Source organism: Podarcis liolepis, assembly GCF_965112155.1.
Source record: "Podarcis liolepis genome assembly, chromosome: 16".
Classification (NCBI taxonomy): domain Eukaryota; kingdom Metazoa; phylum Chordata; class Lepidosauria; order Squamata; family Lacertidae; genus Podarcis; species Podarcis liolepis.
The window spans coordinates 16855759-16927847 of record NC_139567.1 but is presented as its reverse complement, the minus strand read 5'-3'; positions in this window follow the sequence as shown (position 1 = coordinate 16927847).

Sequence of the window (72089 nt, the reverse complement as noted above, 5' to 3'; positions counted from 1 at the left end):
AACTTCCTGACAGTAAGAGCTGTTCGACAGTGGAATTTGCTGCCGAGGAGTGTGGTGGAGTCTCCTTCTTTGGAGGTCTTTAAGCAGAGGCTTGACAACCATATGTCAGGAGGGCTCTGATGGTGTTTCCTGCTTGGCAGGGGGTTGGACTCAATGGCCCTTGTGGTCTCTTCCAACTCTATGATTCTATGATTCTATTCTAAGTGCTCAGTTGCAATGTGTGTGGTACCACGTCAGTCTCTCTGGCTTGCAAATGTGTCCTGTGAGCTACTTGATGGTGAGGAAGGAAGAAGTGAGCGACAGTCCTCTTTAAGCGGATGCATAAAGCCCATTGTGCATTCTAAGAAGAGTCTTGGTGGGGGTGAACGTGTGTGTTTTGCACTGAAGAGCCACTCCTAAGAACTTTCTGTTGGGTGCCCCTCGGTGGTGTGCATCCCCCCAGCTGCTTCTCTCTGTATATTTTGGACGGCTGCTTCTGTGGCTTCCTCGCCCTCCTGCAGAAATCATGGGTGGCCTGTGCCAGTGGAACCATGCTGTGTTGCCATGGAGAGTATGATTATGACACCAGCAGCAAAAAAAAAAAAAGGCAAATGAAAATGCACAGCCCTGAGCTTGCCTAGGATGCAGAGTTAATGAAGTGGGGAGGGGAAGGGAAGGAAAGGGAAGGGAGGGGAGGGGTTCTTCCTTCCTCAACCTCCCCCAACCATCAAATCCAGGCTGAACTTGAGTAGGGAGGGGGCTTCTTCCAGAACCCAGTAAAACAGGAAAGCTAATTATGCAAGCCAACCATTTCTCTTGTTTGAACACAGGGATTGGGATGGGAAGTCCACCTGGGAGCCACCTCTGAATGCCACTTTGGGTTCTGTGGTGGGGATAAATTTAAGGAAAGAAAAGAAATACTGTACATCCAGTGGCAGCAGCTTGGACAAAACATTGGGGAGGACGAGCCCGCCGTGCCCCACGATGACAATGCCCCTGCTCTGCACTCCTTCTGAGTCAGGTTGGCACATGTCCAGATAGGCGCAGCAAGGGCAGGCAGTCGGTCACTGCCTCCCTGCAGCCAGGCACCTGCCTCTCCTACACCTGCCATCCATTGGCCAGGTGTGCTCATCGGCACTTGGGCCATCACTGCAGGTTGGGGGAGAGAATATTGTATACTGAGGGGGCTGTCCCCCCAGAAGAAAATTGTGGGGTTAAGGCGAGAGTTGGCACCTATGCATACATCCATTCCTGGTGACCAGGAAGTTAAGAGCTATATTTGTGACTCAACTCTCCATGTTCCTTTTTTATTTTGCTATGCCTTAGAGTTGATAAAATTACTAGTAGTAGTAGTAGCACAACAGCGTGGAGTCAAAGTTCTCTCTAGGAACACCATGATACAACAGAGTTATCCAAGTGGCTTTGCCATCAGGAATATGGCAGTTGGCCACCTGTGAGCTGTGCGGGTCACCCCCCCCCTTTATGGAACACCCTCTCCAAATAAGTATGCCTGATGCCTACCCAATTGTCTTTAGGTACCAGGTTAAGATCTAGCTAGCTAGCTAGCTAGCTAGCTAGCAGCGGTCACAAACTTTTTCAGCAGGGGGCCGGTCCACTGACCCTCAGACATTGTGGGGGGCTAGACTATTTTGGGGGGGGATGAACGAATTCCTATGCCCCACAAATAACCCAGAGATACATTTTAAATAAAAGCACACATTCTACTCATGTAAAAACACCAGGCAGCCCCCACAAATAACCCAGAGATGCATTTTAAATAAAAGGACACATTCTACTCATGTAAAAACAAGCTGATTCCCGGACCATCCACGGGCCGGATTTAGAAGGCGATTGAGCCGGATCCGGCCCCCGAGCCTTAGTTTGCCTACCCATGATCTAGCCCTATCTGCACCCTAAATTTAAAACAATGTCAGTTCCCTGGAAGGAGGGATTGACTGTTACACTACTCTGGAAATTGTAGCTCTGTGACGGGAATAGGGGCCTCCTACTAACTCTCAGAACCCTTAACAAACTACAGTTCCCAGGATTCTTTAGGGAAGCCATGGCTGTTGCAAGTGGTATAATAGTGCTTTAAATGTGCAGTGCAGGTGGGCTTCTGTCTCTCATACATTTTAAGGTGTCCCTGTTTTAAACACTGGTGACCTGCATTCTCCACTTTGCTGCTTTTATAGTTCAATTGATGTTCGTTTTTGGGTCTTGTAAATGTATTGTCATTGTGTATTTAAAATTTTATTGTAAAATATCCTGAGATAGATGGTTATGAATATAAATGCCTTAAGCAAACAAAAAAAAAGCAAATACATAAATCCCCTTGCTCAAATAAATTTGAGCCCTAACCTCCCCCCCCCCACCACCACCCCTAAAAATTAAGCAATGTCTAGACCCTCTGATGAAATGCAAAAGATAGCCTTGAAGAAGCCACCCACTCTTGCCCCCATTCTTCTGGTTCTCGGGATATAGGAAATATGGTTTGTAAAGAGCTTGGTACAGAAGTGTTGCATACCCTTTTCCTCTTTCAGAGCTGGTTTGGAATTCTGTAGTTTTCCTTTAAACAAATTGGGGGTGCTGGAGAATGGCCAGTCATGATAATATATTTGAGCCTCTAAAAACAAGGTGAAAACTGATTGTGTTTTTACAAGAAGGAATCTCAATCAGCTTCAGAGAAGGTTCTGCTGGAGATGATTTTGCGGGACAAACTGACTGGCCACAGTTCTCTGTAATATTCCAAGAATGTTTTGAAATGTGTCAGTTTTCATTTATTTTTAAATCAGGGTATCCGACATTCGGCAAACCAGCCCAGTCCTGGTGCTCCAAAGCTTGGCAGCCTTGCAAAAGATGATGAAGATGAGTCTATTATCATTCATACTCCATGGCTGTATTTTGCCCTTTCTTTGGCCTGTCCAGCTCCATAAATTCCCATTTATGCTCTAAAGTTTGATTTTTTAAAAAGCTATTTTGGACATTTCCTCACTTTAGTAGAATTGATGGGATCATGTGCAATTTGTAAATGATATTAAGGGAGGTAATAACACTCTGTGAACGAAAGGAAAACCATAAATTATTAAAAATGGCTGGGTTGGAATTGGGCTTCTAGGCTTCCACGACTGAAGAACGACTTGCATTCTGCCCTCAAGATGTTTCAACTAAGCACCTTCCCTTACAGCCCTTCACACCGGACGGTGATCAAAGCTCCAGCCATTTTTAAGACTTTTAACAGCAGTTTCTAAATTGCTTCCCTTTAACGTAAAAATGAGAAACATTTCCTGCCTGCAAACCATCGCAAGAGAGGTCCATAAATACAACATATCATAGGAGTAATCATGCTGTCGTAATGTTTATGGGCCTGACACATGCCTTGAGGTGCCAACCAGATGTGCAACAAAATGGCAGCCACCAGCCCAGAGAAATAGCCAGTCAAAGGATCATTTCACACTCTCCTCTTTGCCATCAGGAGATGTGTAGATGGAACCAGACAGGTGAGCTCTGTGAACTCAGCTCAAGAGGGAAGATGAGATTGTTTCTCAAGCAATGAGTTTCCACCCTTGAGAACTTATTTCTCCAGTCATTGCAAGGACCAGCATAGACAACATAGTGTTCAGTACCCACATTACCAACCAATGGGTCACTTTGTTTTCTTTTATGCATTGGCTGCACCCAGCTGGTTAACTGCAGGGGTCATGGGGGATCAGTAATAAGGACAACAGACGATTTCAAGTTTTAGAGTTGCTTCCCAACCCAATCTCTCCCTCTCTGCCTATATCAGGAGACTGATGGGCAGGGCTTTTAGTAAGCAAAGCTTTCCCACATCACTTTATTGCAGTGCCAGGCAGTCCCCTAGCCAGTGTGACACCTGTCCCCTGAAAGCATTATGCCAGCAACAGTGTAAGAGACAAAGCAGAAGTGGAATACATGATGATAGTTTCTAATGACTTTTGCAAGAGATAAAAGCAATGGGAAGTGAGGAGACAGATCAGAGGGTTTCCTCACACCGCAGCATTTGTGGTGAGTCAGAAACAAACCAAGCACCTTGGGCTTTCTAGGCAGGGCTGACAGCTGCAATACAGGTTGTTGGGTCAGGTGAAATGCTACATGGGGTGGATGGGCAGAGTTAAAGAAGTACGGCCCAAGACCACAGACCCAACCTAATTTGGAACCTCTGCTTGCCGCTTTCTGGCTTTGGGGAAAACCCTGGTGATAAGTGTGACCCTGAATGGTTTGGCCATCATTGCTGAAGAAGTTGGAGTTGCCATGTCCTTCCCTCCTGGAATTTCCCAGCAGTTTTTTTTTTTTAAGGTTAGGTCTCTCTTTTTCTTTTTTTAAGCCAGTGTATTGAGCTGTCACATTTTCAAAGAGTCAGGATGTTGCATTTAGGTAAAGGTAAAGGGACCCCTGACCATTAGGGCCAGTCGTGGCCAACTCTGGGGTTGTGGTGCTCATCTCACTTTATTGGCCAAGGGAGCCGGCGTACAGCTTCCAGGTCATGTGGCCAGCATGACTAAGCCGCTTCTGGCGAACCAGAGCAGTGCACGGAAACACCGTTTACCTTCCCGCTGGAGCGGTACCTATTTATCTATTTGCACTTTGACGTGCTTTCGAACTGCTAGGTTGGCAGGAGCAGAGACCGAGCAACGGGAGCTCACCCTACCGTGGGGATTTGAACCGCTGACCTTCTGATCAGCAAGTCCTAGGCTCTGTGGTTTAACCCACAGCGCCACCCACGTCCCTCTTTTTCTTTTTTTAAGCTAGTGTATTGTGCTGCCACATTTGCAAAGAGTCAGGTTGTTGCATTTACAAAGTGGGAAAAGTAGCCAGCTGCACATCTCCTTTCCCTTCACTGCCATGGACTTTGATTATAGCATCAGAGCAGTAGTTGAAACAGGCAGGGTGTGTTTAAAGACAATTATGAAAAATGTTGGTCAGAGGTGAAGAAAGATCTAGAAATATGGTCAAGGCTGAGACTCTCCTTGTTAGGCCGAATTGCTGTCATCAAGATGAATGTACTGCCTAGAATGTTGTTTTTGTTCCAGACACTCCAGATCTTGGACAAGATGGACTGTTTCAAGAGGTGGCAAAAAGATATATCAAAATTTGTCTGGCAGGGCAAAAAGCCCAGAATAAACTTCAAGATCTTAACTGATGCAAAAGACAGAGGGGGTTTTGCCCTGCCGGACCTGAGACTTTATTATGAATCGGCAGCTTTTTGCTGGCTGAAACAATGGCTACTTCTTGAGAATACAGACATTTTGGATCTGGAAGGTCATGATAATAGATTTGGTTGGCATGCATATATATGGTATGACAAGGTAAAATTGCATAAAGGCTTTAAAAACCATATTGTGAGGAAAGCGCTGTATAATGTCTGGATAAGATACAAAGATTTGTTGGAAAGTAAAACCCCCAGGTGGTTATCACCAATGGAGGCCAAAGAGACAAAAAAACTAAATATGGAGTCCAAATGGCCAAAATATTGTGAAATGATAGAACAAGATGGCGAAAGGGTTAAATTGCAGAGTTTTGATAAATTAAAGTCTAAGGTACGAGACTGGTTGCATTACCGTCAGATAAATGAGGTATTTAAACAGGACAGGAGAATAGGTTTCCAGATGGAGAGGTCTAAATTAGAAACAGAATTGTTAGAACCCAATACAAAGAACTTGTCGAGAATGTACAATCTGCTGCTGAAGTGGAATACACAAGATGAAGTAGTAAAACCAGCCATGATTAAATGGGCACAAGACATAGGTCATGACATAATGTTTGATGACTGGGAACAGTTATGGAATACAGGTATTAAGTTTACAGCTTGTAATGCATTAAGAGAGAATATAATGAAAATGATCTATAGGTGGTACATGACCCCAGTCAAACTTGCAAAAATCTATCATCTGCCCAGTAATAAATGTTGGAAATGTAATGAGACTGAAGGTACCTTCTATCACCTTTGGTGGACCTGCCCGAAGGTAAAGGCCTACTGGGAAATGATCTATAATGAAATTAAAAAGGTCCTTAAATGGACATTTTTGAAAAAGCCAGAGGCCTTTCTTTTGGGTATGGTAGGCCAATTGGTGCCAAGGAAGGACAAAATTTTTTTTATGTATGCTACTACAGCGGCGAGAATTCTTCTGGCAAAGTATTGGAAGATGCAGCAGCTACCTACTCTGGAAGAATGGCAAGCGAAGGTGATAGAGTATATGAGTATGGCAGAGATGACCGGCAGAATCCGCGACCAGGGGAGAGAGACGGTGGAAGAGGACTGGAAGAAATTTAAAAAATATCTCAAAGACTGTTGCAAAATTGATGACGGCTGAAATGTTATGGTTATAAGAAATAGAGAACTGTAGCTGTAAATCTTAATTCTAGAGAAAATGCATAATGAATATGAGTGAACAAATTGAAACGAAGGGTTGCTGAGAAAGGGTTAACATAAGGATGCAGAAAAAGGGAGGTATGGGGAAGTCCGGGAAAGAAGGTTTATGAAAATTAATTTAAGAAATTATACATGTTTATTTGTTTGTTTGTCTTGTGATGATTTTGTTTTGTTATTTGTTTTATTATATGTTTGGAAAATTAATAAAAATTATTATAAAAAAAAAAAAAAAAGAAACAGGCAGGGTGTGGCCTCCTCAAAGTCTGGCCTATTCAGCAAAGGCCGAGCTAAACTAGACTTTGAGTCCTAGTTTTATGTAGGACACAAACCAGTGTTTTGAAAAATCTTCGGGTGTCAATTTATCTTTGGTGAAGTGAAAAGGGAAGATGCAGGGACAGAGTAATCATCACAACTTCCCATGGCTTTTATTTTTTTATTTTTTTAAAAGCCTTCTTTGTTGGGGTTTTGATACTTTGCATGATGATAAGCAACCTCCATTGTTACACATGGAAAAAATATATTTCTCTCTCTCCCCCTCTCTTTAATCATAAAATACAACCCAGCAGGTTTTGAGAAAAGAGACGGGAGCCTCCAGCAAAAGCAATCAGATGCAATTTGGGAACAATGCCCCAGGTAATTATCAAAGATTTCAGCCACATTTTTTCCCATTAAATGAAAATGGGATGCCAAGATGAAAGGGCAGAGAATGGATGGGGGGAGGATGTACACACAGGAAAGGTAGATCCACACTTGGCAGAGAGACAAGTATAAAATGTGAGAGAAGGGTCAGCAACCTGAATTCAGGGGTGGTGAAGTTCTGTCAGAAGCTACAGCTGCAAAAGGGAGAAGCTACAAATGCAACTTCTAATTATTTAAAATGAGATACTCTCTTTCTTAAGCAAAACATATCCAGATGTAAAAGCTTGCTGCCAAAAGAGAAAAGGAAAGAAAATGGAAGTCCACTTGCTGAAAGCTAATGCTGGCTCTTGTGGCTGAAATACTCACCATGCTTTGGCACAAGCATACAGGCAGGGCAGGTGAGCTGTAGAAGCCATCAGGTCCCGTCCCCCCCCCCCAAACAGGAACTTGGATACAAAAGGGGTGACTCATTGTGCAGCTAGCCTTGATAGCTGAAAAAGCATTATATGTGTCCACAGGTATACACACAAATGCATTCAAATACATCAATCCCCAAAGGAACAGCTTTCTTTCCAGTGCATGCTGAGGTTTGCACTGGTCTTAGCAGATCAGATAGGAGAGTATTACTGACTTGTGCGAACTGGCTTGGTACATGTAAGACTGTTTACCTGGACTGTTTGAACAGGCAGATACCCATTATTGGCTTAGCGCACACTACAGGAGACATAATAAAAAGGACCAAGGATTCCTGTGAGTGGAGAAGTGACTCTGCCCAGGCTGCCGCTGCTGGAAGATAAGGACCAGGCTCAAAACTGAGTCAACACTCTCAGTTGTCCTCTGTTTCAGCAACGCCTTGTGCTGGACAGCTCCTCTAGCTCACTCTGCAAAATCCTTAGGAAATAGAGCTGGAAATTTCTGTTTTTGCACATAGGTAGACACATGGAGGGGATGCAGGTGGCGCTGTGGGTTAAACCACAGAGCCTAGGACTTGCCGATCAGAAGGTCAGCGGTTCGAGTCCCCACGACGGGGTGAGCTCCCGTTGCTTAGTCCCTGCTCCTGCCAACCTACAGTTCGAAAGCACGTCAAAGTGCAAGTAGATAAATAGGTACCGCTCTGGCGGGAAGGTAAACGGCATTTCCGTGCGCTGCTCTGGTTCGCCAGAAGCGGCTTAGTCATGCTGGCCACATGACCCAGAAACTGTACACCGGCTCCCTCAGCCAGTAAAGCGAGATGAGCACCGCAACCCCAGAGTCGGCCACAACTGGACCTAATGGTCAGGGGTCCCTTTACCTTTTTAGACACATGGAGATGTATGCCCTATACTATCAGTCCAACCAGGCCAGTATTGTCTACTCTGACTGGCAGTTGCTAAGGATTGGCTCAAAGCTCTTTACAGTCTGTCTACCTGAGATCCTCTGAAGTGGATAACTGGGGACTTCAGGAATCACAGACCCCCTGTGTTTTAAGTGTGTGCTCTGCCTCTGACCCATGACTCTTTCACAAGTCTATACCTTCCCTTAAGGTTGTGATGCTTTGGTTGGCATTTCACAATGTTTTTATGCTTCAGAAAATGCATTCCAATGCAGTCATTGTCATTATGGATTGGAAGCCCAAGAACCAAATTTCAAATGAAATTCCTTTGCACCATTATTGTTGGCTGCATCTTAGCCCAAAGTTCAAATTAAATGAGTGTGTCTGGTATAAGAAAACCAGCTCAGGGTCTTTCTTTGTTGGGAACAGGGTTAGAACTGGGGCTTGGTGGAATAGAATTAATTGGTGTATCAAGCAAACAAGCAAGCAAGCAAGCAGTAGCATAGGTAACCATGCCATATAAATAAAACAGAAAGGTAACCATGTTAACTTGTTCTTAACTGTGACTTTTATTGACAATTTTAATGTACACTTTATTTTGTGTCAACTGCTTAAGTGGTATACAAATTCTAATAAATGAATGCTGGTCCATAAGGAAAAACACCCACATCAAAATCCAGTTGGGCAATAGCCTTTTTAGGGTATTAATGTATTTTAGGGTATTTTTAGGGTATTCACAGCAAGCTATGCCCTGTAAAAAACAATACCAAACAAGAGTGGCATGCTTCCTGCCAGAAGCCATAAGGATCACCATAATGCATGAACATGAAGGGTAAGTGGAGATCTCAAACAGACAATGAGAATTGTGGATGGGAGGTGAAAAAGTCATAAGAAGGGAGTCCAAGGTACCACTGGAATTCATGCCCAAGATGTCCTTTTCTTTGCCCTCCAAGGCCACAAAATATTGCTTTCCTTCCCCCCTCCAGCATCAAGAAGTTCTATTTTCCAACACCATCTTCTCATTGTAAAATTAGCTGATGAGATCCCAAGCGAGGAATGCATCCCACTGCTCTTTTAACCCAGATCCATGCAACCACTCAGAAACTGACAAATCAAATTTGCCAAAAAGAAGAGAGGGGGGGAGTAAACCAAATTGCTTTTATAATTAATTCAATTAGTATTGCAATGCCAATGTTTTGTGTTGCTTAAATAAACAGTGTGCCCTCCATCCTCATCTATCCCCCCCCCGCCCACTCCTCCCCTCTCCCTGTCCTCATCTTCAGTGGGGCACAAACAAAACAGCACTAAACGAAGGCCCGTGCTAATTAAAAGAGCCTGTTGTTTCCATCCGTTAAATGGTACATATTTTAATTATCCTGGGTGTGTGCCTGTGTGTTCATGCCGCTTATGGCATGGCAGGGAAAAGGGAAAACAACTGCCAGTCTCTTCCACTTCTATGCAAACAGAATGTTCTGGATGGCCCACCCAAGTGAGCATTTTAGAGTTACCATGGGAACGGTAAGAGATGCAAAAGTTCAAGGGTTTACTGCCGTCACCTAAAGTGCTGTGAAGTTTATAATTTTAAAGATCTTGCAAAAGTAGCCTTTGGGTCAGCCATGACCCCAGATTCTCTTTTCTCTCTCTATGTCTCTGAAACTCACAGGAAAAGGTATAATAAAAAAATTCCTTCCAGTAGCACCTTAAAGACCAACTAAGTTAGTTCTTGGTATGAGCTTTCGTGTGCATGCACACTTCTTCAGATACACTGAAACAGAAGTTGCCAGATCCTTCTATATAGTGAGAAGGTGGGGAGGGGTATTACTCAGAAGGGTGGTGGGAATGGGAGATTGGCAGATAGCTGAGATGAGCCTGTTGACGACTCTTAACGACTGTTAAGAGGAAAAGGTATGTTCCTGTTGTTGTTTTTCCAACTCCCCAACCTGCTCTTAATTTCTGGCTGCATTATGAATGCACGATAATGCCGTACTCTTGCCTTTTCACACACCATTCTTGCACATGCACCCAGAGACCACCTTTGTTTTCCGCCTGTAGAAGTGTTACCTTTCCACCAGCAAGTGTCCTGCTTGAAAGGAAGGAGGGGTCGCACATGTAGGGAGGACCCATAAGTCAGCGGCAGAGCTTCTTGTTGCCTTGTGCAGGGTCCAACCCCTGCAGTCTCCAGTTACAGGGTGATAAGGAAGGCGGCTGAGAAAGACCTGGGAAAGTTGTTGCTGCTTAAGAGTAGTCAGTGCTGGACTAGGTAGACTCTGTGCCCATAAGAAATGGAGGGGGCACAGCTGCATGGTAGAGAGCACCAGCATTGCATCTACAAACAGATTCGATCCCAGTCCCCTTTGGTTCAATGAGTGTCTAGGGCCATGGCACTGAACGAAGATGTTGGTGAGTTCTCTGGTGCTAAACCCATCTCCTCCTCATGCATCCTTTGCCCTCTCAACTTGGAACTTTTCATTTAAAGGGCAAGAGAAATTGTGTTTGAATTCTTTGATAATTACCTGAGTCACTACTTCCAATACCTGGATGGAGCGATGAATGGTTTGACTCCATCTAAGGGAACTTCCACGTACTCACCAGATAGATGAAGGAACAACTTTGTTATTCAAAACCACCATAAGAAAACACCGTCGTTCTTTTTCGTCTGCCTACAGGAGATCTCGCTCCTTCAACGCACAGCTTGTTTATGTTTTAATATGCATTAATTGATGTTTTCACGCTTCTGTGGTTTTATGTCACTTCACCTTTGACAAATGTGAAATTGAAAGAATTTTTTGTTGTTGGTTAAAAAGGAAAAGGCTCACTCCAGATTTCCTACTGACATGTGTTGATGGTGGTTTGTGGTGCGCCTTAGTCACCAACTCATCACCTCAATTTGCTGTAATTCAGCCTTCCCCAACCTAGTGCCTTTCAGATATTTTGGACTACAATTCTCTTTCCTAGCCCCAGCATTGTGCAGCCATGCTGGCTGGTGCTGATAGGAGTTGTAGATTTTGTTTTCTTGTATAATTTTTATTAAGTTTTTCTATTATACATTTTAGAATATACATTTGAACAACCCTAAACTATCAATGACTTCCCTTCCTCTCCTTCCATGGTTCAGTTTGGATGCCATAGATCCCTGCATATTTCACATAAACTAAGCCATTCAGTATTCCATTTTTACATCCATCAAAACTTATTTACACTGTTGAATTTATCTTAATGCTGCCAACGTTTTCAAATATACACAATTTTCACTCATATATTAAGTAAACATTTTCCAATCTTCTTTAAGCGTACATTCTTCTTGTTCTCTTATTCTATAAGTTAAGTCTGCCAGCTGTGTATGCCGTCAGTTTAAGTTGCCAATCTTCTTTAGTTGGGACCTCACTTGTTTTCCATTTTGGGGCTAACAAACATGGGCCGCAGTAGTGGCATACATAAATAGCCTTTTTGGACATGTGGGACTCTGGGGTGGGGAGTGGGGGGAGTATTTTTAAACATTTTTTTCCAATTCATCATAAATTATTTCCCCATACTCTTTTACTCTTTTACAAGTCCACAACATATCATAGAATGTACCCTCAGCTTCATATCTTGTAGCTGTAGATTTTGAAGGTTCAGCAAAGGGGAACCCAAATGATTAAGAGGGTGCAAATAAACAATGAAGTACGGTGGTACCTCAGGTTACATACACTTCAGGTTACAGACTCCGCTAACCCAGAAATAGTACCTCGGGTTAAGAACTTTGCTTCAGGATGAGAACAGAAATTGTGCTCCGACGGAGCAGCGGCAGCAGGAGGCCCCACTAGCTAAAGTGGTGCTTCAGGTTAAGAACAGTTTCAGGTTAAGAACGGACCTCCAGAACGAATTAAGTTCTTAACCCGAGGTACCACTATATTGGTGACTTCTTAGTTTAGAGGAAAGACAAGTAAGAGGTGACATGAAGGAATTTCATAAAATAATGCATGGCTTGGAGAAAGTGGATAAAGAAATGGGGGGGTTGCCCTCTCTCATAACACTAGAACTCGTGAACATCCAACGAAGATGAATGTTGGGAGATTCAGGATAGATAAAATGAAGTTCATATTCACACAGTGCATAGTTAAACTGTGGAACTCACTCCCACAGGAGCCCGTGGTGATGGGCACAAACTGGGATGGCTTTAAAAAGAAGAGCGGACAAATTCATGGAGGAAAAGGCAATCCAGGGCTACTAGCCATGGTGGCTTTGCACTGCCTATACGCGTGGAGGCAATCATGCTTCTGAGGAGAGTGCTCTTTCACTCTGGTCCCGCTTGCAGGTTTCTCGTAAGAGGCATCTGGTTAGCCACTCTGAGAACAGGATGTTGGACTAGATGGGGCCATTGGTCTGATCCAGCCGGCTCTTCTTATGCAGTCCAAAGCATTTGGAGGGTACCAGGTTTGGCGAATGGGACGCGGGTGGCGCTGTGGGTTAAACCACAGAGCCTAAGACTTGCCAATCAGAAGGTCGGCGGTTCGAATCCCCGCGACGGCTTGACCTCCCGTTGCTCGGTCCCTGCTCCTGTCAACCTAGCAGTTCGAAAGCACCTCAAAGTGCAAGTAGATAAATAGGTACCACTCAGGCGGGAAGGTAAAGGGTGTTTCCGTGTACTGCTCTGGTTTGCCAGAAGCAGCTTAGTCTTGCTGGCCACATGACCCAGAAGCTGTACACCAGCTCCCTTGGCCAATAAAGCGAGATGAGCTCCACAACCCCAGAGTCGGTCACGACTGGACCTAATGGTCAGAGGGTACCTTTACCTTTACCTTTTAGGTTTGGCGAAGGCTGCCTTAATTCAAAGACGGCATCCCTCATCCACAAAAAGAGATAAAGATAGCAAAACAAAGAAGTTACTCGGATCAGAGAGAACGACCTTCCTGAATCAAAATTGAAAATCAGATGAGCCTGTGAGTGAATCAAAAGATAAAATTCTAACAGATTGTTTCCACCGCTGCCAGTCTCGAGCGGTGAGGACAAGGGCGGGTGTGTTGTTTTTCCTTCTTCTTCTTCTTCTTCTTCTTCTTCTTCTTCTTCTTCTTCTTCTTCTTCTTCTTCTTCTTCTCCTCCTCCTCCTCCTCCTCCTCCTCCTCCTCCTCCTCCTCCTCCCCACAAGCATTTCAAATAAGTCATCGCCTTAGCGCAGGAATCTCCCAACTCAGCACCATTTGCTCTCCCTCTAGTGGCAGGAGGCGGCATAAACCGAAGTGGAAGGGCTGGGAAAGAGGACGGGCGGGAGATGGAGGCCGTGCGTGTGTGCAGATGTAAGGGGAGATTCGCTGTGTGTCTCCCCGGCGCTGCTGTTTGTTAGCGTTCCCTGTTGCTCTGCTCTCCTTTTGTAGACAGATTTCAGCGTATCGATCCGCAGCCTCTCCAGGCTTGAGCCTTTTATGGATCAGAGGTGAAGAGAAAACGAAAGCCGAAGTTTAAGACCCACGAATTTGATGGCTTTGGAGATTATTGGGATGAGATATCTCTAAACACATGCTGGGCCTGGAGGGCTGATTGGAGACGGGGAGGCAGCGGGGGAAGCAGCCCACCTCTGGGTCTTGGCGGAGCCAAAGAACAGCTAAGGCGTCAGCACCCACCTGCCCGCCCCCATCGTGATAAATCATCAGAATGGATGGCTTCTTAAGCAACCACCACTGCTCAGGTGGACTCTAGAGGCAGCCAGCTGGCCCTAGAGAGAATCTGGATTTCTGGCAGTTACTGTTAAGACTTTAAAGTCTGCCTCGTTATACCTGACTCACCCAGCGCTTTGCAGTGAAAAGCAAGGATCACAGGGAATTTGTCTTCGCTTCCTGGTTGTTTTCTCCGCTTCCTTTTGTGATGATGACTCTGGGCTGGCAGTATTTCTGTAAGCCTCCTTCCTCAGCCTCCTCTCCACATCAACGCATGCGATGGGCACACAGAGAAAACATGCGGTGAACTGTTGCAATTGAGCCCATCCTTAAAAAAACAAAACTAAAAAAAACAACCCATCCTTACTCTTAAAAGCCAGTAAGCAGAATGAGGGTCTGCAGCTCTTAAACTCTACAGCAGACCAGCTGTCAAAAGTATGTTTGCTCGTTTCATTTCATTATTTAAAATGTTTACCAGTCACCCATAATCATAGATCCCAGGCAAGCGATTTACAACAGAATGAAATACAGAGCCGCGTGTGCTATAAATAAAAAAGCATAGAATTAAAAATGACCAGATAAAATTAACATTCCGGCCACCAAAACAACATTTGACAGGTGCACACACAACTCACTGATCCCTGCACTTCTCCTTTCCCTTCTCGTCCATATATCCCCACTTCCCTCACATAGCACCACACTTTATCCTAGCCCTGTGCCCATTTCTGAGGATGGGGTGCCCATTTCTCAACCTCATGCCTACCCCAGCCACCCTTCCCTGCTTTTTAGACCACTGCCTACTTTGATCACCTGCTAAGCTGAAGTGGGCAGCAGGTCTGTGCTATTGCTCTTCTTGGAGGCAGGTCACTGGGGCTGACTATCAAACCAGATATTTATGCTGAATTATATTGTTCTGTGTCACTTTTAATAATATGACACATTTGAGGCGCAGGCCCTTGAAATGGTTTAACCCCCCCCCCAAAAAAAGGTTAAAGATACAAATAAAAACCAATATAATACAACTGCAGAACAAACAAGTCAACAGACAGCAATAGACGGTGAGGACACCTTACTGCTCACCCCTAACACTAAAGAATTTATATTTAGGGGTGAGCAGGGAGGGGGCCAAGTCTGCAGATGATACTATATTGCTCAGGATCATTAAGACAAAAAAAGTGATTGTGAAGAGCTCCAAAGAGATCCCTACAGTGAATGGGCAGTAAAATGCAATTCATTGTAAAGAAGTGTAAAGGCAAAAGGAGAAAAAGAAAACAGAGGTAGCATGGTAAAGGTTTTTGCATGGCGATTCCCGCCCCCTCCCACAGATGGAATAAAAAAAGACACTGGACACCAGAATTTAGGTTAATGGGCAAAAAATGGCCACAACTTTATTGATTACAGGTAAGAGCGGTATTGGCTTTAGGCATCGGCCCTATCAGACTAACCGGCATAGAACCGGGAAGGGTTAAGCACCAACAGGGGGAGCCCCCGAGATGCACATCCCTAGGCGCTCCCCGAGGGGTTACCGCTCGGGAGCGTGCTTTAGGCCCTAGCCTCCATAGGTTTCGGACGAGGCGACACTCCCCAGAGTCCTTTGTTGGACTACCCTTCAACATTTGGGGGAGGTGATGGCGCTCCTCCCCCCCAACTCATTTGCATAATAATTCCCCTGCCAATAAGGGACGTGGGTGGCGCTGTGGGTAAAACCTCAGTGCCTAGGACTTGCCGATCGTATGGTCTGCTTAATATTTGACATGTGGCATTTAATTTGACATATTAATATTTGACATGTTTGACATTTAATATTTGATATGTGGCGCTGTGGGTAAAACCTCGGTGCCTAGGACTTGTCAGTGGTTTGAATCCCCGCGGCGGGGTGAGCTCCCGTCATTTGGTTCCAGCGCCTGCCAACCTAGCAGTTTGAAAGCACCTCTGGGTGCAAGTAGATAAATAGGGACCGCTTACCAGCGAGAAGGTAAACGGCATTCCATGTGCTGTGCTGGCTCACCAGATGCAGCTTGTCACGCTGGCCACGTGACCCGGAAGTGTCTGCGGACAGGGCTGGCTCCCAGCCTATAGACTGAGATGAGCGCACAACCCTAGAGTCTGGCAAGACTGGCCCGTACGGGCAGGGGTACCTTTACCTTTACCTTTACCTTACCCCTGCCAATGCGCTGGCTGAAAGAAAAGAAAGGGGCGAGCACAGGCTGCCCCGACCTTAAATGAACTCTTCTAAGCCCACCACCGCCACCAGCCAATTGGCTGGCGCGGTGAATGATGAATCCCGGGATTCCCAAGTCCTGCGGGGCTGCAGCCAGCCCCACAAGGATGTAGGTGGGGCGTGAGCCCGCAACTCCCCCCCCCCTTATGTCGGGAGTGGCTTTCTCCCTCTCTTATCACACTAGAATATGTCAGCATCCAATGAAGCCGAATGTTGCAGGATTCAGAACTGATAAAGAAAGGACTTCGCCATGCAGTGTATAGTTAAACTATTGAACTTGTTCCCACAGGAGGCAATGATGGCCACCAACTTGGATGGCGTTAGAAGAGGATTATACAAATTCATGGAGAATTGAATCTGTGCGTGCAAAGCATCTGTTCTGCCACTTCCCTGCTCCAGTCTGCAGATCCAGCTTTGTTACGACTTCCTCGCTCCCAAATATCTGCTACTCAAATGTTTCTGTCTTGCATTGGATTCAACTTTGTCTTCAGTTCCGACAACCATCTGGCCATTGTAGTTCTAGCCAGTCCATCAGGCTTCCGGGATCTGGCTTCTGGTCTATGCTATGAAACGTGCCTCTCTTTCAAACCATTTTAATGTCGAGAAACCTAAACCCTTTGTTGGACTCACCCCAACACCAAGAAGCTAGGAACCAAAGCTGAGCTGAAATCACACACCCACAACTTCATTACCCTATTTTTACACTATTATTATTATTATTATTATTATTATTATTATTAGCCACCCATCCGACTCTGCACAGCTTCCAACAAAATATTAAAACACAAAAACCCTCAAACATTAAAAACCTCCCTGTACAGGGTTGCCTTCAGATGCCTTTGGAAAGTCAGATACATGTTTATTTCCTTGGCATCTGAAGAATCTCTTCCTTTGAGTTATTTTCCAAAAGCCCTGCAATGGGTTTTGCACACCATTTATTGGCAGCAGTGGCTGTGTGTTGCTGAATCCCCCAGCCATGATGCCAGGGTAAGGGAAGAAAGCATGTCTTACTTGAATGTAGCTTCAGGTGTCATCATGCAGCCAAATTTTGTTAGCTGTTTGGTGCCATCACAAATGGGAGTGAGGTCATCCTTTCCTGCCCTCATTCCTGCATTGCATGGGTGGGTGATGCCAACCTTGAGGAGATGGGCTTGTATGTTTGTTTGTTTAGCTTTAAGGAAGAGAAGAGGTTTCCTCCAAAAAGGAGGGTGGAGTCAATTCACAGCTAAAAACATTTCGGCTAGACAACAGGAAGGCATTTTGGACTGAGCAGGTGCTGAGGAGAAGGCACCTTCTGTGGCGAAATCTCCATCACTAGAGGCATCTTGTGGCTGCATAAAAATTGGTTGGCTTAGTTCAGATGGCCTTGATTCAATCCGGGAGAAAAAGTGGACTCTGGGGATTCAGCTACTGGTGCTCTATGCAATGTGTTAGAGTCCATAATTTAGAGATGAACCCCAACCCCCCTCCCCCCAAAAACCAACAGCAATGTTGTTCCACATTGGGGACTTTCAAAGGATTAGACATTGGCTCATGAGGTCCTTTCCAATTACATCTTTCCAGGACTCTATTTGTCTTTAGGGAAAGAAAGAAAAAAGAGGCATATTTTGCAACTCTGACCAAGCAGCGCTTTCCGGGCGCTTTGATGCTCTATTAACTAATCTCGCCCTCTCGAGTCATTTATTATGTTTAAACTGGTGCCATCAAGTCTCTCAGCAGCATCAGGAAATAAATTAAAGAGTGGCCGGAGATACTGGGATCCTCTCTATGATTGCTGGTTTGCTGTGATCAAGAGCTTAAGGTTTTGGGCCATCTGCAAACTGGAAATTAAGAATTAATAAAGCAACAGAAAAATGAACTCAGTCACCACCTATGCTGGGCTTGGAGGAAGCTTGGGTCAGGCACAGAGGGAAAGGGATAGGAAGTGTGGGACTTTCATGTGCTTCTATCAGGCATGCAAAGAGTATCAGCCTTGGTAGCCCAGGGCAGGGGCAAGACCAAATGATGCCTTCCATACATGGTTGGATTACAACTTCCATCATCCCAGAGCATTGGCCATGCTGGATGGGACTGATGGGAGTTTGAGTCCAGCATCTTCCAGAGGATCCTATGCTGGTTGCCCCTAAGGCTTAGTTCTTGCCAAGGGTGGAATAAATTCAGGGTTTGAATCTCAGACAAGCCCTTGTTTGGGAAGGCTGGTAGCTCCTCGGGAGACTGCCTGATTTACATACACATGATCTCAAGTTCAATCCCCATTATCCCCAGGTCAGGCTGGGCAAGACTCCTGTCTGAAACCCCCCAAAGCTGTAGCTAATTACTGAGGACAGTACTGAGCTAGATTGACCAATGGTCTAAGACAGCTTTCGAGGTACTTATGGGTCTAGGTAGTATGGGGAATTTAGAGGTGAAATTGTTCTAAACATGGAATTTGCTGGTGCTTCCCATTACATAAATGCAACTTAATTCCTATATGCTTGGCAGTTCGCAATAGGCCATCACATTTAATTCTGTACTGCAATGAACTAGGGGAGGGAGGATTTGTAAGCTGTAAAAACAGGCAGGAGGGATCAGGTTATGGAAGGATCTCCCAGTTTTTTGTCCTCCACAAAGAATGCTCTGCCGGTTCTCAAACTTCAGCTCTCCACAGAAAATGGTCTGTTAATGGTTCTATACATATGGCATTTCAGGAAAAGCTGAAGTTTGCTTGGAGAAGATTGTCCTCTACATCAGTGTTTCCCAAACTCGGGTCTTCAGCTGTTTTTGGACCACAATTCTCATCATCCCTGACCCCTGGTCCTGCTAGCTAGGGTTGATGGGAGTTGTAGTCCAAAAACAGCTAGAGACCCAAGTTTGGGAAAGCCTGCTGTACAGGAAGGATAGGAAACGTCAGGCCCAGGGGCCAAATGTGCCCCTCCAGGCTTCTGTATCTGGCCCCCAGCCCACACAACATTTCTTCCCAGGCCACACAACATTTCTTGTATCTGCACACGAAGGTCCCAACATCTGCAGTTAAAGAGATCTTTCCCCTGAGGCCTTATAAAGCAGATGACCACGGAAGTAGCTGGGGCTGCAACTAAAGGTCTAACTTAGCATTCAGGTGACATCAGAGGGAATGCAGAAATCTCACCCCTGAAACTAGCTGAATTTCCCACCCAGACTGAGGATTTCTGACTGACCACTGACTGACCCCATTGCAGCCAAGCACATCTGCTAGGGAGGGCCATTTGTTTTACTTGGCTGCAATACGTCTCACTACAAGTTCTCAGGTGAATTAACGGTGAAGGTAAATTTAGCACAAATAGATGTAAATAACTCCACAGCACGATTTGCCTTCAGCCTGCGGGGAGCTGCAGGAGGCCGTAAAGTTAAATGTAGCTGGATTTAAAGAGGACGACGTGATTTTACAGTCAATAATAACATTGCCAGCTGGGAGTTCCAGGCTGGCAAGAGAAGCCCCTGATAGTAGCCTTTAGCCTCAAGAAGGTGCCCAATCCTCTAGCAGGCTCCAATTCACTCAGATATAGTGAAGAGGTGAAGAATAGTCCCTGCTGGTGCTGAACAAATGGGCAGGGCAGGGGATGTCTCAGCACAACTGAAGGTCAGGGATGCATTCTGCTCCCAAAGAGTTGCAACTAGACTTAACTGTCAGGGGTCCTTTACCTTTACCTTTACCTTTATGCTTTGCTTCACTCAATGCATCATCATCATCACCACCATCAGTTGTTATTTATATGCCACCCATCTGACTGGGTTGCTCCAGCCACTCTGGGCAGTTTCCAACATATATGAAAACATAATAAAACATTAAACTTTAAAAAGCTTCCCTATACAGGGCTGCTTGCAGATGTCTTCTAAAAGTTATATAGTTGCTCATCTCCTTGACATCTGATGGGAGGGCATTCCACAGCGTCAGCGCCTTTACCAAGAAGGCTCTCTGCCTGGTTCCCTGCATCTTCACTTCTCACAGTGAAGGAACTGCCAGAAGGCCATCAGAGCCAGACCTCAGTGTCCGGGCTGGACGCTCCTTCAGGTTTGCAATGGCTTTTAGAATCCATGGATGCGCTGTTGGCTTCCATCAATGAAGGATGGCGCTATTTAAGAGATTAGTTACAAAGGGAGCTTCCAAGCCCAAGGATGGGATCCCTCTGATTGCTTGAAGAAGGCACCAGGAAGGCACCAGGACGTTGAAAGGTATCATAAAACAGAGGGAGAGATTGTTGGTGGCTTTTCAGGAACCCTCAGACTCCCTTTGGAGACGTCCTAATGCACCTGAACACCTTTTAGAATATGACTTTGGTATTGAGCCAGTGGTTGGTAATTAAACTGATGTGGGAGCTGCAGATCTAACATTTTAGTGTTTTTATCCTTATGTGTGTGTTTTAATGGATTATTGCATATGTACTTTTTACGGTTTTGCTATACGGCCAGTATAATCACTGAGTTTGAGTGGACTCAAAAGTTTTTAGAAAGCAAGAAAATAATTAAATAATGGGCCACAGACTGCTAGGAACAGGGCTTGGGAAGGGTGTATTATGCCTTGCCTGGTGATGACTGGCAGCTGCTCCAAAGCCAGCCTGGGATCCCATGAGGGGTTTCTGCCCTTCTGCCGCTTGATTTAATTACAACCAGCAGATAGTGCATTTAGAGACAAGTAATTACGCAGAGGAGGCGGATTATTTGGGGTGTGCGTTTCAAATCAGCAGCTGGAAGCTGTGGGGCGGCTGCTCTGATCCCAGTTATTACATCCGCAGCCGCTTTGGAGGCCTGTGCGTCTGGAGCAGCTCAGAGAAGTCTCCTGGTGAGCATGTAATGTAGCAGCTCAGCTAGACAGAATCCCCTCCTAAGCCCCACCTTGGTGCCTCACAGCTCCATTCCAATTGGCCCTCTAACCTGTACGTTCTACCCAAGTACGTTTCCCAGCACAAGTCAAAGTGTTGGTACCTTGGTCCAATATACCTGAAGGAGCGTCTCCATCCCCATCATTCAGCCTGGACATTGAGGTCCAGCGCTGAGGGCCTTCTGGTGGTTCCCTCACTGTGAGAAGCAAAGTTACAGGGAACCAGGCAGAGGGCCTTATCGGTAGTGGCGCCCGCCCTTCCACCAGATGTCAAAGGAAAAAACAATTACCAGACTTTTAGGAGACATCTGAAGGCAGCCCTGTTTAGAGAAGCTTTTAATATCTGAAGGATTATTGTATATTAATATTTTGTTGGAGGCTGCCCAGAGTGGCTGGGGAGGCCCAGCCAGATGGGAGGGGTATAAATTATTATTATTATTATTATTATTATTATTATTATTATTATTATTGACCACCGAGGCCTGTGGGAAAGTGAATTGAATTCCCCATCCCACCCCTAGTTTTAAGTCACACCATAGCTTATGCTCAGTTGTGGCAATGTGGATGGGGCAGATCGTGACCTGTGCTCAGCTTTTAAATATGTACATATGCGGGAAATATTTCTTATCCCAGGCCCATAAGCCATGAACTGAAGCCATATGCTCCTGACCTGTTCTGTCTGCAATTCTGCACCATTTTGTCTTCCCTGCCTGTGCCATATTTTCAGTGGCTAAATGCCAGTAGAGTGTTCCTCTAGCTGGGGTGTCCCAGTACAGCACTTTTCATATCTTGGTTTCTGCTGGTGTAGAAGCTTTACTTCTCACAGTGAAGGAACTGCCAGAAGGCCCTCAGAGCCAGACTTCAGTGTCCGGGCTGGACGCTCCTTCAGGTTTGCAATAGCTTTCAGAATCCATGGATGTGCTGTTGGCTTCCATCAATGAAGGATGGGGCTATACTCAGCTAGTGAATCTCATGTATAGATTTGTGCCCTACAGTTCCCTATTCAGGATTTACAAAAGTTGGCACATGACAGCAATGATTTGGCAACTTTCGCTAGTTTGTGAACTTTTTTGAGGATGTCGAGAGGAGCTGCGAACAGATCAAGCTCATATTATTCATCTTGCAGCTCTAAACAAGTGGAGCTGTTTTGATCAAATATTTTCACAATCTACCTTGCCCTTGCAATTGAATTTATAACATCTTCCATCTTGTCCTTAGTGGATTCCTGAAAGCACTTTTGCAAAACCCCATCCCTCAGACCAATATGAAAACCACAGAATTTCAATCAGATTTCTGAATAAACCGCAAACAGTTGTGCAGGCAGCTGTTACTCCCTTACGTTCCTCTTTGCATGCTTCAGTAGAGAGTTTGTGGAGTCTATTTACCACATCTAAGACTGATTTCCTTCCTTTCAGCTGCTTTGAAGATAATTGAAGGTACCTGCATTGTCTTCCTGCGAATGTTGCCATTAAAAAAAAACAACCCAACGGCTAATGTTGAAATCGATGTTTCTTCGTTAATGCTGCTCCTCCACCGGTGTCGACCGCCATGTAACAAAGGCTTGGAATGACTGGATCAGCAAATTGTCACACGCTGGCTACTTTGTTAATCATGGGAGGCCCTAGGAACGAACCCTCGCCCGTTTGATAATGCAAGGCGTATTGAATTGTTAAGGCCAAATTAAATATTTAATAGGAAATTTTGCAAAATTGGCATTTTCCTTCTCCCAATTAAACAAGCAAGGCAAGAGAAAGAGAAGCAGAAATTGTGCTGTCCCCAGCAGGTTTCACTCGCCAGCAGACCAGGTTTCCAGCAACAAAACAGGCCTCCCTCTCTCTTTCTCTTTCTCTGCTGGTCACAGCGGGAGGCAGGGAAACGGCAGGACTTCATGCAAGGTGCCGGTTCTTCTGTCACGCCCAGCAAGCCAGAAGCAGCTTGGCGGCTGCAGCACAAAGTCTGTTTCTTTGCGCTCCAGAAGAGTTTCTTGCAAAGGGCTCTCTCGCCACCTGTCAAAGGATAACACAGTCCTCTTGCAAAATGCTTCTTCGGGAGATTGACTTGCACTTACCAGCCTCACTTTTTCCTACATAGTAGCAGAACAAAGGGCCTCAAAAATGGGCACCCATGCAACCACCCCACTGAATTTCATCTTCCTACATAAGCTTTGGGTTTGTGCATGACAGCAAAGGATAAAAGGTTCCCATCCAGCATTGACCTGTGGTAATTTCCATGCACCTCAACCCAATGCCTTATTTGATGTTCCTCATCCAGCCTTGCTGGCCAATAAACATAGGTAGCTGCCTTATACTGAAAGCCAACCACAGAGTAGTCCTCACCAACCAGGTGCCCTCTAGGTCATGGGTAGGCAAACTAAGGCCCAGGGGCCGGATCCAGCCCAATCTAAATCTGGCCTGTGGACGGTCTGGGAATCAGCATGTTTTTACATGAGTAGAATGTGTCCTTTTATTTAAAATGCATCTCTGGGTTATTTGTGGGGCCTGCCTGGTGTTTTTACATGAGTAGAATGTGTCCTTTTATTTAAAATGCATCTCTGGGTTATTTATGGGGCATAGGAATTCATTTATTTTCCCCCTTCAAAATATAGTCCAGCCCCCCACAATGTGTGAGGGACAGTGGACCAGCCTCCTGCTGGAAAAGTTTGCTGACCCCTTGCAAGGTCTTTTGGACAATGACTCTCATCCACCTCAAACAGTCATGCTAGTCCAAAACAGCTGGAAGGCACTGGGTTAGCATAAGCTGCCAAAGAGCCTACCCAGATGGCATTTCTGTAGACCAACTGGTCACAGTCACATGAATCTCCTGCAGATCAGCTAACCTTTTGGCTGAGTGAAATGATATACACCTGGAGGTCAATTACTTGAATGTCTGCTCTGCACAGCCCTGGATGCCTCTGCAGTCTGAGAGCTACCACCTCAATGAACAAAGTGATGGTAGAAATAATGAAACCAGTTTGATTGTTGTACAGAAAGAGGGGTGGGTGAGGAAGATGCAAAGGTCACAGTCCTATTAGGCCTTTAAAGCACATGGCTTCCCCCAAAGAATCTTGGGAACTGTAGTTTATCCTTCACAGAGCTGCAGTTCCCAGGACCCTTGACAAACTACAGATCCCAGGGTGCTTTGGGGGAGCCATGTGTTTCCAGCATGTTTTTGATGTATGGTGTGATTGAATGTGACCAAAAGGCTGGGCACAAATCTACTCAAGGCCAAAGCGGTGCATTCTGAGGCTGCTGGACACTGGACACAGGACAAACACACACCACAAGGATGGCACTCAACACCCATTCAAATTCATCCCTGCCTGTGTTGGAAGGTGGGAAAGTGAGGAGAGGGGAATATCTGAGTTTGTATCTGTTCCCTGGAGAATCTAGCAGACGCTGCAGGTGGCAGCAGGGAGATGCGCCAACATGGATGGCTGTCTTGCGGGGGGTGAGCTGGCAAGACAGCAGGCCAGAATTGAGAGGCAGAGTCCCTCTGGATGGCTCAAACAGAAGCAGAGAAGAAACCCCTTGGGAATTCAGCTGCCAGAGACAGAGCAGCGCTAGGAAGGAGGAGGAGCAAAAGTGTCAGCTTGGAAATGGATTGGACTATGACATGGTGCATAAAACAAGTGACCCTGCTGTGAAGCTATAATGGGACTGGTGTGTTTGGTATTTACTTCAAAGACTAACTATCTGCTTGTCTGTGTGACGAGGCCTGCTCGCCTTTCTATCTAGCCTTTCTACGGTGAGAGGGCTGGGTTGTTGCAATGATGGAGAAAACTAAACAACTTGAAGCAGACACTGACAAAAAGAAGGCAGGGGTCCAGGGCAGGCTGGTGGCTCCGACTTTTTCTTTCCACCTTCTTTCCTTCCTCATGCATTGCCCTCACACCCATAAAGAAGACTCAAGGGGCCCTAGCTATGTAATGACACAGAGGATCTCCAAACAGCCAAATCAAAACATAGTCCAAGCAGGGAAGTGTCTCTAAAGCAGAACTGAAGTGGGAGGGATCAGGTCTCTCCCCACCCTTGGGCACATTTACAGGTGCCAGCTGTGATCCCAATGGGAAGGACTTGTCCCTCCTTGCTATGAGAGCCTTGGGTATTTGAACCTGACAAGCGCACTGTGGCCCTGCTGGCCCAGTATTTACCTTGGAGTGCATAACAAGCCTAAAGGGTACCCCAAAGAATGCCAATGTCAAGGCAGAAACCAAGGGATGCTAGTAGGGTAACGAAAGAATGCCATTAACCCCATAGCATCACAGGTATTTACCCAACCAGATCTTAACTTGTGATTGCCGCCGGAATGAAACCCATCAAAAAAATGTCATTCTGATAGGACTTCCAGTAGTATGCAGTGGGTGAAAAAGAGGAATCACAGGGCCAGTCAGAGGCTTCCCCCAAAATTTCCCACTCAGCCCCCAAACAGGCAACTAGCAAAGACAATAATGCATAGGGAGAGATGAAGCCAGCTTATAAAGCCCAGTTGGCCAGACAGCAGTCACAGGCCAAGCTCGATTCCTCCCTAGGGGCAAACTATCTTAAATCTTCTTCCCAGGTGAGTTGGGGTGTGGCAAAATCAATCCACACACACACACTAAAGGGTGGAACATGCATTCTTATTCTTTCTCTCTCTCTCTCTCTCTCTCCCCTTCCATTTGTCAGCCTCTTGGAACTTCCCCTTCACTTCTGCTATTGTTTCCCCCAGGGTGATGGGTGCAGAGAGCTCTATGGTGCCTGCCTTGCTCTCCAGCCCCACCTACATCTTGCGGAGCAAAAAAGACTCCTCCAGATGGGAGCCCTGTTGTTTATTTTCATTTCCGATCTCTGGATCGTGCCTGATAGCCAAAGGGCCTCAAGGTGGTTTGCAATAAAGCTTTAAAACTGACTTACACACACAAAAATGACATTATGGAAGACCATAAAGGCTGCAGAGAAAAACAATAAGCCCAGCATACCAAAAAGAGAAAAGGGAGAAAAGAGCCCAGATAAAATAACTTTAAATCAGCAGAAAAACAAAGAATAGGCTCTTGAATGCGATTAATGTCTTTAAGGGCACAGGAGAACGGAGTGGGATTCTCCTGGAACCTGGAAGGCAGCAAAGGCAGCTGTGCACATCAAAGGAGGCTAATTCAGGATCCATACATCCTTCCACAGTGGGGACATAGGCTTCCGGGTGGGAGTTGATCACAGTGAGGGTGTGCCAAATGTGCCCCCCTCTAACACCCATTCTGTCTCCTTTTCACACATCACTAGCATTGCGTAGAGTCATAGAACTGTAAAGTTGGAAGGGACCCTAAGTGTCATCTAATTGTGCACGTTTCTTGTTGTGTAGATAGCAGCCATGGGGAAACCTGAGTTCCTTGGTGATGGGCAGGGCAACACTTCCTCTGCTGGCCACAGCTCTGCCAAAAATCTGCCTCCCCACCCCCACTGCAGCTGATATTTGCATTTCAATAGAAGTTGTTCTATTTATGGTGCTGGAGGAGACTCTTGAAAGTCCCATGGACTGCAAGAAGATCAAACCTATCCATTCTGAAGGAAATCAGCCCTGAGTGCTCACTGGAAGGACAGATCGTGAAGATGAGGCTCCAATACTTTAGCCACCTCATGAGAAGAGAAGACTCCAATGAAAACAGGGATGTCCTACAATGCCCTCCAACATTTCTATGATGTAAATAGGGACGTCTTAAGGAAAAGCAGAAGGCCAGATCCTGAAGCTGAGGCTCCAATACTTTGGCCACCTCATGAGAAGAGAAGACTCCCTGGAAAAGACCCTGATGTTGGGAAAGATTGAGGGCACAAGGAGAAGGGGACGACGGAGGACGAGATGGTTGGACAGTGTTCTCGAAGCTAGCAGCATGAGTTTGACCAAACTGCGGGAGGAATTGGAAGACAGGAGTGCCTGGCGTGCTCTGGTCCATGGGGTCACAAAGAGTCGGACACGACTAAATGACTAAACAACAACAAATAAGATCTTCTTGGCTCCAGGGGAGCTGTCCCTTGAGATGCAAATAGCTTCGGGGGGGAGGTGTTCAGGAGTACAGGCAAGGAGATCAGAAGGTTAAACTTCCCCATTGCCCTAAGGCTGTCTCATGGTGACAATTTAAATACCAAAAATGCACCCAGGTAGCTGCCTCCACACCATTCAGGACTCCTACTAGCTCTTTGATCTGCTTGCTTTGTTGCAGCTGTGCTCCCTCTTCCCCTCTTGTTCCTCATGCTATGAGCATTTTGGTAATTCTTTTTTCAGTGACTGCTCATTTTTCCACGCAACTTCATTTTTTTTATCACTTCCATAAACTTTATTGCAAAAGCAATGAAAACTCATTATTTTACCAAAGCATGGCTGGGAATCACACTGTACCAGCCCCACTTTATGAGGCAGCTATGACCACTGCTTTGCCCTTTAAAGTCTTGCCCTGGCGGCTTCATGAAGAACCCACAACACACACAAACTCCATTGAACTTTGAAGACTGTCCAGCAGGCTGCCTGGGTGGGTGAGGGAAAACAGCTTCCCTACTCAGCTGGCCTCACCCTGGAAGTTCTTAAGTTCTGAAAGTTCTCAAGTTCTGAAAGATCAGGCCTTCAGTTTGGAAAGCAAGCTATAATGGTAGCCAGAAGTATTAAATTTCAGACCTCTTGGGGCAGGGGCCTACTGTTTTGCAGTTGGCAAAGAAGCAGACACACTGATAGTGTAATAATAATAATAATAATAATAATAATAATAATAATAATAATAATAATAATAATAATAATGATGATGATGAAAAATCATGGAAGCACTCTTCAAAACAAGGGTAAAGGTGGAAAATTAATATTCAGAGTACAGTGGTACCTCGGGTTACAGACTCTTCAGGTTACAGAGTCCGCTAACCCAGAATTAGTACCTCGGGTTAATAAATTTGCTTCAGGATGAGAACAGAAGTCGTGCTCCAGTGGCAGTGCAGCAGCAGCAGGAGGCCCCATTAACTAAAGTGGTACCTCAAGTTAAAAACAATTTCAGGTTAAGAGCAGACCTCCGGAACAAATTAAGTTCTTAACCCGAAGTACCACTGTATTATGTCAGTCAGTGACAAGCATGTGTGAACCAAGATCTGGGCATGTGCAGAGTGCCTTTGTATTCCAGGAAGACATATATCTGTGTCAGGACTCAAGTTAGACTGAACATCGACTACATTTTTCAGGAAGTGACTTCTCTCTCTCTCTCTCTCTCTCTCTCTCTCTCTCTCTCTTCTCTCACACACACACACACACACAGAGAGAGAGAGAGAGAGAGAGAGAGAGAGAGAGAGAGAGAGAGAGAGAGAGAGAGTCTTTTGAGAAACACCCTTCCTTGTGCTTCTTCTTTAGCCATCTGGTTGGCCACTGTGTGAACAAGATGTTGGACTAGTGTTCTTCTGATGTCCTTATATTCTCTCTTTCTCTCTCTCTTTCTTTCTTTCTTTCTTTCTTTCTTTCTTTCTTTCTTTCTTTCTTTCTTTCTTTCTTTCTTTCTTTCTCTCTCTCTCTCTCTCCCTCTCCCTCTCCCTCTCCCTCTCCCTCTCCCTCTCCCTCTGTGCTACACACGGTCACTATTAAAACATTAAAGGCTTCTTTTGAGTTTCTTTGGCTCCAAAGGGTTTCGCTGCATAATTAAAAAAGAGTGCTGAATTCATCTCTGATTCTTGGGGCCTTTTAGGAATACAATTAGCCTTCGCACCATTTTTGTACTTTCTAAATCTTTTAATTTAGTCATACAAGGACAAGCGTGTAACTGTCAGGACCAGGTATGTACAAATTTGGAAGGATTTAGGTCAATACTCCGCCGTAATTAAACTTGCATGCTCCGGGGCACAGAGAACCTTCCTTGCATAACTTATATCCAGAAACAGTTCAGCAGCAGGCAAGGCCCCTTCCTCAATTTTCCTCTGTGTGCTTTCAGAATTTGTTCATTTTAAAAAATTATATTTATATCTCACCTTACATCAGAGGAACTCAAGGTAGTATATGTGGTGGTATATATTTTATACCCTACAACAATATACCCTACAACATTTCTCCAATTAATAGGGATGTCCTATTCCATAACAACAAGAGCACATTATTATTTATACCCCATCTGTCTGACTGGGTTGCCCCAGCCACTCTGAGCAGCTTTGAACATATATAAAAACATAATAAAACATCAAAGAATTTCCCTATACAGGACTGCCTTCAGATGTCTTCTAAAGATTGTATAGTTACATATCTCCTTGCCTTCTGTAAATCTGGGACTGTCTCTGGAAAATAGGGACACTTGGAGGGTCTATAACAGTGCTTTCCAAACCTGGGTCTCCAGCTGTTTGGGGACACAATCCCTAACCACTGGTGCTGCTAGCTAGGGATGGTGGGAGTTGTAGTCCAAAAACAGCTGGAGACCCAAGTTTGGAAAGCACTGGTCTACAACAACAACAACCCGGTGCCTAAACCAAGCAAGCCTTGCCTCCCAGTTGACTCCCAGGCACCCATAGGAGATGGATGGATGGTCACAGAGAATGCTTTGCAGACTCCCTCATAGAATCCCATATGATTACCCCAACATTACAAGAAACCGAATTGTTGGAGCATATCCTGGACTTTTTCCTATGGGTGTTTTTTAATGTGAAAAGGGGATAATAAAGCACCTGAAAGAACTCTTCATGAACCCAGCTTTTAAATTTTAAAAAACGATAAAATCAAATTATCGTTTAATTTCACTGCACACAGGTGGTGTAGTGACAAAAAGGTTTATTATTATTATTATTATTTCTCATTTTGCATTATATTTCCAAGTGCTGTTTTCTGGGCAAAGGAGGCTACCTTAAGCTGGTCCCACCTCCTTCAAAGCCCTCTGCAAGGCTTCAGATGTTTCCCCCTTGCCTCTGCTCCAAAGGAGCATTTGCTTCGTTTAAAAGGAAGCTTCCCACGGGGGGACCTCCTTTAGAGCCTGCTGCCCTTTCCACCGGCAGCGAATAAACATTTCAGTCAAGGTTCAGGGAAGATTTCTCCAAAGATCTGTGATTAAAGCCTAACCTTTTCCACAGTGCTATTAACTCCCGGAGTCTTAGCAGCTGTCTGGCCTTAGCCTCTGGCCGAGAGAGACTCTGGACTCATGGCATGGGAAGGATCCCTCCTTCCACTCCGGTTGACTTTGGCCAAACACCATGGATTGGAATTTATCTGCAAAGATGACTCCAGGGGAACAGCGCTCAGCGTTGCTATTTATAAACCCAAGACAGAGTATGTAAATACTTCACCATTCAATATTTATGAAGCACTGGCTGGGGCCAGCTGTAAAATGCGACTGGCAGGGCCGGAAGACCAGCACAGCGCCGCGAAGGAAGCCTATAAAGGCAGCATCCTGTGAGTCAGGAACTCTCCGAAGAACTCTGGCAAACGTTGAGGCTCTTCATGCCAGAGACTTGGATTTCATGACTGCGTTCCGTGGCCAGATTCAGAGCTTTTACCAATCGAAGACCAGCATGCATTATGCGCCATTGTCTCTGCTTTTGAATGGGCCTCAACTCCCAGGTGATGGTGGTGGCTTGCAAAAAGAATAAGCAGAGAAAAGCTTTGCTCCCCCTCGCTCACAAAAACTGGAACTCATGGACATCCAATGAAGCCGAAGATTTGGGACAGACAAAAGGAAGGACTTCTTCATGCAACGCAGAGGAGAACTATGGAATGCCCTCCCACAAGACGTAGGGGTGGCCGCCAACTTGGATGGCTCCAAAAGAGGATTAGGCAATTCCATGGAGGATTAGGCTATCAATGGCTGCATTCTACCTCTGCTGTCAAAGGAATTATGCTTCTGAATGCCAGTTGCTGGGAATCAGAAATAGGGAGAGTGTTGTTGTGCTCAGATCCTGATTTTGGGCTTCCAGTAGGCATCTGGTTGGTACCTATGGGAGCAAGATGATCAACTGGATGGGTCATTGGCCCATCTGATCCAGCAGGCTCTCCTTACGTTGCCTTGCTCCACCATGAGATTTCCAGAATCTACATGGGCAAGATGGAAAACAATGCCATAGAAGTGGCAACTTCCTCCACCTGTCAGTGAGCCAGCAATAAGTCGCATGAAATAAGTGAAGTGAACTCTTTATTAGAAGAAATAGGATCTGCTGAGGAGTGCAGGGCCTAGTGAGCACTGCAACTCTTCTTTGGTAGGTCTTGCCCCTATAAGGTAGTTGTGGCATTTGAAGGCCCCCACCTTCCCACAGCTGCCTTGGTTGCCTCCTCCCCCAGGTCTTTCCGAAGCAATCTGAGACTGCACCGACTAGCTTGCCTTTGCTCCTCCCACGTCACACCTCTCCTGATCCTAGGAGACCAGGGGAGAGGGGAGCTTGTCACAGCAGGAAGGGAAGACACTCTAGCTTCTTCCCCAGCATGACTCATCTCTGCCTCTTTGTTTCCCTCCTCTCCTGCTTCCACTTCTGATTCTGATTCTGGACTTCTCTCTGCCACAGACTCTCCCTTCTCACTAAACCCTGTTACCCCTGCAGCTTCTGACACATCCTCCTTCCAGTCTTCTCCCTCTTCTTCCTTTGATCACTCATTGTTGTCCCACCACCAATCCCCGGGCTCTGAGTCTTCTTCCTCTGTGGGTTCCCTAGCTGGTGCCTCCCACCATTCATCTGTGTTCAGCCAGTCCATGACACCACCCCTGAAGCATAAGAACCAGGGACAAGACCATTTGCTGGTAGAAGAGCACCTGCTCTGCATGCAGAAGGTCCTAGGATCAATTTCTTGCATCTCTAGTTGAAAGGATCAGGTGGCGATGATGGTGATGACAGGCCTCTCTCTGCCTGAGATGCTATAGAGTCACTGTTAGTCCAGACAGACCAACAAGCTGACCTGGTATAAGGCAGCTCCCTGGGAATATCTCTCCACACACTGAAATACCGTGTGGACCCCGTACCCAAGGACCAAGAAAAAAACACTGTTATGTATGTAATGACGCCTGCCAGGATGATTTATTTGCAGAAATGGAAAGAAGGAACAGTTTCAACCAAGGAGGACTGGCAGATAAAATTGATGCAGAGTATGCAGAGATGGATAAACTTACAGGAAGAATAAGGAATCGGGAAGAAAGAATTTTTTAACAAAGATTGGGGAAAATTTATTGAATATTTGAAAAGTTGTTGCAAACGACTTAAAATGTTAGCAGGGTTAATGTAAAATGAGCAGTAAAGAAAACTCAAGGAAATTAAAGAAAATAAATAATTAAGGAATTATTGTGGATATGCAATAGTAAAGTGGAAGGAACCACAAAGGGGGTGGGGGGGGAGTCAACTTAACATTACTTTGATGTTATTTTAGGTTTTGCCAATTTGTATGTTTTGTTGTAAAATGGAAACTGATAAATAAAATTATTTTTAATAAGGAAGTACCATGTGGCCCCAATGCATGGAGGAGCGGGATAGGAATACACCAACTAACCCAACCCTTCAAAATCTGTATGTTCATTTGAAGGTGCACCACGAATCTGTCCTGATCTTCAGATCAACTCATGAGGGTCAGGGTGACGACAGTAGGGCACAATCCTGCTCTTCTCTCCATGAGGTGAACCTCCTTCTGAGAAAATGGTATGGGCCAGAAGAGTAGTAACCATTTGGGTGACTGCTCTGAGGCACCACATTTGGACTGGACCAAGACATTTTGCAGAGGACAATACACCCATACCCTGACAGGGCAGTTGACTCTTACTTCATTTTTTTTTTTTTTATAAAATTTTTATTGGTTTTACAACATTTTTAAGAAAAACAGACAAACATTAAAAAAGACAAACATACACGTATAATTTCAAACATATTTTCATAAACCTCTTTTCTTGGACTTCCCCATACCCCCCCTCTCTGCATCCCAATGTCCATAATTCAACTAGCAACTCCCAATTGTTACTTTCCAATCTCTATCATCTTAGTCCTCTTTTATAGTCTAACCTTATATCCCTGTACCCTTTTGCTTCTGGGAACCACAACATTTTAGCATTCATTAAGTTTATAGTAGTCCTTAAGGTAGCTTTTAAATTTTTTCCACTCCTCTTCCACCGTCTCTTTTCGTTGGTCACGGATTCTGCCTGTCATCTCGGCCAATGTCATATAGTCCATCACTTTCATCTGCCATTCTTCCACAGTGGGTAAATCTTGTGTCTTCCAATACTTTGCGATGAGTATTCTTGCTGCTGTTGTGGCATACATAAAAAAAGTTCTATCTTTCTTTGTCACCAATTGGCCGACAATGCCCAAGAGAAAGGCCTCTGGTTTTTTAGGAAAGGTACATTTAAGTACCTTTTTCATTTCATTGTAGATCATTTCCCAGAAGGCCTTAATCCTCGGGCATGTCCACCAAAGGTGATAAAAGGTACCTTCAGTCTCTTTACACTTCCAACATTTATTATCGGGCAAATGATAGATTTTTGCCAGCTTGACTGGGGTCATGTACCACCTGTATACCATTTTCATAATGTTTTCCTTTAAGGCATTACATGCCGTAAATTTAATACCGGTGTTCCATAACCATTCCCAGTCAGCTGACATAATGTTATGTCCAACATCCTGAGCCCACTTGATCATAGCCGATTTAACTGTTTCATCCTGTGTGTTCCATTTCAACAGCAAGTTGTACATTCTAGATAAATTCTTAGTATTGGGTTCTAACAGTTCGGTTTCTAATTTTGATTTTTCCACCTGGAAACCGATTTTCCTATCCTGTTTAAAAAATTCCATTATTTGACGATATTGGAACCAATTTTCTACTTTATGCTTCAATTTCTCCTGACTTTGTAGTTTGAACTTATCTCCATCCTGTTCTAAAATTTCCCAATACTTCGGCCATCCGACCTCCATATTGAGTTTCTTCACTGCTTTAGCCTCCACTGGTGAGACCCATCTAGGGGTTTTGTTTTCCAATAGATCTTTATATCTTATCCAAACATTAAACAATGCTTTTCTAACAATGTGATTTTTAAAGGCACTGTTAACTTTATCATACCAAAGATATGCATGCCAACCAAAAGCATTATTAAAACCTTCCAGATCCAAGATGTCCGTGTTCTCGAGGAGCATCCATTCTTTCAGCCAGCAAAAAGCTGCTGCCTCATAGTACAATTTTAGGTCCGGCAGGGCAAAACCCCCTCTTTCTTTAGCATCTGTCAATATCTTAAATTTAATTCGGGGCTTTTTGCCCTGCCAGACAAATTTCGAAATGTCTTTGTGCCACCTCTTAAAACATTCCATCTTGTCAAGAATCTGCAAGGTCTGAAACAAAAATAGCATTCTAGGCAATACATTCATTTTGATTACTGCAATTCGGCCTAACATTGACAATTTCAAATTTGACCATATTTCTAGATCTTTTTTAATTTCTGACCAACATTTTTCATAGTTGTCCTTATACAAATTCACATTCTTAGATGTTAAGTAAACCCCTAGATATTTCACCTTCTTTACCACAGTCAAACCTGTTTCCTCTTGAAATTTCTCCTTTTCCATATCTGTTAAGTTTTTCCCTAAAACTTTGGTTTTTTGCTTGTTCAACTTAAATCCAGCTACCTGGCCAAACTGTTGTATTATTTCTAAAACCTTTTTCGTACTAGTGTTTGGCTCTTGCAAAGTCAATACTAGGTCATCTGCAAACGCTCTTAACTTATAATGTTTAGCTCCGACCTGCACACCTTTGACCTGCTGGTCATTTCTTATCATGTTCAGCAACACCTCCAGAACTGAAATAAAAAGTAATGGGGAAATCGGGCACCCCTGTCGTGTTCCTTTTTCTATCTTAAGTTCCTCAGTCACAACATTGTTTACAATCAGTTTAGCTTTTTGTTCAGAATATATAGCAGCCATACCATTCTGCCAGGTGTCTTTTAGAGAGAAAACCTGCTTGATCCTTATGAATCTTCTCCATCAAGACTCTTTTAAATCTTTTTGCCAAAATGTCTGCAAAAATTTTGTAATCCACATTAAGGAGTGATATTGGGCGGTAGTTCTTGAGTTGGGTCTTTTCAGTCTCTGACTTTGGTATGAGTGAAATATATGCCTCTTTCCACGATTCAGGTGCCCTTTTTCCCTCAAGGATCTCATTACAAACTTCTCTTAGTGGTTGAGTCAGCCATTCCTTCAGCGATTTGTAGTATCTGGAAGTCAGTCCATCTGGTCCCGGAGATTTGCCCAGTTGCATATTCTGAATGGCAGCCTCTATCTCTTGTTCTGAGATTCTCTGGTTCAAGCCCATCTTGCTTTGATGAGAGATGTTTTGTAATCCATATTTTCCAAGGAATTTGTCTATATCTTCTTCATTTTGCGGGCCTTGAGTGTAGAGTTTTTTAAAATAACTTAAAAAGCAATTTCTAATTTCATTAGGTTTGGATATATTCTTTCCATCCACCTCTAGGCTTGTAACTGTATTTAGTTTCTGCCTTTTCTTCAGTTGCCATGCCAAAAGTTTGCCACATTTATTTGCTGATTCAAAAGTCTTTTGCTTCATTTGCTTTATCTTCCATTCAATCTCTTGGTTCATCAATTCCATATATTGTGTTTGATATAACTTGATCTCTCTTAAAATGTCCTGAGATTTTGGTTTTGTTCTTAATTTTCTCTCTCCTTCCTTTATCATTTCCAAAATCCTCTCTTTTTTCTCATTTTGTTTTTTCCTCTTTATTGAATTTTGTTGAATCAAGAATCCTCTCATAACCGCTTTACTTGCGTCCCAGATCACTCTTTTCTCCACGTCGGTCCTCAAATTTATTTCAAAATAGTCTTTAAGGGTCTTTTGGGCCTTCGTGAGAATCTCCTTATCTCGAAAGAGGGTGTCATTCATTTTCCATCTAAATTGACCAGTTATTGTGAGTTTCATCTCCATCTTCACGGCGTTATGGTCGGAGCAAGTTTTTGGGCAGATTTCCACTTTCTTGATCTTTGGAGCCATTCCACTAGTAACCCAGATTTGATCGATTCTGGTCCAGGTCATCATTGCTTGGGAGAAGAAAGTTCCCTCTCTCTCCAGAGGGTTCCTTGTTCTCCATATATCTATCAAGTCCATATTTTCTGTCATTTCGAAAAAAGTCTTAGGGAGTCTCCCTTCCTTGCTAACTGTTAGTCTTTGTGCCTTGTCCATGTTAGTGGAGACCACGCCATTCATGTCTCCCATGATTATCATATTGTAGTCCAGATAGTCAGTGAGGGTTTCATGGAGTCTCTTAAAGAAGTCAGATTTGCCTTCATTTGGTGCATAAATTCCAACCACTAGAAGTTTTTCTCCTTGTATTTGTATCTCCACTGCCAGATATCTCCCTTGTTCATCCTTGAATATCATTTTTGGAGCCCATTTCTCCTTCACATATATTACAACTCCTCTCTTCTTAACTTTGTCTGAAGAAATAAATTCTTGTCCTAGCCTTTTATTTATAAGTAATCTCCTGTGGGCTCTGGTTATATGGGTTTCTTGTAAGCATATCAAGTCCAGTTGTTCTCTATTCAATATATGAAATACTTGTCTTCTCTTCAAAGGCCCATTGAGCCCATTACAATTCCAACTAAGGAATTGCAGAGCCATCTTGCTATTTTTCTGAGGCTCTTCCAACGGCTCCCAGTTGTTGCTCTTCTTCTGATGGTGGTGGTTTTTGTCCAATCGAGAGATTCAGGAGATCCAGTGCTCTCCTCTGTTCTGCAAGTACGTCCACAGTCCCCTTCTGTAGGTCCTCCTGGTATCTTGCCAAAAATTTGTCTTTATCTTGAATTGTCTTTATTTTCACCTTGTTTGCCTTGTAGTCAAATGACAGTCCTTGTGGGAATTCCCACCTGAAGCGGATAGAATTTTTCTTTAGTAAAAGGGCTAAGTCCTTGTAGAAGTTTCTTAAGTCCAGAATGTATTTTGGGATGTCTTTGAAGATCTGTACAGCTGAATTTCCGATTTGCAAGGCCTTCTCAAAGTGTAGTCCTAGTATTTTGTCTCTTTCCTCCTTGGATCTGAGTGTGATCAAACAGTCTCTCGGGGTCTTTCTGTGTTGCTTTTTACCCAATCTAAAGGCAGTCGTAATTTTGAATTCGTCTTCCTCAAGGTCCCAGCAATCCACAAACTCCCGTGTCAAATATTCCACAAGGTTGTCTCTTTCATTCTCCGGAATCAGTCTTATTTTTAAGTTTCTCTCTTTCCTCTGTAACTCCCACAAGGCCAAGGTTGCATCATGCTCATAGACCTTCTTGGCAATCGGCTCTAATTTCTCCTGTGTCTCTCCCGCAGTAGCTTTGGCTTCTTCCGCAATTTGGCGCGTAGTGGCGTTTTCCTCCACCAATTTATTTATAGATTCTGTATTCTGGTTTAATCTTGCTGAAATTTCTGTTAATTTTAGTGTATTCTCTGAAGTCTGTTTTGTCAAAGACTCCAGAGTTTGGTTTATCTTGAGCAGGGCGTCTGTCACAGCTTCCATAGAGACGGCTGCTCCTTTGTCTTGTCCTGTTGTTCCTGCTGATCCGGCTGTTGCGCCTGAGATTGAGCCTCTTTTCTTTACCTGTTGCTGCTGCAGCTGTTGTTGTTGTTGCTTGGTCTTGGCTCTTGTAACTATCTCTTCTTGTGCGCCACTCATGTCAAGGTCAATTCCCACGGGATTTATTCTCCCTTGGAAAATTCCACTGTCTTAGGCCGTGCCGGACTTCACTTTGTCCTCTAGAGGGAGCAAATCAAAATGGCCATAGGGCAAAATTTCCAAGTACAAAAAACAAAGGAGACTGTCCAAAATGTAAAAAAGGAGATTAACACAGTCAAAGTCAATGTTACTAAAAACTTGTAACTTCAAATTGCCACAGTTGCCCAATTTATGCTATTTCTTCTTGTATTATACAGTAGCCAGGCACTGTGGAAACTTTGTATCAAAGTATCACTTCACAGGGAAAAGTCAGTTCAGTGTGCTAAGAAGGCAGACCGTTTCATGCTTTCAGATGGGTGAGACAGCAGAGGTTTTTTACTTCCAATAGATCATGCAGTTATTGATCAAATTCACCTCCCCTCTGCCCTGCTAGCTAGAGGGGAGATCAAAGGTCTAAATGTCCGGTTTAGCTGATCAAAGAGCGGGTTTAAACGGATGCAGGTTTAGAGCTCCGTTGCTTTCGCTTTCATGCAGTCGGGGGGAGGCAGACTTCCTTTGTTTAAATCTCCCCCGTTTTTAGCCCAATTTTTAGAATTTAAAGGGTCCCGATTATTTTTTCAGCTCTTACTCACGGGGATTCAGTCCAAAATTTCTTTTCAGGAAGGAATCGGCGCTCTCCGCTTATGGCGACGCGGCTTCACTTCGCAGGCTGGGTAGCGACTCTCAGCACCGCGCTCACTCCCGATGTCGATCCGTAGCCTTTAAAAAGGCTCTTTCACGGTACCGGGGGGCGCAAAGGTGCCCACCGAGTCTCCTTGTTCTCAGGCTTCAGCGCCTGGGATTTTAGGGGTCCCCCGCTTGCCGTAGCGGGTAAGACCCGAACTTGCGAAGCAGTCCTTCTCCGGAGCTCGGAGCTAGGACCGCCATTAAGCGCTGGCACCGACCGGAAGTCGTTGACTCTTACTTCAGCACCAGTGATGGAAAAGCTTAGGGGCACACTGCAGGTCAGAAGGCACACATCGAATAGCTAAGTCCTCAAACATCCAGCATCAGCTCCCTTTCCCTCCCACTCCCAGGTGCTGCTGCTTCACTCGGTCCACTGTTAGAGCCAACTTTGCAAATGAGGTCTACTGGCAACTTTCAATGAAATTCTAGGAGGCCGAGAGCTGCAAGCTTGCCTGTTGGTAGGGATGCAATTCAGGCCAAACTAGATGTGAGATGAGCGGGGGGGGGGGCAGCATGAGAATTGGTGATGGGATCTTCAGATCTCTTTCTCTTTACTTGAAAGCATGTTAGGAGTAAGGTTGAAGTACAACAGAAAGCACCAGTGACTCAGTCACAGTGGAGTCTAAATTCAGAGCTTCTAGTTTATGTCAGGCACTGGGGGAGGGGGGAAATCTTGGGCTTCCATAGGTAGGAGCTGCGTCATTAGAAAGTTTCCAAAAATAGCCCCCCTGAATTCAGGCCACCTCAATCAAGGCTGCAAATTGATCCTTTTTTCCCCCTACCCGCTGTTTTGCTGTGCTAAAAGCAAGATTGATTGTAAGTTTATGTTGTAAAAGCGCATCATTATTTCAGCACATTAATGCCGCGCCTTTCGGTGCAAATTGATGTTATTTTTATGATGTTGTTTATGGGCCTGAATAATTGGATTGATTCTTAATTTCGCAGGCTCGCTAGGAAGCAGGAGAGGAAGCAACATATGGCAAGGGCACCATTTCGGGCAACCCATAAGCATCTCTACAGATGAAGGGATGTGGAGGATGGAGACGCAGGCCCCTCAAGAGACACCCACCTCACACCTCCCCAGAAGCCATCCCAGAGAGCAAAATATTCTGAAAAGGATGAGTGCTGCCTTCCTCATCCTGTTGCTGTTGACACCCTCCCTTGAGAAACCCAAAAACTGCTCCTTGCTCCCTTCATGCTCCATCACTAATGATGCTCCTTCAATTTCTCAAACGTTTTCTTTCCCTGTGAAAGAGGTATCTATTTTTCTGCCTCTTTCTCAGGGCATAAGAACATCAGGCACACACACTCACACCAGTGTCCCTATTTTCCAGTGACAGTCCTGGATTTTCAGAAGCCATCCGGGTTCCTGATTTGATCCTGGAATAATCTGCTTGTCCTTGTTATTGTTTAGTCGTGTCCGACTCTTCGTGGCCCCATGGACCAGAGCACACCAGGCACTCCTGTCTTCCACTGCCTCCCACAGTATGGTCAAACTCATGTTTGTAGCTTCAAGAACACTGTCCAACCATCTCATCCTCTGTCGACCCCTTCTCCTTGTGCCCTCAATCTTTCCCAGCATCAGGGTCTTTTCCAGGGAGTCTTCTCTTCTCATGAGGTGGCCAAAGTATTAGAGCCTCAGCTTCAGGATCTGTCATTCTGCTTTCCCTTAAGACGTCCCTATTTACATCGTAGAAATGTTGGAGGGCATTGTAGGACATCCCTGTTTTCATTGAAGAAATGTTGGTGGGTATGCAGTTATGTTACCCCTGAGCCAATGAGGTAAGTAACTACAACCTTTAGAAGACATTCCTGAAGGCAGTCCTGTATTTAAAAATGTTTTATTATGTTTAATATATGTTGAAAGGCACTCAGATTGCGTGGGGCAACCCAGTCAGGTGGGCAGGGTATGAATATTATTATTATTATTATTATTATTATTATTATTATTATTATTATTACATAGGATGTCCCTATTTTAATCAATGTTGGAAGGTATGGAGTTATGTGACCCCCAAACCAAGGAGATAAGTAACTGTACAGCTTTAGAAGACATCTGAAGGTAGCCCTGTACAGGGATTTTTTTTTAATGTTTAATCTTATTTAATGTTTTTTATATATGTTGGAAGCTGGCCAGAGTGGCTGGAGCCACTCATTCACATTGGCGGGGAATAAATAATACCATTTTTATTATTATGAAATAGTATGTCTCTATTTTCATGGGAGAAATGTGGGGGACGTGTGCCATGGATTTTAATAGGTCCCTAACAACAATTTCCCTGTAACATTTCCAGTTTGCATTAGAAGGAAACTGAAGATATACAGATGTATCTTCAGTTAACAATATGTGCAAAAAGACAAATCGGTGATTATGAGATGCTGTCAGATTCTAGGGATGGCAGAAGCCAACAGGGGAATCCCCCTGGGAGATCCTGGTGTATGGTTGAAGAGGAAGCTGGAATGAATCTTTGTCACAACTGTCTGAACACGGGGAGGGGGAATCTGCTATTTTGTCCTTGCAGTGCGGTGCTGCTGTTGAAGACCTGGGTGAAACTCTACCCCAGTTCTGCCTGTCAGACTGTCAGAGCACCTACAGGCCGTTGTCAGGGCAGTAGAAGCATGGCAAGCTCATTGCTCAGGGCCAAAACACAGGCAGATTTTTTGGGTGCAGCAGCAGTGGTGTGCTTGGGAAGGGTGGTGGAGAGAGGTAAGTGGCAGCTGAAGTGCTGTTTCAGGCTGTTCCCTGGCTTTGCTGGGGCTTAGATATGGACACAGGCAGAGCAAATGGTTCTCCATTCATGCAAGCTGCTGGATGTTTTGTTTCATTGCACTCTTGGGCAGGATTGCCTCACAAGGGCCCTGGCACCAGCCTTCCTATACTCTCCACCCCCAGAGAGGGGAGGGTGGGGCTGTTTAGCTCGCACTCTGTGTATCGAAGTTTGCATCTAAAGCTAGGGTGTGTATACACAAACATTCATTTGATGCAATTTCACATTTTGCCACTCGGATATTGAACGCCAAATGCCAAAACGAAAGGTGACATTTAACCTCCAATTTTGATATCTGGGCTCTTTGAGCCGGTCGGCATCTCCCGATTGTTTTTGGCAGGCATCAAATGTGAAACCTCAAAGGATGTCTGACAGCTGTCAAATACACTGGGCAGGTTGCACTCCCCTTAAGGGACAGATGAGATGCCTCTCACCAGGTTTGACAGGTCATGCATACCAGCTGCTAATTGTCTCCTGAGACAGAGAGAGCTTTGCTACAGTTATCTGCACTCTAGGTTGGACTGCTTTGGTGTGTAGTGTGTGGGGCTGGCCTTGAAGACTGATCAGAAAAAACCATCGGTTCAGAACATAGCAGCCTGGCTATTAGCTGGAGTCCTGAAATATAACACTGATCCTAAAAGACCTACATTGGCTTCCTATGCATTTTCAGATCCTACTTAAGCCCTTTTTAGTTGTTGAAGCCTTACATGACAAAAAGGAGTGGAATGCCGAGCCTCTTGGCTCAGCTTCCTTGTTGACAGCTTCATTGCCTTCCATGTGTTAAAGGTAAAGGTAAAGGGACCCCTGACCATTAGGTCCAGTCGTGGCCGACTCTGGGGTTGCGGCGCTCATCTCGCTTTATTGGCCAAGGGAGCCGGCGTACAGCTTCCAGGTCATGTGGCCAGCATGACTAAGCCGCTTCTGGAGAACCAGAGCAGTGCACAGAAACGCCGTTTACCTTCCCGCTGGAGCGGTACCTATTTATCTACTTGCACTTTGACGTGCTTTTGAACTGCTAGGTTGGCAGGAGCAGGGACCAAGCAATGGGAGCTCACCCTGTCGCGGGGATTCAAACCGCCGACCTTCTGATCGGCAAGTCCTAGGCTCTGTGGTTTAACCCACAGCGCCACCTGCGTCCCCTTTCCATGTGTTAGGAAGGGACCTTTCACAGAAGGGAGCCTTCTCCACTTATGTCGTAGAAGCTTGAGATGTTACATTACACAGGGAGGCTAAGTAGCTACCAGTAAACTCTTTGCTGCAGAAGCTCCCTTCCCAACAGGTGGTAGAGGAGGAAACTGAGATATGATGGGAGGGGTGGCAGGGCCAATGGACTGGTCCCCTCTCTGCCTCTCACATGGAGCCAGTCTCATGGGTGGGACAGAGAAAATGACTGGAAAGGGTTTAAAGATGCTGGTCTTGGCTTTGGACCACCTTGTCCCATATGAACATTAAGATCTTCATCACAAGCTCTTCTCCTAATCTTCACACCAGGAGAGGACAGGCGTGTGGGGCTGGCACACAACAAGCCTTCTCAGGGGTGGCACCCTGCTTGAGCAATGCCTATTCCTTTGCAGCCCAGGAAGGCACGAACAACAACACCCTTATCATTCCAGGAACCAACAATGACTTTCTTGTCCTTTGAGGCCTCTCAGTAGTTTGTGGTAGCTTTGGATAGCTTTTACAATTATTGTTTCTGCACATATTAATTTTAGATGAGTATTATCTCCTCGGTTTCAAAAGTTTTATGACTTGACTTATCTTGTGTTTCTGTCCAGTGTTTTGCTTTATATTGTCCAAATTGTTGTTAGTGGTTGGTTTTTAAGCCCCTTTGCATATTGCTAAAATAGAAGAGGAACAGAATGTATTAAATAAACAAATTTAGTAAATTCCGCTGCATCTCATCTTTCATATGCTGTCAGGCCCTAAATGTTATTACTTATTGCTACTAAAACTGCCATTAATTCAATTTTTTTTGTCGCCTTATGTCAAACTCTCAAGGCAGTGTATAACATAAGTGCATTAAAACATGACACAATGAAGCAACCACTAATCTAAACAATAGCAACACACACCCCACATAATCTCCATCATCCTTAAAATTAATAAGAAAGACTAAATAATCCCAATGGCACTAACAAATGGAAGGTGTTAAAATTATTCCAAGGTTGGTCTTTGCCTGGCACCAGGAATATGTTAAAGAGGCCACCAGGTGAACCTCTTTGGGGAGGGGATCTCATATGCTCACTGCCTCACCCATGTCATAAAACTCTAAATGCCATTGCATTTCAGCCATCAAATACTGTCCCACCAGCTATCAAATATTGGAAATCGAATATTATGCATTTATCCATTTCATTATTTACATCCTACTTTTTTCCTTTCACTGGGAAGTTCAAGGTGGCAAAATATCCCAACTGGCAAATATGAAACATTCATGCATTTGGGAGGAAATCTTTAAAATGTGTACAGGAAAATTCAAGGGAACTTGTTCATTTCTATTCTAGAACTTCTTTTATCAGCTTCCACTGTCTACACAGTATAAGTCTGCCCGATCCTCTTTCAAAGCCCCCAAATGGATGGTCACCAAGGTCATCCATTTGTGATGAGAGCTGCTGTTTGCGATTCCTTTGCTATCAGACACACACTCCTCCCCATCATTTATTTCTGTGGTGTCCAAACAGGACATCCTGCAGAAATGCTGGATATGAAAAATTAATTCCTACTCAAGCTCCTTGAAGAAGATATTGTCACTGGGGGTCGGTTCCCCAGCATTATTGTCTCTGTCCATTCCTCTCCCAAAGATGGCAGACATGGAGCACAAGAGAGGTGACCTCTCCTCTGAAGAACTTGGTTAGTAGGTCACTTAAATCATTCCAATTATTCCACTCACAGACCATTAACTTTCCCAATAAGATATGCCATTGGGAGGAGACCCCTCACTTTCTGCCCCCAGTATCTGAGGCAGCCGCTTGGGTTGAGACAAGGGCAGAAAGGGGTGGGAGCCTAGGCAGAGAAATGTCCTGACATTAGGAATTCAGATTTCATTACAAAGGCATTGATTGCTGTGGACTGATTTAGCAAAGGTCTGATTGTCGGGTGGTGTGGAGAGGCAGGGAAAGGCACCGAGAGTCAAAATTACAGAGAAAATAATGAGAAAAGGAAATGCCGCAAGGATGGATTGTAAGCACCCTTGATCATCAGGGTAGCTGTGGAATATTACCTGCCCGTATGGAGGAATGGAAGTGTCATAAGTTTATGTCCTCGGGCCAAAGAGAACTCTGCCAAAAATGTAAAATTATGATTATGATTATTAGCAAAATGTCTATCATTATGATGGGTGGGTTGTGTTTGGAGAGAGGACTGACTCGTAAATTGCAGGGACACACACACACACCCCAGGACTGTCATACAACTCGTGCTCTGAAAGCTGAAACACAGCTACTGCCAGTGCCAACACCACCCCCTTCTGTGGTATCTGATGGAGAGGAGAGGATCACGCAGGATCAGGAAAGGGGGTAGGGGGTTTACTGCAAAATGCAACAATATTTTTAAGTGTCGTGCTTTCTGAGAGAGGGAGAGAGATTTTGTACTGGCTAGCAACCACTTCCTCAAATAGGATAAATAAATATCATAGGCACTGACACAGGCTACTCTAAACCTGTTGTCTGCTCACAGTGAGCCAGCCCATCAAACATCCATCCATCTTGCTCAGCTCTTGTTAACAGAGCCATCCTGCCTCTTCCTTGGTATCAACTCCATCCTGAGTTCTGCTTCTTCCCTGTGTTGGTGGTTGGAAAGCACACTTAATATGGAGAAATTATTGTCATCTTCTTCATCATCATTATCATCACCTCCCTGATGGCTTGAATACATCCATCATACTGCTGGTTTGTAGAACATGCCACAAAAACCAAAGAAAGAAAAAGCTAACTGATATTATTTTTCAAAGGAAAAAAAGATGTCCTATAGAACAGCAAACGTCTGGCAACTTGTAACAGAACATTATGTTTCAAATGCCTATCTAAATGGAAAAACTCTACAACTTCTTTCCAAATGATTGTCTGATTAAGTTAGGCTTCTTTGGACTTTGCCTTCCAGAGCCTGTCTGAAGGCATCTATCTGATGTTTGCTTTTCCTGAAACACCACTAGCAACCAAACCCCATATCCTTTGGGATCACAATGCCTGTCTTCCATAAAGGGTTGAGCCCCAGCTGCTCTCATTGTAGAAATCAACTGAATGCTGATTCTGCCAATGAGTTCTTCTGAAACAGCTTAAAAGAATATCTTGATCAGCCTGATCCAAGAGGCTGTTTGGTGGAAATTTTACCTCCCCATGAGCATAGGAAGATGCCTTCTCCTGAATCTCTGAATCCCAGCTTGGCACCAACAACTCTCCAAGGTCTTGGTCACAGAGAGGTCTTCTCCTGGCACACACACCCCTTGAGATCCTTTTGACTGGAAATTGAACATGGGACCTTCAGCATGCAAAGTATATGCCCACCTGACACTGAATGAGGGACCCTTCCCATCACAACGTCTGGCTACTATAAGTCATGCAGTCATACCTCTTGTTACATTTGGTTCAGGTTACGTCTTTTCAGGTTGCATCCCATGGTTACCCGAAAGTACCAGAAAGGATTACTTCCGGGTTTCACAGCTCGTGCATGTGCAGATGCGCAAAATTACATCACGTGCATGCGCAGAAGTGGCAAATTGCGACCCGCGCATGCGCAGACACGCAGACGTGGGTTGCGTTCCTCTCAGGTTGCGAATGGGGCTCCGGAACAGATCCCGTTCGCAGCCAGAGGTACCACTGTACTGGAATTATCTGTTTAATGATGAAAACTGACCTGCTTCAAAGAGACAGTAACTTTGTAAATTTTGCTGAAGTGCATGTATCCCAATTAGGGGAGTTTGCATTCAGTTTGCATTGAAAGGTGAATAATATCTAATGCACACTTGCTGGAACCCAGCAACCCTTGGTAAGTTGCAGTTCTCTGAATTTTGCAATTCTCCAGTCAAGTGTACAAAAATGCATTCCATTGGGAGAGATAGTTTGCAATGTGTATGTTAGAGAAAAGCACGTTCAAAGATGTGTATAGTAGGAGAAATTTGCACAGAAATGCTGGTGAATTTTCATGAGGACCTTTTAAATAAATAAATAGATCACAAACTGATGTGGAACTGTGGAGCACCAAGCTTATGATGGGGCAGGTGGGATAAGAGAAACTTATCTGTCCCTCCTCCCAGTTTGGTTTCCTGTCTGGTGGGCATGAGGCCAGACTGGCAAACACAGTGCTGGAACCAGCCCTTAGTAAACTCTGTGTAGCAGAAGGGTGGTAAGAACAGCCATGCAAAAGGTGGCATAGGGAGACCGGATGCATCAAGCAAGTGCCACCATCTCTGCCCCAGGAAATGGAATGGGCTCCAGAGAACAAGCAGAGAAGCAAACTTCCCCTTGGTGAGTTATTATCTCCTTCATTTGCTGGTTCCCTCCTGTAGGATCCTTCAGGCTGTCACTGCCACAGCACAGAAGCCAGCAGACAAGCCGAGAGGAGAATGCCAGTTTGGGGGACAGGGGGAGGAAACAAAAGACTAGACAAGCTTTGGAAACTGTAATTCACTATGCCAGAAATACTACAGGTATGTGCACTTACCTGAGAGTAAGCTCCAGAGTAAACATGGGCAGGCTTGGGCTGCGGGTAATAATCACCTGGGGGTACTTTTAATGGGCTGCTGAATCCCCTCTCTTTTTCAAAAGGTATAGATACCTTTGTCTGCTTAGCTAATCAAAACCTTTGGCATAAGAGCATCCTTGTTGCTGAGACAACAGAAAATCATAGAGCCTTAGAATAGGAAGGTACCTCAAAAGTCATCAACACCAAGCCTCCGTTGGTGCCAGAAATCCACGGCTACAGCACCCCAAGAGTAGGGGTGGGCATCAAAATTCTGCTTTTAAATCTCTGAAAAAGGAGAATGAAAGCAGCAAAACACACAATGAAAGTCAAATTTTATGATTTGGTGGGGGAAGAGAGTTTTGCATATCTGAATTTGACACATAAGAAATTAAATTAAATGGCGCAGAAATGTTCCAGGTCTTCCTTACCCTTAGAAATGTGTAATTTATGAGTTGTTTTTATTCTTCTACATCTACATTACATCTACATTACCTGCTCCTATGTTGTGTAAATTTTATTATTTCTTTTGTTTGATTTTGTTTTCAGTTTTATGTTAATAAAAATTGTAATTAAAAAAAAACTTCTAACAAAGAGAATCTGTTGCCTTCTGCATAGGGGTGTTAAAGAATTCCAACAAAAATTGAAACATGCAGAAACCAAGTTTACTTACTCCTCCTGAGTCTGGAACACAAATAAATCCAGTGAATACTGAGTGGTATTCAGCGCTGTTTCCATTCCACTGCATACTGAGTGGTATTCACGGTTGTTGTTTTCATTCCACAAATGATACCTAACTGATTACTTCCACACGCACACACACCCCAATTATATTGTGTTTCCTTTGCATTGAAATGAAAGGTGTAGAAATAACTATGCCATTAATTATGTTAAATTTGTAACTTACATCATTACATCAACTAGTGGACAGTGAGACAAATAACATAGTATTTGGTGAAACTGAACTGCAGTAAAATGGAAACAGTGCTGACTGTGACAAATATAGGACTTCTTATGTCCTGACTTCCAAGGCAGCAGCTTCTACTGTCAAACAGAAGTTCTTCCTAATGTTTAGTTGAAATCTCCTTTCTTGTAGTATGGAGCTTCTGGTTCGGTTCCAGTTTTCTGGAACAACAGAAAACTATTTGCTCTGTGATCTGTGTGACAGCCCTGCAAATGCTTAACCACCTCTTCTCCCGGCTGATTTGATTTAGCTCCTTTCCTCCACATGGAGCTTGGTCTCCAGCCCCACCACCATCACTACCAAACTGCCGAATCCAGAACTGGACACAATCCTCCAGTCAAAGCACAACAGAATTACTGTACCTATTGTGGATCTGGTCACCTTGTTCCTATTAATGCAGCTTGGACATTCACACAGCTTTATCACAAATCCTTGGTGACTGAGAACAGGAATCCTGAACTCCTGAGTTGATGCCACTCACTATCATCAATTAGAATAGGTTCAGGTCGCTATTATCTATTAATCCATTAGAAGAGACTCAGTGTTTAACCTGACCTGGAGCAGAGAGTGTGCTGTTTTTGCTGGACAGCTGAGCTTCAGGGAAGGGCAGAAGTAGCACGCCTAAAGCAAAACAAGCATGTGGTATTGGTGTTGATCTTTGAACCAGAGACTGACCAAGTGTAGAGAAAGCAATAGAGTCAAGGGGCTTAGTTCCTTGGAAAGGGAACCACTAAGGAGCACCACCACTGCCCCCCCCCCCGTTTCTTTTTGTCTGCTTAATTCTCTCGCTCACTTCCGCAAAGTCATAGTTTCACAGGGTTGCATCCCCAATGGAGAAACTCAGCAGGAGAGCAATTATATATCATTAGTAAGAAATGTGTCACTCCTTCAATTAATTAGTTTCCTTTCATCATTAAAAAAAAGCCCTTACATTTTCCAGAATCACACAAAATGGAATAAAAATAAATTTTGTACTTGTGTAATAAGGTGAAATGTGTGGCCTTTAAAGAATATAGTTGCCTGTGCATCTCACCCAAATGTCACACTATTCTTATTCTTATTTTTTTATTTTATATACCACCTAATGCCAAACTGGCTTCTAATCCATTTACAAAGTCTAAAAACCAGCATCACAAACATTAAATTAGAAACACCTGTAATTAAAATAGTCAATAAAATAATCCCATTAAAACACTGAAATATAAACATCCATGATTAAAATATGCAATAAAGCAAATCCCATTTAAAGCAAAACAGCCATTACATGAGGAGGCTCAGGTCAAGGGGTCAAGGGATTGTCTGTGTAACAGGTGTGCCTTCAGAAGTCAGTGGAATGCCTATACAAACGGGGTCTCTCATATTTCAGCAGGGAGTGCATTCCCGAATGCTGGTGCCACTATTAAAAAAAAAAACAACCAGCAACAGAAAGTCCAACTCTGCATCTCTAGAGACCAATAATCCTCAAGCTTTGGCAAGACTAAGCAGGCTTCATTTGTGTGGACCTAATGGGTTGTTTTGTCCCAAGCAGAACAAAAAGCCTTTTTAGATGTTCATTCTCCTTATGAGAAGAGAGCCCTAGGTTTGTACAATGTATTTTGAAGTAAACTATTTACAAAAACACAGGTATGCCTGGGGGAATTAGGGAGGCACCTGCTTAATAGATGGCAGTGGTCTTCAAATCATCACCCCCAAGAAGCAAAACCACACCCCTGTAGTCCCTTGTCGGCCAGTTCCAAAACGCATAATGCTTCTTTTCCCTAATGAGATTCAGAGCTGTTGCCTTCAGCCACAACAAGGTTGGTTGGGGAGTTACATAAATTCCAATGGGCTGTAGTAGCCACCAGTAATCAAAGTCTGTTAACTGGGACCCTGTTGTCCATTACCAAGTGCCAAAATGCAAGTATCTCATTGACATCTTGTTGGCCAGTGTGAGGACACGATGCTGCACCCGATGGGCCAATGGCCTGATCCAGCAGGCTCTTCTTATATTGCAGGCCCATGCGCAGCATTCTCCCCATGGACAGAAGGTTGAGGTGTTGACAGATTGAACAAATTGACACACAAAAAATGGGAAGCAAAAATTGGCCACAGCTTTATTGATTACAGGTGTAGGTAGGCTTTGGCTCAGGCACTGGGCATATATCCTGTACAGTGGTACCTCTGGTTCTAAACAGGATCAATTCCGGAGGCCCGTTTGCAACATGAAAAGAGCACAACCTGAAGTGCCATATCTGCGCAGGTGCGCAGCACAATTTGGTGCTTGTGCTCATGCGCAAAGTGTGATTTAGCGCTTGTGCACATGCGCCAGCGGTGAAACCCGGAAGTAACCCTTTCCGGTACTTCCAGGTCGCCACGGGACATAACCTGACAGAATGTAACATGAAGCAAATGTAACATGAGGTATGACTTCCTTCTGGATGAAGGCTAAAATTTGAATAGGATTCTGGATCACCTCAAGATACAGGTCCACTAAGCTGGCCTTTCCCAGACCACTATTGAAAGTTCTATGGTTCATCTGCCCTCCGCTTGGCTTCAGGACATAAACTTCTACCCAGACCCCTTTACTGGGGTACTCTGAGAAATCACACCTGCATGAGGTCAGGGTGATGCACCAAATCACCTGACACCCGGAATTGGACTAAAGATTCTACCCAATGCCTTAGTTATGATGATTACTCTGAGGAAGGAAAACCCGCAAATGGGCCCAATTTGTTTGCAGGCAAATTCCTTTGCAGCCCTGAACACGGCGACCATTTTGAACCACAGCAAGGTCTTCCGCCGACTGTGCCCATGACTCCAGGTGACTCCAGGCACAGCTGGCTTCGATACTCCAGCAGTGGACCAAAGTGAAGTCTTGTTCGCTCTGGTCCGCCACCCAGGCCCCACCCCCACAAGGGCTATCACTGGCCATTTTAGATTCCAATTTCTGGCAAAATAATCACACCCCCCCCCCCATGGCTGGCCAAGGAGAACCCCAACAGCTGGCTATGGGGGATAAAATGTGTTTTTCTGTGCCCCAGGGGAGCTGCGCCACAACTACCACCCACCCAGAATTTGAGTAAGTGATCCTTCTTAAAAACCTAGTCAGAAAGAGCTTTATCCAAAATAGAGCTTTGCTTGCTTGTTGAGCTGTCTAGCATATGTGGTATAGTGGTTAAGAGCGGTAGTCTCGTAATCTGGGGAACTGGGTTCGCGTCTCGGCTCCTCCACATGCAGCTGCTGGCTGACCTTGGGCCAGTCACACTTCTTTGAAGTCTCTCAGACCCACTCACCTCACAGAGTGTTTGTTGTGGGGGAGGAAGGGAAAGGAGAACGTTAGCCGCTTTGAGACTCCTTAAAGGGAGTGAAAGGTGGGATATCAAATCCAAACTCTTCTTCATATCACACCTGTTCTTCAAAGTTATGGAAGTTATTTACAACTTACTTAAAATGAAATAAAATACATTGACATTATTAGGATGGGGCAACTTTCCCCTTACATCTCATGTGTTCCATCTGCTGAATCTCCTGGCCTGGAAATGGGGATGAATGAATCTGTCAATTTTGGTTTAATCATTTTTCCACTGTTATCTCAAAGTGCACAGGATCAAGGCCTGCCTGTCTTGTGAGGCTTCCGCTTAATTAAAGGTTCTGAGTTGCATTCAGAAGATGCATATTAGAGTTACACAGAAAGTTGCAGAAACTGAAAGAATTACTCTTGTTTAGGGCTTTGAAGGCCTTCCGTTTAGGCAGATCTTAAATGTCTTAGTTTTGAATGATTGTGAGCATAAATGAGAGTAGAAGATGTGCAATTGGAAAGGTGGTTGATAAAAGGTTCACTGGTGAGTTTAAATTGTCAGCTCCAACATCATGACCCTGATTCAGGCAGCCTCGGCCCTTTGATCAATTCTTCACCATGCAGTGGCACAGACCCAGGTGTGTACTGTACCAAAAGTGCCACCCTGTCCTAGGAGATACAGCCACATCCATCTCTGCCCTCCTCCCTGGATACAGGCCTCACCTCCTTGCTTCTCTGCACTTCCCGCAGCAGGAAGCCGTGGTTGCAACCACATGGTGCTTATTGTATCAAGGCCTCTGCTACTAGCTTTACTCAGCCCTCTCTGCATTTGCTTTGATCTCATAAAAAGTGAGAGTCACCAGCAATATTGACTCTGAGATTTAATATATAAGGCCATTGTAAATCATTTATTTCATTTCCTTGGCAAGGTCTTCATCTGTTGTGACTTGGAGAGAAGGGAAGGTGCTTGGTGTCTGTAAGCAACAGTGATTGCTAAGAGCAAATATTTGCAGAGCGGAAATAGCACATGTGGCACGACCATGTACCTACAAGGCTGTGGCCTCATTGAAAATTACCTTTGCACTAGGAGCCATGAACTAAAGCAACCCCCCTCTGCTTCCAAAAGTGCAGATGTTGCAGTTCCAAGAGGAAACTGCCAATCAGTTTGAGTGACAGAGCAGGAGTGTAACACTGCCTCCCTCTGCTGGATGGAAGGGGAATTCTGGGTGCTAAGAACCTTTCCCCCTCTCCACCCAGGAAAAGAAATCGAGACTCACCAGATTAAATAAATATCCTTCCAAGAGAATGTCACCACAGAACATTTTCCACCAGAACACTTCTGCAGGTGACAATAGCAGCAACATGGTAAGAGATAAGGCATTCATCTGGAGCAAGACCAGCAAAGGCCCTCTTTGAACATTGTAATCCATTCATGGAAGACATGAGGCTGTGTATCCTGGCCCCACCTCCGATGTTGCATGTCTCTCATCCCTGCCATCTGGACAGCTGCAACCTGGCATGGATGTCTGCAAAAATGAGGAAGTCTTTGTGTGGAAGACTTTGCACATGGAAAGGCTTTTTCTTTGCAGAGGTCCACTTTAGTGTGCAGACATGAAGGTGGTACACCTGGGGGTGGTCTGACATTTGCCATAGAGCCAACAGACATGGTCCTGCTCTTGTTTCAAGAGTCTGGCTCTCAGTGTAAACGGGAACACCTTGAAGAGGGCTACTGAGATAGCTCAAGGCTTCCAGCCAATGGTAATCAACTTTCAGCTTGTCAATTATTTTTACTGGTTATTTATCCTCATTTGTATTTTATTATTTTTGTCAGAAACCCTCAAGGCGGGAGATAAGTTATTGAATCAATAAAATACAACATATATATATATATACCATAGATTTTCTCTTCCTCAGTCATTTATATGAACGAGGCTTAATTATCAGATCATCTGATAAAGTCCACCTAAGCTTCTGGTGTAATCCATTTGTTAGTCTTTAAGGTACCACCAGACTCTTTAGTGTTTTTCTGCAGCAGGACAACACAGCTACCCTTCTGCAAATTGCTTAATTATAGGAAACTGCCTTATACTGAGTCAGACCATTGGTCCATCTAACTCAGCATTGTCTACACTGACTGGCAGCAGCTCTCTAGGATTTCAGGCAAGGGTCCCTCCCAGCCCTGCCTGGAGATGCCAGGGACTGAACCTGGGACCTTCTGCATTCAAAGCAGATGCTCTAACATTGAGCTTTGCCCCTTTGGTCACTCAGTTGCCAAATCCTACCTTAGGCTCCTACAACACATAGTTTTAGACTCTTGACCTCGTGGTTTTATGTGAGGGCCCTTTAGATCAGTGTTCTCCAATACTGGGGTCCCAAAAGTTCTTGGACTACAACTACAATCCTCCCCTGCCTGTGCAATCAATGGTCAGGGATGATGGGAGTTGCAGTTCAACATTTGGAGGTCCAAGGCTGAAGAACACTGCTTTAGAGAGCAATGTGTATTATGTCGCTTACTTCAAAATGTCATAAGCCAGCCTTCTTGCCTTTAGTACTGGGTGAGTCCTGCTCCAAACTCCTGCCCTGATGGCCTACAGCACCAAGGGTTCCAGACAGCCATCAGGTCCAAGGAATTTGGGGTTCAAAAGCCTGCAGTGCTTGACCCAGCAAGTTGCTCCAGGCATCACTACAATTGCTCTGTGTGGTGGTGTTGTTTAGTCGTTTAGTCGTGTCCGACTCTTCGTGACCCCCCCCCCCATGGACCAGAGCCCGCCAGGCACTTCTGTCTTCCACTGCCTCCCGCAGTTTGGTCAAACTCATGCTGGTAGCTTCGAGAACACTGTCCAACCATCTTGTCCTCTGTCGTCCCCTTCTCCTTGTGACCTCCATCTTTCCCAACATCAGGGTCTTTTCCAGGGAGTCTTCTCTTCTCATGAGGTGGCCAAAGTATTGGAGCCTCAGCTTCAGGATCTGTCCTTCCAGTGAGCACTCAGGGCTGATTTCCTTAAGAATGGATAGGTTTGATCTTCTTGCAGTCCATGGGACTCTCAAGAGTCTCCTCCAGCACTACTCTGTATGGTACCAACAGACATTATAATGGTAGTGTTTTATCAGACAGCTACTGGAGGCAGGGCTCAGGCAAGTGGTAGATCCTCAAAGTCCCATAACCACCATCAAGAAATAGGAGGCCATGGAATGTACTAAAGGTGTATGATAATATCAACAGTGCAGGATATCAAACCATAACTTAAAGAGAAAAATCAGCATGGAAAGAGACTGTTCCTTCTTCTCCAAGCCTCCTTCTCTTCCCCGGCCACATGCATTCTACATTAGATTGCTCAGCATTCTCCTCTTTCCCCCCAACTTTGATCCTTTAAACCATGTTTAAACTCAAAAGGTGCAGCCCCTTCTGTCCCTCAAATGATTCTCTGTCTACTTTCTGGAATGTTTTCTTCATTTGTTCATTGCCATTGATGTTCCAGGCCTTGGCATGCAGGGACCTCCATTCCAGTATGTTTGCGTGATTTACCACCTGCTCCTTCAACCCTTTCCCCTATTACAGAATTTTTACATTTGCCACCATAAATCCAGTTTGCCAGGGTGATCGTGATCTTCAGGGTCTCCTTTAATTTGCACGGAGTGGGTGACCCATGCTCTGGTGAGAACCATCGCACCGTGTTGGGCCTGCTCCCTTTCTCTTTAGGACTGTAAATCCACCTTCCCTCCCTGACAGGGTCACAGCCTTGATGCTCTAATTGCACATTATACTCTGGGAGAATTGGCAATCCTGCTTCTGCTGCTCATTCACAGGACTATCACTCTGCCTGTCCCTGAGATGAAAGACAGTCTCTGGGGAAGGAAGGAAGGATCCATGGCAGAGGATAGAGTGAGGCTCCAATCAAAGGGTGATGTTGCCAACTTGGTTAACAACTGGATTGGGAAAACAGAGACTTGTCCTCCATCGTTAGCTTTTGCTTCCCATATATCATACAATTTTTTAAAAATCCAGGCAGCTCCAACGCATTTTTGTTCAGTAATTCAGTGGAACTTACTCCTAGGTAAATGTGCAGAGAATTGAAACCTCAGGTACAAGGGGGAGTACACAAATAACAGATGGGGATGAAGGCCGCAATGAGGATGCCTGCTGCCAACTTTTAGACGTCCCCCAGAGGCAGATTCAAGCTCATTCTCCTGACTTTGGCACCGCTGCTTTGCTATGTCTTGAAAGTAAAACAAAGAATTCCTGGCTTGGTGGTTTTGTATTTGCATTCATTCAGTTCACATTCCAAATACTAAGATCTTGCAAGGTCTCTTTCAAACAGAGCCTTCCTTCTGAACTTCTAGCGATTCAGGTTCAGCAAAATTTGCAAAAGAGCTCTAGCCTCCCAAGGGGCTTTCTTTTCATCCAGCAGCTCAGGTTGCCCAAGATTTATTTTAATTAAGTTACATGGGAGCTGTCTTGCAAAGTGGTTCACTTCCACTGAGCAACCAGAGTTTACCTTAATTGCAATTACAGCATCAGGAAAGCGAAATGAAAGCGAAACCAGGAGGGAGGAGGGCAAAGAGCCTTAAAATCTGGAGCTGGCAATTCCAGGCATTCCATTTCGCTTTTCCCCCCGCAGGGACAGACAAGGTCTTACACATGCCTATATAGTTAACAGGATTGTGAGAGATGCCTCGGGGTTAGTGTGGACCATCTGTGCTACCATAATCAGAGCCATGCCTGGAATCTGGAGAGGCAGACAAAGGGACTCCGGGGGCAGTGAGAGAAAACAAGCAGATTGATTGCCATGGCAAACTCACGGGAAGTCCAGTTACTCTCCTGCTCTGGCTTCTACAAAGCCAATTTGCTTCTCATGCAACTGCAGGCCCATCAAGCAAGGCCTCTCGAGGAAGCACCATGTGTCCTTGGCTGGAAGCCTGATTCTTTTTCCAGGAACTTTCAGACGACACTTCCTGTCCTCATCAGACACAGACAGTGACCTCTCTGCTTTGTGGATGGAAATTTTATGTAGAGGCGCCCTTGTCATTAGGCAGAGTGAGGCAACCACCTTAGGTAGCAGGTACTGGGTACAGCCCTGGTGGCATCCTCTCCCTCCCTAACTGTTCCTCCTGATTCCCCCCACAACTTTCACCCAGACTGGATTCCCAACCCTCATCCCAGTTATCAGGCTTCTTACCCTACAACCAGCCCATACATAGTTACAGGGAACCAGACAGAGGGCCTTCTCAGTAGTGGCGCCCGCCCTGTGGAACACCCTCCCATCAGATGTCAAGGAAATAAGCAGCTATCTTATTTTTAAAAGACATCTGAAGGCAGCCCTGTCTAGGGAAGTTTTTAATATTTTATGCTGTAATGTTTTTAACACTTGATTGGGAGCTGCCCAGAGTGGTTGGGGAAACTCAGCCAGATGGGCGGGGTATAAATAATAAATTATTATTATTACAAGAAAGAGGGTGGCCTTCCAGGTCAAAGGTATGATTTGGAGAACAGCTTGTGCTCAAGTTCTTCTCTTCTGAGAAATTAAGTGTTGGTTCTTTATCTTCCATAAATACATTCAAATTAATTTTTTTGTTTTACCCCTGTCAATGAGGTCTCAAAGTGGCCTCCATCCCTTGCTAGAACAAAGCCATAATCCTCCTTGGTCACTATGGCAACGCCCAGTAGCCTTGGCCTCCCACAGCCCCAGCATAGAGGCAGGGAGATGTAAATGAGGGAGACAGAATTTGAGCCTGTTTTCCTGCAGGAAGCTCTGTCTGTCGCTATTGTGCCATTCCATATGCTGAGGGCTGAACAAAGAGAAAAATCCCGTGTCTATTAGAATGATACCATCCAAATTTCATTTGGTGACGCCAAGGCAGCCATTTTCTTGTGCCTGGCACTGTGGGCATTCAACCACACCTTGCTCATAGAGTTAACAACAGGGTTTGCTTGAAAGGTAGTCATGGTTGGCCCATAGGTAAACCCCCAAAATCCACAATAGGGCAATATATTGATCAGGCTATCCAAAATATCAGAAAACAGAAAGCTTGTTATTTTTCCAGAACTCTTCATCATATTAGATGGTTAAAAATCAGGGGAAGAGGTGATACTTAGCCAAGGTCCACATCTGCTGAAGACCACCCCTGCCCAGCCTCTCACTCTCGGCCTCTGGTGGTTGTGCAGGGAAACAATTTGCATCAACCTCTGTGTCCCCTCCTGGCCCTTTTCTGAATTAGGCCTTCTCCTAGCCCTCCAGCTTTCTCCCTTGCTCATCTGTTGTAAGCCAGAAAATAGCTTATCTCCTGAGTTTATGCCAATAAAACTCAGAAACGTGAGGTGTTAGGAATCTAACATTGCTTATTGTGAAGCAATAGGTTACAGTCGGATCATTCTGCAAAACTGCAACCCCGTCCAGGCAGTGGTATTTATAAAATTTCAAACAAAGCATTTCAATTTTCACCAGTCATATACATCATCACCTCATTTCATGTTTAATACACATGCGCAATAAGCACTGGCAATTTCTGCTGATAAAGTTCTGATTCCCACCATGTTCTGTTACATAGTATTAGTGTGCATGTTGGGAACCTGTGTTACGTGCCGTCATTTGCACCATGTAGCAATTTACATACTAGCTTTGAGCTGTATCTTTGTGATTCACATACAGTCATACCTCGTGTTACGTTTGCTTCACGTTGTGGCTTTTCAGGTTACGAACGCGGCAAACCCGGAAGTGTTTATTTCCAGGTTCGCCGCGCGTGCGCAGAAGTGATTTGTGCACTTCACACATGCACAGAAGTGCTGTGTCGCGTTTCTTCACATGCACAGAAGCACTCTATCATGCTTTGTGCACGCACAGCAGTGGTGGTCTACTTACAGACTTTTCAGCTGGCATTATCAGCTGGCATTCCAAGGGGCAGGGGAGTTGGCACTAGCTGGTGTTCCTCCTGCATGGCAGTTAGCGCTCTCTGTTCCGGGCTGCTTTCTTCAGTTGGCTGCAAACCTTCACTGGGAGCTGTCTCATTCATGACAGAGGGTTTGGCCTTGGGTACCCATGGCAAAAGGGCCTGCAGGGTTATGAAGGCATTCTGCCTCCTCGGTCTGGCCTAGGGACACATTTGCAGCTCTCTCTCCAGCAAGCTGAATGTGGCAGCCGCATCAGAGTTTTCCCGGTGCCATAACAACCCACAGAATCAGGCCCTTAGTGGAAAAGGCAAAGCATTCAAGACTTGCCTCAGCCTGTCATGGAGCAGTCCAGATCTAGCCATGGGGAGTGTTGGCCAAACCTCCCTCCTGCCTGCGTGCTCCGCAGGGTGCCTTCTGGACAGCAGAGTCTCCAGCTGTTCAGCCGATTCAAATGACTTCTTTTCTTGTTATCAACGAAAGGCTCCCTCTCTGGCAGCCCACGTTCCTTTGCAAAGGAAAGAGTGTGAGATCTTTGGGGACGCCAGTCATCATCAGCTTCTCTGAGATGAAAGAGGAGAGAGAAAAGCATATGGCAGTTAATTATTAATTTTTTGTATTTTATTTTGGGGTTTTCTTTCTTTAAAAAAATATATATATCCCACTACCTAGAGATATTCTGGTATGATAAACTGTGAGTGTTTGAATTGCAAAGTATCCTGGGGTGGGGGAAGAGCAAAGACTCCAGAATGGAATTTAAGTACACAGAGAGACATTTTGGAGTTAAATCAAAGGGATGCTGAGGGGGCCGTCAGTGAACAGAAGAGAAAGAGAGGAACATGCAGAGAATTCTTGCCAGGAAATGCCCTCAAAAGAAATGAAAAAGAACAGGGAAACTGCCAAGCCGTGAGTTGTATATTTGGCTGGATATCACCTTTGCCTGGGGGCTGTGTAGTTGATGACCCCAGCGGACTTTCTGACCACTCCCAGTGTAATGTGTATGGGTTGCTCGTGCGTAAGTTGCCGCCTCTCCAGGCTTTGTTGCCTTGCTAAACCTTTCAGTCTGGGCAGCCCTTCACTTTGTGGCTGCCTCAGTCGCTAGCAGAATCCGTCAGTGGGCGTTTCTTAAATCTTTTCCAACATAAAAGTTGTTTGACACCCAGTCTCCTCCTACTCTCTCTGCGCGGAAGTCTTCTGTGCAGGGTGGGCATGGGTAGCGGAGGACCCGTGCTCTCCCCGCTGGTGTCCGGTGAAGAGTCCTGGAGCCCTCTCGCCGATTCCCCCATCAGCCCCTCTATATCCCTGGTGTTGCGCTGATTTGCTTCCCCATCTGCTGAGCTGCCTCTCTCCCTGCTGGGCCCTTCTCCAGCATCATTTGAGAGCCTTCCCTCTGCCTCTAGCTCCGATGTCAGTTCCCTGACACCCAGGATGCAAATATCTGGTACACCGCCTAAGATGCTAGCTCTGCCTGCATGCGCCAGGTAACTGGCAAAAGACGACTGCCTTACAAAAGAAACAAGACGCAGGAGGCCTGCTGGGGAAAGAGAGTAAACATCTCAAGATGGAACAATGAGCAGAACTCAACTGGGGAAGATAGAATTCTCCATTCATCTCCAGCGGCTGTTGTCCTCATTAATTTTACGTGGAAGGCATTGGAGGCCTCACCTTTCAAAGCCAGCATCAAAGCCTTGAAATCTTTTTGAAGCTCTGCTGAGAAGAAAAGGCAACCATTTTGGAGTGAAATGTTGGCCACTTTCCATCGCTGACCGAACTGGAGCCTTCTTGTTCAAACTGAATTGAGCCAGCTTGGTGCTCCAATGAGTATCAGACGCAGATTGAATTTTATTTTTAACATTTCTATCCAAACATGGATCTCAGGGTGGTTATACAAAGATGTCTGAAATGGCAAAGACATTAGAAAAATACCTACCAACAACACAGTGAGATTAAGGGGAACACTGTTCTCGAGGCCTTTGCATTTGCACAACTTTTGTATCTCTTTATGATCCTGGTTATGTGGCTTTCCCAGTTGGAATAAACATGGTTGTGCATGAGTCAAGGGGAGTGCTCCTTCAAGTCTTTGCATCATCTCTGGTTGCCTAGTTGGAAATATTGGTGTGGCTGCAGCTCAGCAGCAGAGCACCTGCTTTCCATGTGAAAGGTCCTAGGAATCAATCCTTGGCATCTGATAGGGCTGCTAAAGGCTTCTATCTGGTATGTAGGAGCATTGCTTCCTCCAGCAATGGAAGGCAGAGCAAAGCCATCAGGTCTAGTAGCCTTCAATAGCCCTCTGCACCATGGATTTGTCTGATCCTCTTTTAAAGCCATCCAAGTTGGTCATCATCACTGCCTCCTGTGGGAGTGAGTTCCATAGTATAGCTATGCACTGCACTGGGACCTTTCCCTAAGGTATATTAGAAGAACCTACTACCTAGTTGCTTTCAATGCTGAATCAGCAACAGGGACTTCTCAGCTATCCATCACCCATGCCTCCACTGCCTGGTGCTACCTAGATCAGGCTTCCTCAACCTCGGCCCTCCAGATGTTTTTGGCCTACAACTCCCGTAATCCCTAGCTAGCAGGACCAGTGGTCAGGGATGATGGGAATTGTAGTCTCAAAACATCTGTTGGGCTGAGGTTGAGGAAGCCTGACTTAGACCAAACTCTCATAGACCATCTTTTGATTCTGTCTGGCAGTGAATGACACTGAGAGCGAAAAATGTGTACCTGGCTGATGGGTTGTTTTATTATTGTTTTTACACTGGGGGAGAGGGGGAGGGACAGGGTTGAAACTCTGGTTTCCAAAAAGCAACAGCCATTTTCCCACGATCCCTTCCCAGCCTTTGCAGAAGACAACAAAAGAAATGTTTTAATAAGCAGGATGCTCTGAGTGTGCCTGAGCCGTGTGTCAGCATCCATTTGTAATACTGGTGACAGACGGATCTCTGGATAATAGCAGCCTCTTCATACTCAATGGAGCTGGATTGGAGCAATTGAACATCTGAGGAAGATTACCAGCAGTTATGGATATTGCTTGTCATGTTAGCCTCAGCAAATGCCTTCTTCAATTGACCAGTCACACGCATTTCCGGAACAGACGCCGGACGTGTTTTGTGCCACAAAATGAGGCCATCGTGGCCCTTGTGAAAGAACTACTGGCATCATCTGTCAGTGAAGCCCAGGATTCTGTAACCCTTCAATGCCTGTTTAATGGAAAGCACTAGGGAAATAACCCAATCTATCCATGTTGATTTTCAAATGAAACTAGAAGTCCTGCAAAGCCATTCCTGGGTATCCATGGGAAAAGCAATGCCCCATGAATCCCAGAATTCAGTCTGATGATTTTTTTTCTCTCTCTCTCTCATACACACACATGGTAGGTGGGTCACATCCAGTACGTGTCATTTCATTTCATTTCATTTCATTTCATTTATTTATTTACGGCTATTAGCCCATAAACCAGTACGTGTCTCTATGGACCACAGGCAACCACCTACAAAGCTTTGAAGTCCACATTGCCTCTCCATTCCTGAGATAACCCTGAGCCTATACAACATCAGAGCTTACACTCAACTCTGGCTGGTTTCCATGGGAACCACATCCAGGCCCAGTCACTGCAGTGAACACTGACTTCATGTGTCTTGGCAGCACCAAAAGGACTTAATCAGCTACTAGATTTGCAATGGAGTTGGGGCATTTTGGAGAAGGGAGGGAGGGTCCCTCAGAATCTCCTTAATAGACTGTTGTGGAGGTCTTTCCACCAGTGGTGTCTGGTAGGACAGAAGGCATAGGGGACCAACTATAGAAGAAACAAGAGCCAATGACAGGGAGAGCCACCTAATTCTTGCTTTGCCTCCCTACATCTCCCTGCTGAGTTTTACAGGGGCAGCACTGAGGCTAAGGAGGAGGATGTTGACAGTGGATGCCTTGCCGTAACCCGATTGATCGTAAACATAAAAAAGTCAGAAGGTGGGAGCTGGCTGAGGTTGCAGTGGGAGGCAATGCCCCATTTGCCTGAATGAGTCAGCTTTCTCTGCTTCCCACTCCTTCCCCATCACCAAAACCACATTTACTATTTCCTTTCCTCCTTTTCCTTCTTTCGCTGGGCCAAACTAGATGTGAAGTGAATTACATGGATGCGATTAACCGGCATGTTTTCAGTGGTGTAAATGCAAGCTGAGGGTAAGCCTGAGTAGCCTTGGGAGCAAGGGAGAGGGGGAAAGGAGTTCAGTTCTTCCCCTCTCCCTTTCCCCATCCCAACAACAACAACAACAACAACAACAACAACAACAACCTCTCCAAACTGCTCTTGGCATTTCATGAGAAGTTCCCATCGACACCAGTGCATGCTTCAAATGAAGCATGAAGAGCAGCTTTTTGAGAGGAGATTTAGGGAAAGAGTGGAACGCCCCTTCCCCATGGTCCCAAAGCTGCTCAAGCATCCCCTCAATTAAAACATTAATTGCATTCATGTTTAGTGTGGTGCTCATATCCTGCCTTTTGGTCTGTTTCTGGAAAGATGAGGGAAGGAAGCAGGGAGTCAGGGTAGAAGGCCAAGCATCAACCCTCAGGCAGTTGGGTGACCTCTCAGTGCTTCCTTGGCCTCGGATGCCCTATTCTGCTTCGTCTTTGGATGATCAGATTGTTTCAAGGTAGCCAACTCCTGTGTTCAAAGCCCACCAAGACTGCTGTGAGGAGCTTTTCAGACCCTGCTCTTTAGATGGGAAGTGGAGGCCAGCTGGGGAGAGAATTTCTTCAGAAAGATCTAATTTTCCCTAAAATTGGCTGTGTAGTTCTCAAATCGCAGCTGTGATGATTCTTGAGCCTCACCACAGAAACACCCAGTTACAGAGTCACAGATCTGGGAGATGAGCAAGGATGGAATTAAAGGGTGTGCATCTCCTCCACTGACAGACTGTTTATGTAACACCCCAAAGCTTGATCCTCTCGCTTTGACTAAGCCTTGCACAGTTTGTGTCAGTCTGAGACATGCAAACGAGGAACACCAGATCGATGCATGAGCCAAGTTGCAGAATTAATGTTCCATGTTCCCAGCAGAAACTATTTGCATGTGAGCCCGTTAGCCTAGACTAGATGAGTGTACATGACAGCAGTCAATTCAGCTGTATTCACCAGATAGATTAGGAACACTAGAAGACTTACTGTCTAGATCATGGTTTCCCAAACTTGGGCCTCCAGCTGTTTTTGGTCTACATCTCCCTTCATCCCTAGCTAGCAGGACCATGAGTCAGGGATGATGGGAATTGTAGTCCAAAAACAGCTGGAGTCCCAAGTTTGGGAAACCCTGGACAGGACCTTGGACAGCTACAAGAGATGTTACCTCTATAGGGAGACTGATGCCTTATGTAGGCTGACCAGTCCTGGAGTGTAGTAGGCTATACCTCCCTGGAAAAGCTGGCTACTTAGTTAAAGGGCCCTCACCTAATTTTGCAGTTCTTAGCAGTACTGAAAGGGATGCATCCTCTGACAGGGGTGGCATATCAGCAAGTAGACGCCATATAAGGTACTAGCAGATCTCCCTCCCTCTCCCCAAATAAGTTGCCTGAACCTTGTCCTCATCCAATTTCCCCACCAGGCACTGCAGGATCCCCAAACATAAGATGATGATGATGGTGATGGTGATGATTTATACCCCGCCCATCTGGCTGGGCTTCCCAGCCACTCTGGGAGGCTTCCAACAAAATATTAGAATACAGTAATGCATCAAACATTAAAAGCTTCCCTAAACAGGGCTGCCTTCAGATGTCTTCTAAAAGTCTGGTAGTTGTTCTTCTCTTTGACATCTGGTGGGAGGGCGTTCCACAGGGCAGGTGCCACTACCAAGAAGGCCTTCTGCCTGGTTCCCTGTAACTTGGCTTCTCGCAGTGAGGGAACCGCCAGAAGGCCCTCGGCGCTGGACCTCAGTGTCCAGGTAGAACGATGGGGGTGGAGTCTTCAGAATTAGGATCACTGCTACCTCACTGCGAGAAGTGAAGTTACAAGGAACCAGGCAAAGGGCCTTCTTGGCAGTGGCACTTTCCTTGTGAAACGCCATCCCATCAGATGTCAAGGAGATAAAAAACTACACAACTTTTAGAAGATATCTGAAGGCAGCCCTGTATTGGGAAGTTTTTTAATGTTTGATGTTTTATTGTGTTTTTTTATATGTGCAGGATGCTGTCCAGAGTGTCTGGGGAAACCAAGGCAGATGGGCAAGGTATAATAATAATAACAACAACATACTTTTCCGTGTACAAGAAGAGATTTTTTTACTGTATAACAATGTTCAAAATTGGGGGTCGCCTTGCACACAGATAGTGCTGAGGGGGTACTGGCAATTGGTTGCAGCCGCAAGCAGGAGCTCATCAGCAGCGATAGGGTGGGTGATTGGTGTCAAGGATTGGCAGCTGCTGCAGCAATTGGTCATGTTCTCCCCCCATTTTCTTAAATTGGAGTCCCCCAAAATAGGGGTCGTCTTATACATGGGGGCGTGTTATACACAGGAAAATACGGTAATAATAATCTCATCTAGTCCATTATCCTGTTTTCATAGTAACCAATCAGATGCCTCTGGGAAGCTCATGAGCAGAACCTGAGTGCAACAGCACTCTCTCCTCACTTGTGATTTCAGCAAATGGCCTTCAGAGGCAAACTGAACCCTGGCTGCGGATCATGACACACAAATGAGAGGAAATGTAGCTGATAACATGCAAGTTATTATAAGACTCTCCAAGTGTCCTTGCTTTTTAATTGTTCTCACTGTGTGTATGAGTTGCTAGCACAGTATGGATGGACTCAATTTATTCCTGATTCTGGAGCTTATGTCAGAAGAACGTGTTAGCCTTTAAAGTGCCACAAGACTCTGTTGTGTTTGCTGCAACAGACTAACACAGCTACCCCTCTGGAAAACCTAATTATGTCGCTGTCTTGCTTTGAAACTGTATATGCTAATTTGTAATAAAATTTAGAACCATGGACTATTTTTAGCCTTTCAGTAGTGAGAATGGTGGCACTCAAAATGTGCCATCTAAGTGTGATAAACCTTCCATCTGAGTTGCAGTGACATGTCTTTTTGGAATGGGAGCCTTTTCCAAATTCCTTAACAAGCCTTTGTCCTGTATCTCATAGAAGTTGCTTGGTTGGTTGGTTTATTCCTTATCATATTAACGCTGCATGCATTTAATGTACAATGCACATAACTGATTCACTTTCTCAAATATTAGCAGGTAAATTCCAGAACGTGCAGATGGGTAAGACTTTGAACCCAATAGATGAGCAACTGCCACATTCCTTGACCCTCTGAAAGAGACGGTGACCCCAGTTTCAATTCTACCTGCTGCCCCCCACTCTCAGCCTCCCAAAAGGCTCTACTGAAAAAGAACTAAGCTGTCTCCTTCTTCTTAACAGCATTTCTGCTCCCTCCCCACACTCTTTTCCATCAGAGAAAGCGAGAGTGTGTGTGTGTGTGTGTCACACATGTGAGTATATATATTTATCCTGCTAAATGCTCTGTTGCCAGAGGGGGCCACAGCCAATAACTGCACCACACTTAAACATGATCGATGGGGAGCTCTGCGGTAACATGGTCAGGCAGTGCATCTGGAACACCCCAAGGATGTGGAGATATGCAATCGGGTCTGCTCAGTCCGGGCTTCCATTCATCACTCGCAAACAAGGCACGGGGAGGGCTGCTTCCATTGGCCCCCAAGGGAGCACATCAGAAGAAGACCATTTAGAACCATTGTGGGGCAGACCTGCAGACCTGGGTCTTTGAATTGCTGGAGCAGAGTGGAACAGTGCTCTGCTAGACCAGCAGCTCTTCATCTGCAGCCCTTTCCTTCATTTAATGCCACAGATTTGATGCTGGAGAAAGGCCCACAACCATCTCCTCATGTGGTCCAGCAGTCATTTGGGGAAGGCTCACATTATAATAAATTATAATAATAATAATAATTTATTATTTATACCCTGCCCACCTGGCTGGGTTTCCCCAGCCACTCTGGACAGCTCCCAACAGAATATTAAAACCCGATAAAACATCAAACATTAAAAATTTGCCAAAACAGGGTTGCCTTCAGATGTCTTCTAACAATCAGGTGGTTGTTTATTTCCTTGACATCTAGTGGGAGGGCGTTCCAGAGGGTGGGCGCCAATACAAAAAAGGCCCTTTGCCTGGTTCCCTCCAACCTCACTTATCACAGTGAGGGAACCACCAGAAGGTCCTCAGTGCTGGACCTCAGTGTCTGGGCTGGATGATGGGGGTGGAGACTCTCCTTCAGGTATACTGGGCCAAGGCCATTCACGGCTTTAAAGGTCAGCACCAACACTTTGGTTTGTGCTCGGAAATGTACTGTTTAAACATTAATGTTTAAAGCCCTGAATGATTTATACCTCAAATTTCTGAAAGGCCGTCTCCTCCCCATGAGATTCGCTCTTGTGTTAAGATCAACAGAGGGGTCCATCTTGGTAGTCCCACCTACCTCAGAAGTTCAGGGGTGGCTTCTCAGGGTAGACATTCTCTGCAGCAGCCCCTAAGCTGTGAAATTCCCTCTTCCCAGAGGTGTGCTTGACATCTTCATCATGTAGTTTCCTTTGTATGCTGAACATGCGCTTCTTTATCTTGGTCTTTGACCTCTGCAATGTATATTTTTAGGACCCACCTTATTCTTGTGTTAGTACTTCTTTGAAACTGCTTTTAGTATTGTATTTAAAAATTGTTGTAACCTACCCTGGGACCTATGGGTGAAGGACAGGTAAGAAATCAAACAAATAATGGATGGCATACATTCTTGCTTTTGAAATCTCATCAAATACCAGCATTCAACTTCAAGGCCCAGTTTCAGAACCAGTTGGAGTGCCAAGGCTTTGTGAAAATATAAAGATGAGAGCAACTCTGAGCATGGGCAGAGAGTGTTTTTTTTCTCTTGCTCTAGTGAAATTCCAGCCAACCCTCATCAAGTGCATCACGGGGTTGGGCTTTCAGGCAGGCTCTTGCATTTCAAAATTCTCCCACAGGCAAGTATTTTTCTATTATTCCCTTCTGGCCTACCAGTCGTGGGTCACAGCAAGTCACAATGCCTCCCCTGTCATAGTCTCCCATTCCGGTGTGGCTCTCTATTCACAAAAGCAGACAGGTTGCAGAAAATGCTATAAGCAGAAGCACCAGTTTCTCTCTTACTGTTTCTATTGCTGTGCAAAGCAAGCATAATACAAGAACCCAATGGGGCTGTTCGATGAATGAAGCTTAATGCAGGAGGAATTGCGAGAGACAAAAGGAAGCAGCTCATAGTTACAGCTATGGAATTTCCTACCACATGACGTAGAGTTGACCACCAACTAGGACAGCTTTTAAAGAGAATTAGACTAATTCACAGAAGATAAAGCTATCAATGGCTGCTAGTCATCGTGGTCATGCTATACCTCCACTGTTGGAGACAGTATACTTCTGAATACCGATTGCTGCAACCGCAAGAGGGAGGAATCCTACTGCTACACTCAGGTCCCACTTGTGGGCTTCCCAGATGGGTCTCGCTGGCTACGGTGGGGAAATGATGCTGCACCAGACAGGCCTTTGGTCTGATCCAGCACAGCGATTCTTATGTTCTTAAAGGTAAAGGGTAAAGGGACCCCTGACCATTAGGTCCAGTCATGGCCGACTCTGGGGTTGCAGTGCTCATCTCACTTTATTGGCCAAGGGAGCCGGCGTACAGCTTCCGGGTCATGTGGCCAGCATGACTAAGCCGCTTCTGGTGAACCAGAGCAGCGCACAGTAATGCTATTTACCTTCCCGCCGGAGCGGTACCTATTTATCTACTTGCACTTGACGTGCTTTCGAACTGCTAGGTTGGCAGGAGCAGTTCTTAGGCACAAGCAAAAGTAACACTGATTTCAACTCTTGAATTTCCTGCTGGGGTGCATTTTCTATCCTGAAGTGTAGATGTCTTGCATTTGCAAGTTGTGTTCCTGCAGCACCTAGAGAAATATACAAGTCTGTGTGTGCATGTGCGGGGGGGGGGCGGGTGGAGAAAGAGACAGAGATATTTCTATCTTCAACAAAGTGTCTGGAAATCCATTTGGGGCAGAAGGGTTTTGCAAAACTAGATGGATGGGAAAGGAACTGCAAAATTTTTATTTTTTGGCCAGATTCAGGGTGCTTTCATCCCTAGGGAAGAAAAGGGATGCCTTTCAGAAGCAGGATTCTGAATCGCAGGATTCAGCCTGCAAGAACAAGAGAAGCAGCAGCGTTTAGGACTGCCAAGTCCACCAGGGTTATACAGGAGGGCTGTGCTTAATTTTGGTTCCATTCACAATGTTTTACAATACTCTCTCCCTACCGCAATCCCCACCACAAGGTTCCAAGGAGTCACACACTCTGTGGTGGGCAGAGGCACAGAGGGATGGGGAAAAGATCTTAGAAGAAAAGATTCAGCGAGACTAAAGCACTAACACTTGGATACATTCCAAGTTAAATTGGGGCAGCGGGCAGGTGGGTGGGGGCCGGGAGGAGCAGTGTATTTTAGGAGCATCTGCTGTGTTTATTTTCCTTTTTTGTTATACTTTGCAATAATTGCAACAGTGTTATCAACATGGACCAGTTACTGTCCTTTCCAGGCAAAAAGAATTTATGTGTTTGGCACCCCTGCCAGCCCACCCAGCACACAGGACCATCCGAGCATTTATAACAATAGTCGCTCTGTGAATAGAAACTAACTGTCCCCAAAGCACCCCATCAAGCATCTCTCTGAGAGGTCATCTTTGTAGGCAGACCTTTGAACCAATGCTGTCTTCCAGAGCTTAATTCAGAGTCGCCACTTCCCACTATTTAGCACTGGAACCAGCTTTAAGAAGAAGAAGAGAAGAAGAGTTTGGATTTGATATCCCGCTTTATCACTACCCTAAGGAGTCTCAAAGTAGCTAACATTTTCCTTTCCCTTCCTACCCCACAACAAACATTCTGTGAGGTGAGTGGGGCTGAGAGACTTCAAAGAAGTGTGACTAGCCGAAGGTCACCTGGCAGCTGCAAGCGGAGGAGTGGGGAATCGAACCTGGTTCACCAGATTACGAGTCCACTGCTCTTAACCACTACACCACACTGGCACCACACAGAACACACCCCTGGGAAAAAAGTAAAGGACTGAGAAAAAGAGTGCTCGGGAGCATGTGCAGAATGCCTCTCTCTCTCTCTCTCTCTCTCTCTCTCTCTCTCTCTCTCTCTCTCCACTGATTACTTAAACCAGCTCCCAGTGATGTGGGGTTAAACGGTCAGAAGGTATAACTCCCAAGCTCAGTCTGTAGCAACTCACCTATTAGAAATAAAGGGTTGCAGACATACTCAGCCCACGTCTCAGGCTTGGGGGGGTAAATGTGGCCCTCCACTCCTCTCTATGTGGCCCTCAGTGCTCTTGCCAGGCTACAGCTCCTCCTCAGCCACACAGTTCCCAGGCTACACCACGCACAGTCCCTGCTTTGAGTGTTTTTTGTGAGGCTAGAATTCTTCCTTGAACTCCGATAATGACTCTTGCTTGCCTGGATGGAAATGGGGGGGGGTGTACTATTCAAAGGCAAATTTTGCATTTGCTGCTCCACACTCTTTTGCCTCTGGCCCCACCCACTACTTGCATGCAGCCCCCAGAAGGTTCCCCAAGAGGGAATGCATCCCTCTGCCTGAAAAGGGTTCGCCAAGCCTGGAGAAGACTATTGAAATTAATGGACACTCTCCTTTCTCTCCTTTTCCCTTGAAAACCATTTAAGTAAACCATCACTACCTTTCCTCAATGTTCCTCTGGAGGAAGAAACAACAAAACAAAAAGAGACAGCAGCAGCACTTTTTGTAATGCAGGGGAAACGCTTCATTCCATAAGCGCTTGGGGACCCACCAGATTGTGTCATGTTTCTCTTTAATGAGCCTTTTGATCAAGCTCATCTTGTGGGCCTGGGACCCAAAATAAAAGGAATGTTCTGTGGTCAGTGTTTTAATGAAAGTTGGGCCTCTGGAGGGAGGCCAGGCGCACCAGGAATCCTCTCCCGCAAATCTTCTCGACAGCTTTGGAAAGAGGAGTTGGGAACACCATTTCAGCATCAGTGACTTTGCAGATTTCTCAAAATATATACTGCCTCGGTGTGTGTCTCAAGTCGTGATTACCTTCCATTCCGCCTGTAGATATATCGTTCTCTGTAGGTCTTTTAGAACAGCACTACGGGCAGCAAAATTAGCCGGCCAAGGTCTGTTCTTGCGTAAGCAGGAACAGGTTGTGGAAAGTGAGGATTTGCAACTTCGGAGCCAGAGTGCTGAACCCCGGTGCTTTGTGGGTAGCATCTCGGCCCACTGTGACACGCATCGTGCCTCTCATGGTGGCCACAGAGACCCCTGCCTTCCATTGGGAGACCCACATGCATAGACGCACACACCTCAAAATGGCAAGAAAAGCAAGGTGCTTAGCATAGCACTAAGCTAACAGAGATCTATGGCTCTAAATTTATAAAGCTAAATTGAAGCACTGCTCCCATTTTCATTACTGACTTCCTGGGCATTGGTGAAGAAAGGAAGGACAATATACATGCCAGCTCCTAGGGGCTGAGCCACTTTTGGGGGAGCTCTGCCCCCTGCCCCCTGGCTCTTTGTGTTGGCTGGGAACACGCTTGCCACCAGTGCAGGATGTCACAAATTCTCCGCAGCGCTTTAGCAGAAATGCTCAGAGTTCGAGATTCTTCAGTGCAGTATATTTATTGTGAGCTATATACACAAATATCTACAGGCTATAATACACGAGCAGTTCATACAGTCAAGCAGAGTACCTGGCTGCACCTTAAGGCAAAGAAGACCTTTCTATCCCTATCTCTCTGACCACACTCTTCTACACCACCCCTTTACTGCTGGACAGGTTTCCCTTTTAAACCCATGACATCCAATCAACTGTCAGCACATTACCGCTGAGTCATTCTGACCCAGCACATCCATAGAAAGCATTGCAGGCTGATAGCATCAGCCAGTTGCATCAACTAGCAAACTCAAGCCTGCAGACTTACTATCTCACACAGCATTCTGTGAATCCCAACACAGGAAGCTTTGCCCACAGTTTCAATTTTCAGTACAGTGGTACCTCTGGTTACATACGCTTCAGGTTACATACGCTTCAAGTTACAGACTCCGCTAACCCAGAAATAGTACCTTGGGTTAAGAACTTTGCTTCAGGATGAGAACAGAAATCGTGCTTGGGCGGTGCGGCGGCAGCAGGAGGCCCCATTAGCTAAAGTGGTGCTTCAGGTTAAGAACAGTTTCAGGTTAAGAACGGACCTCCAGAACGAATTAAGTACTTAACCCGAGGTACCATTGTACTTCATTTGCCCTCAGTGACATCATCACATGAACCTTCTTCAGTCATTATCACTAAGTGTTATGAAAACAAATGGAGTTGGCAGCTGGGGTCGGTACAATAGCCTCTTCACCATTATTTGCACCATCCTCAACTCTTAGAGACTGGCTGTCTGAAGCAGGAAACGTCTTGCACTCATGTAGAACCCTGATTTTCCTGGGTTCTAAAACATGTGGAGCCGCCACAAATAGACAAGGCTCCTTGCTTGTATATTTGGTGTGCAACGCAAACAATAACCAAAGAAGAACTAGCACACAACTCATCCCCACTGTCCCTCTCACATTTCTTTTCATGATATTTAATGTTAACACATTAAGTGGGCTACACGCATAACTCCATGTAGTGCTGTGGCACCAGCATGTTCAGTATATGATCCCTGATTGGCTGGGATCACTTGAGAAAGGAGAGAACAAGTAGAAAGCTGCACCGAAGAAGCAGCAGAAAGGAGAAACTATAAGTGTGAACAGCTGTTATCAGTCAAAAATAGGTAGAGGCTTTCTTCTTCTCGGAGCATTTTGCCCCCACCGAAAACATTGTTTTTGCCCTCCCCAGATCAAAATAGGTGAACTTTTGACACTGCCCTAGTTAAAATGAACCTGTCAGAATATGCTATGCCTTCCTTTCTCTGGGCAAAAGCAGACAACAGGCTCCTTCCCCATCCCTGAGCTGCCCCCCAGCTGTGTATAGTTGACCCCCTTACAACAACTCTTTAATGAGATGAAATAAAAGACTTGAGACAAACTATCCTGTCCATACCACTCCTAATTAAATGAGCAGACTTGTGCTTTTCAATCTGCACTTGGCCTTCCCCAGTTCTCAGCAAACCCT